Source organism: Lampris incognitus, chromosome 10 (assembly GCF_029633865.1).
Source record: "Lampris incognitus isolate fLamInc1 chromosome 10, fLamInc1.hap2, whole genome shotgun sequence".
Lineage (NCBI taxonomy): Eukaryota > Metazoa > Chordata > Actinopteri > Lampriformes > Lampridae > Lampris > Lampris incognitus.
Genome location: NC_079220.1, coordinates 14,715,233 through 14,787,321, shown reverse-complemented (window position 1 = coordinate 14,787,321; position 72,089 = coordinate 14,715,233). Strand labels below are relative to the sequence as shown.

The 72,089-nt window shown below is 44.8% G+C and overlaps 1 protein-coding gene and 1 long non-coding RNA gene across 2 annotated transcripts; both read left to right on the top strand.

The window, feature by feature from the left end:
* The first annotated feature begins 23,653 nt into the window (after nt 1–23,653).
* Nucleotides 23,654–31,217, top strand: LOC130119005 (uncharacterized). The gene is made up of 3 exons (XR_008810813.1): nt 23,654–23,772; nt 29,294–29,392; nt 31,140–31,217. It is a non-coding gene; the product is annotated as an uncharacterized LOC130119005 (long non-coding RNA).
* An 882-nt stretch (nt 31,218–32,099) lies between these two features.
* On the top strand, nt 32,100–58,971 carry csf2rb (colony stimulating factor 2 receptor subunit beta). Its single transcript, XM_056287729.1, has 13 exons — nt 32,100–32,267; nt 32,966–33,123; nt 33,357–33,501; nt 34,669–34,801; nt 35,067–35,221; nt 41,679–41,812; nt 42,142–42,325; nt 45,373–45,469; nt 46,402–46,468; nt 46,635–46,717; nt 46,979–47,147; nt 47,725–48,143; nt 58,909–58,971. The coding sequence occupies exons 1-12, from the start codon at nt 32,135–32,137 to the stop codon at nt 48,103–48,105; spliced, it is 1,839 nt and encodes a 612-aa protein (XP_056143704.1). The 5' UTR covers nt 32,100–32,134; the 3' UTR covers nt 48,106–48,143; nt 58,909–58,971.
* The last annotated feature ends 13,118 nt before the right edge of the window (nt 58,972–72,089 follow it).

Here is a 72,089-nt window from a genome sequence, read left to right as displayed (position 1 = left end):
ATTTCGTGCTGCTGCTGCTCTAGGTTCCACCAAAAGTTAAAACAATCTGTTCCAAGCCCCCCCTTTCTTTTTTTCTCTCCCCAACTGTATCCGGCCAGTTACCCCACTCTTCCTCCGAGCCGTCCCGGTCGCTGCTCCACCCCCTCTGCCAATCCGGGAGGGCCGCAGACTACCACAAGCCTCCTCTGATACATGTGGAGTCGCCAGCCTCTCCTTTTCACCTGACAGTGAGGAGTTTCGCCAGGGGGACGTAGCGCATGGGAGGATCACGCTATTCCCTCCAGCCCCCCCCCCGAACAGGCGCCCCGACCGGCGCAAGTGCAGTGACCAGGTATGTCCTGGTCGCTGCACTTGCGCCCACATCCGGCTTCCCCGCAGACACGGCCAATTGTGTCTGTAGGGATGCCCGACCAAGCTGGAGGTAACACAGGGATTCGAACCGGCAATCCCCGTGTTGGTAGGCAACGGAATAGACCGCCACCTTACCCGGGCGCCCTATTCCAAGATTTTATAACCATAATTTTTTCATCTTTACAGCAAAAGATAGGAAGGACTTAGCCCTTTTAGCCCATCTATATCAGCCGTCCCTGATGTAACATTTATAGTCATGTATTTATGATTTCTTCTCATCTTGACAATCCAAATTAAGCAGTAGAAAAGAACAAGTGTAGCGTTTGTGATTTTGGGTGGATTTTCACATCAAGCGCTCATTCTGCTTCCTCTGTCACTGTGCCATAAACCCCGGGTTACTGCTGCTCCACCGCCAGACATTCATTATTGTATAAGAGCATTAAAGCAATATTATTGCCTTTTCAGAGGGAATCAAAGAAAGTTGAATCAGTTCATCTGGACACGTTTATTGACAGATAAGTTTCTCATCTAAGTGACTTCTTCAGTCTAAACTGACTGCAGCCCTGCAGATAGACTGGAGAGGTCACTCATAGATGAGTGATAAAACGTATCTGTCAATAAACGCTGTATCCAGATGAACTGATTCAACTTTCTTAGATTTTCATACCTGGATTACTGAGCATGCATAAAGACATTTTCAGAGGGGAAAAACAAATAAATTAAAAATGGGGTCACCCTGTCAGCCTCATCTTTGTTTTTTTTTGTATCCCAAATAATCCAAAATGCTGCAGCTTGTCTTTAAACCAGAGCCAGTTGTAGGTCGTACTGCTCATCCCCCTGACTTTGGCATGTCTTCACTGGCCTGCTGTTTTCAGATTTCCATTTAAAGTCATTTTAATCACATTCATGCAAAGCATTGCATGACCAGGCTACTAAGTATAGCTCTTGGAGCTATTGTGCCCATACAGCCATAAGAGCCTCAAATCGAGAGTTTTCAGTCATTCGGTGATTAAGGCTGGAGTCAAGAGGGGGGGTCAGGCCTTTTGTTACAGCCACCCCTAAAACAAAATAGTCTCTAACTTGTCATTAGACAGTATGAAGCCGAGGCCATTTTTAAATGAAAGCGTCTTGAGTACTATCTGCATACCATGTTTGCTGATGCTAAACCCAGCCACTGAGGATGCACAAGCCAGTGCATTCTTAGTGCCGGTCCCAAACCTGGATAAATGGGGAGGGTTGCATCAGGAAGGGCATATGGCATAAAACCTTTTCCAAATCAAATATATGGATTCAAAGCAAGAGAGGCAAGATTGAGATGGTTTGGACATGTGCGGAGGAGAGATGCTGGGTATATTGGGAGAAATGCTGAAGAGATGGCCAAAGAGGAGGTTTATGGATGTGGTGAGGGAGGACATGCAGGTGGCTGGCATGAGAGGAAGATGCAGAGGACAGGAAGAGATGGAAATGGATGACCTGCTGTGGCAACCCCTAACAGGAGCAGCCAAAAGTAGTAATAGTAATTTGCTGATGCTAATCCGTCAGTCGCTCTATCTCATCATTGGCGGTCACTTGGGGTTGAGTATGACTGTCCTCATTCTACGTCCTTGTGGGTCTTCAGGTGGGCGTAGAGGCTGATCCTGGAGCTGCATATTTTGGGGCAATGTGGGCAAGGGTGTGAAGAAGTGGTTGAGGTTGTAGTTAGGGCCTCTGGTGACTTGCTGCTTTCTGAGTCTGCGGTTGTTTTCAGCAGCACAGTGGAGGTCATAGTTGTAGCACCCAGCACCCTTATGGACAGCCAGCCTCCAGGTCTTCCTGTTTTGTTTTCTCTCCCCCCCCCCCCCCCAAGTGTTAAGGTCGATGCCAAACCTTTTGATGTGGGCCTTGATGTTATCTTTATATAGCTTCTTTGGTCCTCCTGGGGCACGGTGTCCTGTCATGAGCTGAGAGTAAAGGACTTGTTTCGGGAGGTAAGAGTCAGACATGCAGAGGACACGGCCAGTCCATGTCAGCTGATGTTGTGCGATGGTGGCAGTTATAGTAGGCATGTTGGCCTCCTCGAGGATGCTGAAGTTGGTGTGCTTATCCTCCCTGCTGGTCTTAATGACCTTTCTGAGGCATTGCTGTTGGTATGTCTCCAGTGTCTTCAGGTGCCTGTTATATGTGGTCCAGGTTTCTGACCCATACAGTCTATCTGTCTGGCCAGACATAGCTAGCTAGCTAGCTAGATCTATCAATCTATCTATCAATTGATAGATATAAAGAGATAGCGAGAGAGAGAGAGTGTGTGTGTGTGTGTAGCTGTCTGTTCACCAGTCAGATTGTGTGTGTGTGTGTGTGTGTGTGTGTGTGATGTGTACACACATGTGTAGGTTTTGTCTGTATTGACTGACTACATCTCCAAGCAGGGCAAGGGTGAGTTTAGCAGTCAGGCCATTTGAAAAAGGCCCCCTGAGAATGATTTAATTTACTGATAATCTTTTCCCCCCAAAATGGATAAACGAATTCATTTAAACAGAAACCTAGGTAAACCCCCAGAGGTGTGGCATTGACTATATAATTGAATGATCCCTTCTCCTTGCATAATCCCATCCCAGACCAGTGGCTATGGACACTGTTTCCTATTTAACTCTCCTATTTGACACATGAAGGGTTTCTTTCCTTTAAAGACTCAGTAGGATGTGGTTATGGAAAGATATTTTTTCCTTTTTTTTTTTTCAAAATATTCCTTTTTTATGACTGAAGTACTGTTCCTCAGTCTTAGATTTCAGTATGAGACCTACATTATAAGCAGCATTCAGCTGGTGTCCTGCAAATTGCATGCTTATTTGACTTTATTTTGCTAAACATTACATGTAAGGCTCCATCAACCCCAGATCACCTCTCATTTTCATGTAATGTGCATATTCCAATATGCAAAACTTCCAGTCAAGTGAACAGAATTCGACACAATCAATAGCCATTTCTAGAGGAGTGAATACTGACTGTTTATGAGTTGGGGAGTAAGCATAATGGGCCACAGATGAGTTTTAAATACTTTTTAACAATCATTGCAACTATTCAGGAAGAACTGGAGGAAGTGAAAGAGTGAGAAATGAAAGGAGGTGAACCAGGAAAGAGGGAGGAAGGACAAGTGAGGCTGGACAGTGTGTCCAGACACTTGAGTCTGATGATAATAAATTCAGATTATTGATGCTTGTTACAAAACACAAATGAATACAGGCTGGTTGTTCTGAACCAGCATACAGTTACTGATTCATTAAAAGCTTTAATGAAATTGTATTGTATTGTACTGATTGAGGGGCAGCACAGTGGCGCAGTGGTTAGAGCAGTCGCCTCACGGCAAGAAGGTCTTGGGTTCAAGCCCCAGGGTAGTCCAAGCTTGGGGGTCATGCTGGGTCATCCTCTGTGTGGAGTTTGCATGTTCTCCCCGTGTCTGCGTGGGTTTCCTCCGGGGGCTCCGGTTTCCTGCCACAGTCCAAAGACATGTAAGTCAGGTGAATTGGCCATACTGAATTGTCCCTAGGTATGAATGTGTGTGTGTGTGTGTGTCGGCCCTGTGATGGCCTGTCGGCCTGTCCAGGGTGTCTCCCCACCTGTCGCTCAATGACTGCTGGAATAGGCTCCAGCATCCCCGTGACCCTGAGAGCAGGATAAGCGGTTCAGATAATGGATGGATGGATGGATGTATTGATTGATGTACATCAAGATGGCGCCGCCGGTGGCCTCGGTTCTGCGCTGTCTTGTATTTTTTCTGTTTTTGTTTATTTGTTTAGTTTCCAGCGCCCAGTCACTGATCACATACATCAGGGAAGAACTTTTTTTTTTTTAATTTATTTCTGATTTTTCCCTTTTTTTCTCCCAATTTAGGGGCCAATCGATCCCTATTTTAATTCAAACACCCACCCTCGTACTGCATGCATTCGCCAACTGCATCTCTCCGGCCAGCAGTCTCGAAGGAGACGCCTCCCCACTTTCGTGACAAGGCGACTCCAGGCCGAACCACTGTTTCTTCCGACACACACAGAGACGCATTCACGTGACGAACACAAGCCGACTCCGCCCCCCTCCCGAAGACAGCGTTTGCCAATGATTGCTGCTTCATCGAGTCCGGCCATAGTCGGATCTGACGAGACCGGGGCGCGAACCCCAGTCCCCAGTAGGCAACTGCATCGACACAAAGCCGATGCTTAGACCGCTACACCACCGCGGACTCAGGGAAGAACTTTTAAGCCTCCAACTGTCCACTGAACAAACAGAACAGACCTTTTTTTTCCTCTCTTTTTTTTTTTTACCAACTTTAACTGAGCGTTTTAACTATAGTCTTGCCGAGGACTTGATCGGTACAACCCCGTGCGGACTACGATCAGGGGCGTCAATTCACCAGAAGCCAAGGTATGGTACAGTCAGATGACGTCACATCTGACGTCACGTGACATCAAATCAAGTCCCTGAAATTCTCATTCCATCTCAACCATGTGGCCCCGTGCCGGTAGTTAGCTACAACCATTTATTTCATTTATACAACCGCGTCACCCTCATACAGTCAGAGCCTTGACTGATTCACCTAGACAGTCCTCATCGCCCGCAACGGAATCTGTATCCCCCGCCACAGGTGTAACGCCTCGGCCCTGCTGCAGATTATAACATGGCAAGGATGTATTATTGTTTTTCATGTTTTCAAAGTGAAACTTTTTTCACAAAATCAAAGATGGCTACTAAAAATAAAAAAAACGGTCACCGGTAAATGGACAAAACCCCACTGGAGAAAACCACACAGTCAACTATTTATTTTCCCAAGATTATGAATGTTTCAAATTTGCCTTGGTATAAGGCCTGTGGTTATAAATCTATGCCACTGGGAATTACAACCACATAGTTTGACTTTCTGATGGGGGGGGGGGGCAGTTGCCAAAAATAGATGATATAGTGAGCGAAAATACGTGGCCTGCACGAACACTCTATTGTGCTCCTCTGCCTATTCTGTTACAATTAAGATGTCCAATAACGCGCACAGATTGTTTTAACATTTTAACCACACTTTGTTTACATTAGGCATGCTAATGGCAATTATTATGGAGGTATTTTCCTTTTGCAGTTGCACCCGCAATTAGTCTACAATATTATTGTTTGCATTAAATAAAGAAAGAATAGTGTAATGTTAGTTTACTGCATCCTCTTGAACACTCTCTTGTAACATTTTATAGGGGAATAATAGGCTACGTTTTACTTATTAACCTACATTAATTACATAAATAAAAAAAAAAGGCCTACTAAAGCTATCCAATTGATTAATTCTGCGAGTTTCTTAAAACATCGTAAACATAGCTTCCTGTCAATATGGAACTGCCGTAGCCTATGATCTATAATCATAAAGAGATACAAACAAGAAATGTTCAAATAAATCACGGTAATAAAGCTCGGTCAAAAGCTATGTTGCTATTTGCAAAGCCCATTCTCCTTCACCAACTAAAATGGCTAAACCAGTAATAAACAAAATATTATTCTCAGTAATAATGTATAATTATTACATTATAATAACCAAATTAAGATGTCAATTTTCAGGATTATGGCTCGCTCTTGGCTGTTTAAAAGCTTTCAAGACAACGCAGATACTGTCTACAATCAGTGGCGTTGCGAGATGGGGGGGGGGCAGCCACAGTTTCGCCCGCTCGGTTCATTTTTCCAGGACAGGAGAGAGATTCACGCATTGGAAATAAAAAACACAAAGAAACAAAAATTAAGACTTTCTCATCATTTCATTTCATTTTTTACTGGTCCCTTCTTTTGGGGGAAGCTTGGCTTCTATGACTAATCGTCCATTCAGTTAGATTCAAAAAACTTTATTTCTCGCAGAGGGTAAACTAACCACTAACAACAAATGTGGCCACGACCAACAGCGATGATAAAATTGGCTTACCACAGTCACCTGGCCTCTTTGAGCACAATTTTGTGTACCTTATGTTTATAACATAGTATAAGCAAGCACCGGAATACATTAATTGTCAACATTTGGCACTGACACATTTTAGAACTTACTTGCGAAAGAGTCAACAAACGTTCAATCTTATACAGAATACGTTTTGGAAGAGTTACAGTTTGCGCCTCTGGACGCTAGGGGGCAGTGACCCCACTTGCCCTAGCCAAACTACGCCCATGATTCCAACATAGACCCAGGTTATGATATCTAGAGCGAAATTCCTAGGTGGGATTACAGACATTAAAGCTCCTAAGAGTATTACATCTTAGGGTTGTATCAGAAGTTCTGATGCAAGTATTTGTGCAATATAACTCGATGCATTATAGTTATATATAATGGTATTTTTTCTTGCCACATTTATTCAAATAGGTGAAGAATTATACCTTGCAGAGCACTCACAAGCTCCATTAAATAGACCAAAACCACAACATTTGACCCATACAACGGTCACATATTGAAATACTTTCAAATTATTCATCTGGCGCCTTGCACTGAACCATATCTATGCTATCACCATTTCAGATGAATCGTCATGCTCTTGAAATGGGACACTTAACGGCACCAGTTCATTAACATCTTCAGACAGACTTACACTACCGTTCAAAAGTTTGGGATCACCCAAACAATTTCGTGTTTTCCATGAAAAGTCACGCTTATTCACCACCATATGTTGTGAAATGAATAGAAAATAGAGTCAAGACATTGACAAGGTTAGAAATAATGATTTGTATTTGAAATAAGATTTTTTTTACATCAAACTTTGCTTTCGTCAAAGAATCCTCCATTTGCAGCAATTACAGCATTGCAGACCTTTGGCATTCTAGCTGTTAATTTGTTGAGGTAATCTGGAGAAATTGCACCCCACGCTTCCAGAAGCAGCTCCCACAAGTTGGATTGGTTGGATGGGCACTTCTTTGAGCAGATTGAGTTTCTGGAGCATCACATTTGTGGGGTCAATTAAACGCTCAAAATGGCCAGAAAAAGAGAACTTTCATCTGAAACTCGACAGTCTTTTCTTGTTCTTAGAAATGAAGGCTATTCCATGCGAGAAATTGCTAAGAAATTGAAGATTTCCTACACCGGTGTGTACTACTCCCTTCAGAGGACAGCACAAACAGGCTCTAACAGGTACTATTTAATGAAGATGCCAGTTGGGGACCTGTGAGGCGTCTGTTTCTCAAACTAGAGACTCTAATGTACTTATCTTCTTGCTCAGTTGTGCAACGCGGCCTCCCACTTCTTTTTCTACTCTGGTTAGAGCCTGTTTGTGCTGTCCTCTGAAGGGAGTAGTACACACCGGTGTAGGAAATCTTCAATTTCTTAGCAATTTCTCGCATGGAATAGCCTTCATTTCTAAGAACAAGAATAGACTGTCGAGTTTCAGATGAAAGTTCTCTTTTTCTGGCCATTTTGAGCGTTTAATTGACCCCACAAATGTGATGCTCCAGAAACTCAATCTGCTCAAAGAGGTGCCCATCCAACCAATCCAACTTGTGGGAGCTGCTTCTGGAAGCGTGGGGTGCAATTTCTCCAGATTACCTCAACAAATTAACAGCTAGAATGCCAAAGGTCTGCAATGCTGTAATTGCTGCAAATGGAGGATTCTTTGACGAAAGCAAAGTTTGATGTAAAAAAAATCTTATTTCAAATACAAATCATTATTTCTAACCTTGTCAATGTCTTGACTCTATTTTCTATTCATTTCACAACATATGGTGGTGAATAAGTGTGACTTTTCATGGAAAACACGAAATTGTTTGGGTGATCCCAAACTTTTGAACGGGAGTGTAGCTAATAACACCCACAACCAGCATATAGAAACAAAAATAAATCACAGAAAACCAAACCAACTAATTAGGCTACTTCTTACGCACAGCGGTCCAAATCAGCAACACAAAGGCCAGTAGTAGCCTACACACTGCTAGGCACGGCGGCCATCAGAACAACACAGCAGTATAATAATAAACCACTTTTTCATCTTACCTCTGCGTAGCAATTCCAATAAAGCAGTGAAACGTCACCCACCGAATAAATTGACATGGCAACAGTTCAATAATCCAATCTTTGTCAAATGAACATGGCTGAACTGTTCACAAATCATTTCGCCAACTGGGGGGGGGGGGGCTTTTCCAGATCTGCCACCCTGTGTCTCACTGAAACCTGGCTTAGTGAGCATATCACAGACAGTACACTTCATCTGCTGCACTTCCAACTCTTCCGGGCGGACCGCGATACGGAGCTATTGGGGGGTGGCATACGCTTCTACGTAAACGAAGGTTGGTGTACTGATGTCCCAGTGTTGAAGAAATCATGCAGCCCTCACTCAGAGACCTTTTTCATTGACGGTAAACCATTCTATTCTCCGCGGGAATTTTCATCATTTATTCTGGTGGGTGTCTATATCTCACCCCAGGCCCGCGTGAAAGAGGCGTTAAAACACCTGGCTGATCAAACTACAAACATGGAGCGCAAATATCTCTACTCATTATTCTTCAGGATTTTAACAGCGCAAACCTCAGCCACGAACTGCCAAAATACAGACAGCATGTTAAAACAAAAACACTCTGGATCATTGCTACACAATATTAAAGGATGCCTATCACTCTGTCCCCCCGTACAGCCCTGGCCCTCTCTGATCACTGTCTGATTCATCTTATCCCAACCTATAGGCAGAAACTAAAATCTGCAAAGCCTGTGGTTAAAACTGTGTGGAAATGGACCGGTGAGTCAAAACTGGAGCTCCAGGCCTGCATCAACTGTACTGACTAGTGTGTTTTTGAGGCTGCATTTACAGACCCGTGTGGCACGGTGGCACAGTGGTTAGCATGGTCGCCTTACAGTAAGAAGGCCCTGGGTTCGAGCCCCAGGTAGTCCGACCTTGGGGGTTGTCCCAGGTCGTCCTCTGTGTGGAGTTTGCATGTTCTCCCTGTGTCTGCATGGGTTTCCTCCGGGTGCTCCGGTTTCCTCCCACAGTCCAAAGACATGTAGGTCAGGTGAATCGGCCATACTAAATTGTCCCTAGATGTGAATGTGTTAGCCCTGTGATGAACTGGCAGCCTGTCCAGAGGGTCTCCCCACTTGCCACCCAATGACTGATGGGATAGGCTCCAGAATCTCACGACCTATGAGGCCAAAGAGGAAGCCTACAGGAGTGTGTTACGAGAGTTGGCCTGTAGGTGGCAACACTGTGTTAATCTTACCTATCTGTGATCTACTAGACAAGCGAAGTAGCATGACTGCACCAACGTACAAGGCATGTTCTGTACTATGTCCCAGAGTTATAAGTAAAGCTTCATAAACCCACGTATCTGCATGATCATTTCAACATGGTGTCAGAACTGGACTCAGCGGCAACCAACAGAAGAAGAAAATAATAAATTTGAGGACGGAAAACTTCAACATTGAGACAGCTAGCTGGCTAACATCGCTGCCGAGAGGGACCGCGCTAGGTACAATGGCAGAAGCAGAATCTAATTTCCCAGTGATTCCAGTGCCGGAATGGATAGACATGAAAGGAGACGTATTCAACAACTGGACATTCTTTAGAGCACAGTGGGAAAACTACGAGATTGCAGCTGGACTGAATGAAAAGGATGAAAAAATCCGCGTGGCTACTCTGCTAACCATGATGGGTAAGGAATGCCATGTGCTGCAACGGCACCTTCACATGACAGATGTAGACAGGCCTGATAAGATTCTAGATGCACTTGGAAAGCACTTCGAACCAACCAGGAATGTGATTATGAGCGCTGCATATTCCATACCACTCAACAGAGCCAGTGTGAGTCAGTAGACCAATATGTTGTAAACTTAAGGAAGTTTACGCATACCTGTGATTTTGGCGCATTGAATGAGGGAATGATACGTGACAGGCTTGTCATCGGGACAAAAGATGTTGGCGCTCGCACACGCATACGTGGTGCATCATAGCACCACTATGATGCACAGGCCCATGACATACCAGTGATCATTCAAGGGGAGACAGTCCGAGTCTTGCTACGACCCAACGTGCCCAACAGTGCATGGTCCCTTGGAATCTGCACTGACCAGAAGAGTGACAGATCATACGAGGTGCTGGTACATGGTAAAACATACCGAAGAAACAGGAAACACATCCGCCCAGTGGACAAAACACTCAGACCTTCACCGCCTGAGAACCCTGGAGAGGATGATGACTGGGTGACTGTAGTGGCTGACGATCCAGAGGGTCATGCTCCAGCACTGGCTGAAAACACAGTCCAGGCTGCAGACCCTGAGCCTCAAGGTCTCTGCCAAACCAGGGCCAGGAACAACATCAGGCCTCCAGAGAGGTACACCAACTATATAAAGACTATGTGACTTGAACATGGACTTATAAAATAAAAAAGGAGGCATGAGAATGTAATGTTTATCATCTGATTTACTGTTCATTGTTTATTGAGTAGCCACTGCAAGAACTCACTGTTTAAGATTTATATTTCTGAGAGAATCGCTTTCATTTGTGATGTGAAGGAAGATGTTATGAGAGTTGGCCTGTAGGTGGCAATACTGTTTTAATCTTACGTATCTGTGCTCTACTAGACAAGAGAAGTGGAGCGATTGCACCAACGTACAAGGCATGTTCTGTACTATGTCCCAGAGTTATAAGTAAAACTTCATAAACCCACGTATCTGCATGATCATTTCAACAGAGTGGAGATAGGATCCGGTACAACAAAGCCAGAAATACACTCAAAAATGCGATCAGAGTGGCATAAAGGAGCTACTTTGAAAAGTTGAAAAACAGGTTTTCTGTGAATGACCCAACATCAGTCTCCAGCGGTTTGAAAGACATTTCCAACTACAGGAGACCATCCCCCAACACAGCAGGGACCCATCAACTGGCTGATGATTTAAATGAGTTTTACTGCAGGTTCGATAAGCAAACTTTCACACCCCTCACCCTCTCCGGGCACAACACACAGCCAACTGCACTCTCTGCTAGCCACTCTCCCCTCCCAACTGAACCCCCACATGCACTCAGGATCTGTGTTGAGGACGTATGCCAGTTCTTCCAGAGACAGAAGACCAGGAAGGCACTGGGCTCGGACGGCGTGTCACCCTCCTGTCTGAAAGTCTGTACTGACCAGCTGGCCCCCATTTTCACACTGATCTTTTTTTTTATTTGGAATTTTCCCCTTTTTTCTTCCCAATTGTATCCGGCCAATTACCCCCACTCTCCCGAGCCATCCCGGTCATTGCTTCACCCCCTCTGCCGATCCAGGGAGGGCTGCTAACTACCACATGCTTCCTCTAATACATGTGGAGCAGCCAGCTGCTTCTTTTCACCTGACAGTGAGGAGTTTCACCAGGGGGACGTAGTGCGTGGGAGGATCACGCACGCTATTCCTGCGCAAACTCACTCGGCTTACTGTACCAGCCCCCATCTGCCAGTGGATTAAAAACTTCCTGACAGACAGGAGGCAGCTGGTGACGCTGGGGAAAATCACATCCAGCACCTGGACAATCAGCACTGGCACCCCCCAGGGATGTGTGCTCTCCCCTCTACTCTTCTCCCTCTACACAAATGACTGCACCTCAGGTGACCCGTCTGTTAAACTTCTGAAGTTTGCAGATGACACAACCATCATTGGCCTTATCTGTGATGGTGATGAGTCTGCATATAGATGGGAGGTTGAACAGCAGGCCCTCTGGTGTGGCCATAACAACCTGGAGCCGAACACACTCAAAACTGTGGCGATGACAGTGGACTTCAGGAAGAGCCCCCCAAACATTGCCCCCCCCACCACCACCACCATATTCAACAGCATGGTGTCTACAGTGAAAACCTACAGATTTCTTGGTTCCACAATCTCCCAGGCCCTAAGGTGGGCATCCAACATAGACACAATCATCAAAAAGGCCCAGCAGAGGATGTACTTTCTCTGCCAGCTCATGAAGCTCAACCTGCCTCAGGAACTGTTGATTCAGTTCTACACTGCAATAATCCAGTTTGTCCTTCGCACATCCATCACTGTCTGGTTTGGATCGGCCACCAAACAGGACAGGGACAGACTACAACAGACAGTTAAGTCTGCAGAGAAAATCATTGGTGCCAGCCTGCCCTCCATTCAGGACTTTACACCTCCAGAGTCAGGAAATGAGCAGGCAACATCACTGCAGGCCCATCACACCCTGGTCACAACCTGTTCCAACTCCTCCCCTCTGGTAGGCACTACAGAGCACCATACCCCAAAACAACCAGAAATAAAAACAGTTTCTTTCCGCAGGCTGTCATTCAAATGAACACTAAGCATTGTCAAATAAATCCAACCATTTTGTATATACTGTACATTGTACACATATACGAAATGTAAATAATGTACATTTTGTATATATTTGACAATTCTCATCCATTTTGTATGTACATACAAAGTGTACATATAAAATGAACATGACAGATTGCACACTGGTACAATTTGTCATGTCCACCTACCTCAGGCATGTAAGTAAGTAACCTGCTAACATCTATTTCAGCATCTAAGATATATTCTCTGCACCATTCCATTTTATCATTTCTTACTTCGCCTGTTTAAGTCAATTCTTGTCTGAAGAATGTTGTGTTGTAGTGTTGTTATTCTGTTAAGTACACTGAGAGAGCCACAAAACCGGAGTCAAATTCCATGTATGTACAAACCTACATGGCCAATAAACACGATTCTGATTCTAATTGTATTGTATTGTATTGGGTGGCATGGTGGCCCAGTGGTTAGCACTGTTGCCTCACAGCAAGAAGGTCCTGGGTTCGAACCCCAGGCCATCCCAGGTCCTTTCTGTGTGGCGTTTGCATGTTCTCCCCGTGTCTGTGTGGGTTTCCTCCGGGTGCTCCAGTTTCCTTCCACCATCAAAAAGACATGCATGTTAAGGTTAATACTCCTGCCTGTGCCCCTGAGCAAAGCAATGGAAAGAAGAACTGGAGTTGGTCACCGGGCGCTGCAGCTGCCCCTTGCTCCTACACAATAGGATGTCTTAAATGCAGAGAACAAATTTCATTGTAACCTGTACAATGACAAAATAAAGTGGCTTTCTGTTCTTTCTTCTTCTTGTGTTGTATTGTATATATTATATTGTACTGTACTGTATCGTATTGTAGTAGATTTCTTCTCACCAGTGTGTGGAAGGTGTTCAATAATGTTCACATATCCGATAGCGTTTGTGTGCCATCTACAGGCAAAGCTGTCTGGATTTGGATTTACATGGAGGTTGTTTTGAGTAGAGTATTTCATTTTGTCTTTCCATTTTCGTTTTCTTCTGAGTTTTCTTTTCTTAAATATGCTTTCGTGTTCATAGTTTTAGGAAACTGGAGTGACATTTTAGGAAATGTGTTTAAGAAAAATGGAAATGATTGCCCCTCCATATTTTGGTAATTCACCCCCCAGCCCCCTCCCACCCAACTCTTACCCATTGCCAATGCAAAAAATAAAAATAAACATTAATTGCAGGAAAACAATTATAAGATGAATTAAAAACTACAAAATACAAATAAAATAGGCTAGAGAGCTTTACATCAACAAGATGCATTCAGTCATCTCATAAATAAAAGTTCAGGAACATGAAGTACAGAGCACCATGTACAAATGAACTATCAGTAGTCATTTACATAAGTCATGCTTTATGATGTCATACATTTTATGATTGGAGAAAAATACATCCCATATGCCATAACTATAGTAGCCTACACTGATGCACAGCATCCAATTAAAATCAAGACATATAATACAAATAATCCAAGTGGTCTTAATCATAAGGAAGCACTGTCAGATGGTCAAAATAAGACAAGAGGGGCTGCCCAGTAGAGTAACATTTCTGGGCAGATCCGTGAATGGAAAATTTAGTTTTTTCTAGTTTAAGGAACATCATCATGTCCTCTATCAGGGATGATGACGAAGAGGGTGCAGGGGGATTCCAAAGAAGCAGTATCCTTCTGCGAGCAAGAGCAGAACTGAAAGTGATAATGTTTAGCTGCATCGATGTGAAGTTTTCAACTATGTCTGGCACTCCAAAATTAGCTATCCCTACACCAGGCAGGACCTCCACTCCAATGACTTCAGAAATTATTTAAAAAAAACAGGACCAAAAACTTATCAATTTAGGGCATGACCAGAACATGTTTGTTAGGTCAGCTGGGGATTGGGCACAGCGGTCACATTTCTCATCTACTTAAGGGTAAAATTTTGAAAGTTTAAATTTAGAGAGATGAATTCGATGTAGAACCTTAAACTGGCTTAGAGTCAGACGGGTGCAGGAGGAAGAGGAGTTGACACATGCAGTGGCCCTCTCCCACCAGTCAGCATCAAGGTCTGTACCCAACTCTTTCTCCCAGGCGCACTTGATATTGTTAAGAGTATGGTCTTTGAAAGATATCATTTGGTTATAGATCTGTGAGGTAAGTCCTCTAGGAGTGAGAGGAGTGTGTCCATGCCAGATTTGGGTGGTAATACTGGAAATTGTGGGTTATGGGTTTTTAAGAATTGGCGTATTTGAAAATATCAAAAAAGGTTAGAGCCGGGCAGGTTAAATTTAGCAGACAGGGTCCCAAAGCTAGCAAAGGTACCATCAATATACTAAAGGCCATTAAAATATTTTAGTCCCCTTCTGTTCCACTGCCCAAAAATAGCATCCAGGTTTGCAGGGAGGAATTAATAATTATAACAAATAGACCCCAGATTCTGTGTCAGTGTTATCCCCAAACTACGACTATTACTATGTTTTGTCTTTTGCACTGTGGGGTGGTTAGGGTCTCACCAATAGTGCCATAACTTATGAATAACTTAACACAGAATTTTAATTATTATTCAACATTTTTTATTATTTCATTATGATTCTTAGTTCCTGAACATTTGTTAAATCCATTAAAAATGTAATTAACGTGTGCTGTGTGTGTGTGGAGCAGCTTCTTAATCCAAGCGTGTCTTGTAATAATATCGCTGGCACACTTTAAACCATACAACCTTCTTTTTTTATAGAAATTATTCAATGTCTGTTGAACTTGGTGTGTCTGCCGTACCACACTGTGACGCTTAATACTGTAACGTGCACGGATAAGAAGACACGCTGGCCGCTGGCTGGCGGGTCTGACCCTTTAGTCGAGCGGTTAGCGATGCCTCCTGCGGTGCGGGCGATACGGGTTCGCTTCCCGGCCGCAGCAGTTCCTGTGGTTGCGTTGTCCCCCGAATTCGCTACAATACAAACCCCAATTCCAATGAAGTTGGGGCGTTGTGTAAAACATGAATAAAAACCGAATACAATGATTTGCAAATCCTTTTCGACCTATATTCAATTGAATACACTACAAAGACAAGACATTTAATGTTCAAACTGATAAACTTTATTGTTTTTTTGCAAATATTCACTCATTTTGAATTTGATGCCTGCAACACGTTCCAAAGAAGCTGGGACAGGGGCAACAAAAGACTGGGAAAGTTGAGGAATGCTCAAAAAACACCTGTTTGGAACGTTCCACAGGTCAACAGGTTAATTGGAAACAGGTGAGTGTCATGATTGGGTATAAAAGGAGCATCCCCGAAAGGCTCAGTCGTTCACAAGCAAGGATGGGGCGAGGTTCACCACGTTGTTAACAACTGCGTGAGCAAATAGTCCAACAGTTTAAGAACAACGTTTCTCAACGTACAATTGCAAGGAATTTAGGGATTTCATCATCTACAGTCCATAATATCATCAAAAGATTCAGAGAATCCGGAGAAATCTCTAGACGTAAGCGGCAAGGCCGAAAACCAACATTGAATGCCCGCGACCTTTGATCCCTCAGGCGGCACTGCATTAAAAACCGACACCATACTGTAAAGGATATTACCACGTGGGCTCAGGAACACTCGGGAAAACCATCGTCAGTTAACACAGTTCGTCGCTACATTTACAAGTTCAAGTTAAAACTCTACCATGCAAAGCGAAAGCCATATATCAACACCACCCAGAAACGCCACCGGCTTCTCTGGGCCCGAGCTCATCTGAGATGGACTGACGCAAAGTGGAAAAGTGTGCTGTGGTCTGACGAGTCCACATTCCACATTGTTTTTGGAAATCATGGACGTCGTGTCCTCCGGGCTAAAGAGAAAAAGGACCGTCCAGATTGTTATCAGCGCAAAGTCCAAAAGCCAGCATCTGTGATGGTATGGGGGTGTGTGGTAGTGCCCATGGCATCATGGGTAACTTGCACATCTGTGAAGGCACCATTAATGCTGAAAGGTACATACAGGTTTTGGAGCAACATATGCTGACATCCAAGCAACGTCTTTTTCTGGGATGTCCCTGCTTATTTCAGCAAGACAATGCCAAGCCACATTCTGCACGTGTTACACCAGTGTGGCTTCGTAGTAAAAGAGTGCAGGTACTGGACTGGCCTGCCTGTAGTCCAGACCTGTGCCCCATTGAAAATGTGTGGCGCATTATGAAGCGCAAAATATGACAACGGAGGCCCCAGACTGTTGAGCAACTGAAGTCGTACATCAAGCAAGAATGGGAAAGAATTCCACCCACAAAGCTTCAACAATTAGTGTCGTCAGTTCCCAAACGCTTATTGAGTGTTGTTAAGAGGAAAGGTGACGTAACACAGTGGTGAACATGCCCCTGTCCCAGCTTCTTTGGAACGTGTTGCAGGCATCAAATTCAAAATGAGTGAATATTTGAAAAAAACAAAAACAAAAAAACCCAATAAAGTTTATTAGTTTGACATTAATTATCTTGTCTTTGTAGTGTAATCAATTGAATATAGGTCGAAAAGGATTTGCAAATCATTGTGTTCTGTTTTTATTCACGTTTTACACAGCGTCCCAACTTCATTGGAATTGGGGTTTGTACATCCACACACCTCACATGACTCCTTTAAAAAACTGATTCACAGTCTATGCTCTTACTGTAACTACAGATTGCTAAACCGGGCTTTCCATTGGAGTAAAAAGGCTTTGGCTGTGTGTGCTCTTGTGAAATATGTCTTTCCCCATGAACAGAGTATGTCGATATGTTCTCATGTTCCCTTCCCTCGTACGATTGCATCTTGACTTCCTGATCAGCAAATGACAGAATGCGAATCGTGTGGTGACAACAGGATGCCAGCTGGCTACTTCCACGCCATTCTTTAGAAATAAATAAATACGACCTCACTTGAACCTCACAGAGAGAGAAAATATTTGCAGTCGTCTTAGTTTGGCCTCCACGCTGAAAGCAATACTTGCAAAGATGTACCCCAAAGTTACCCTCATGCAGGCATTATGAAATTAGAGTTGCACCAGTAAGTCAAACTGGGCATAGATAAAAGGATTAGCATTTTATATTAGCGAGGGATAGAAGCCACTGTACTGCTTTCAGATCTATGAACAGAGCAAATGGTTCATTGTGTACCGCAACCAAAAATTATTTTAGTAGATCCTTCACATCGTTTGTTTTGCTGGTTATTTTTTCTTTTTCTTTTTTTTGGGGGGGGGGTGTTTCCCCTTTTTGCTCCCCAGTTGTACCCATCCAATTACCCCACTCTTCCGAGCTGCTCCACTCCCTCTGCCGATCCGGGTAGGACTGCAGACTACCACATGCCTCCTCCAATACATATGGAGTCACCAGCCGCTTCTTTTCACCTGACAGTGAGGAGTTTCGCCAGGGGGTCGTAGTGAGTGGGAGGATCACGCTATGACCCCCAGTCCCCCCTCGAACAGGTGCCCCGACCGACCAGAGGAGGCGCTAGTGCAGCGACCAGGACATATCCACATCCAGCTTCCCACCTGCAGACACGGCCAATTGCGTCTGTAGGGACGCCAGACCAATCCGGAGGCCACACGGCGATTTGAACCAGCGATCCCCGTGTGGTTAGGCAACAGAATAGAACGCTACGCTACCTGGACCCCCGTTTTTTTTTGGTTTTTTTTTTAAATCAACATGTTGTGATATACAATTGACGATAGATTCACCAGGGGCTGCTGCTCCTTTAAGGCAGACATTTAGAGTGCTGACGTAGGCACTGCTTAGAGTTTCCGGGGTGGAGCCATGTTTGCAGCAGCCTAGCAGTTAGCTGGTTGCCAGGAGAGATTGTGCTGTATCGGTGTCGTTTTGTGTGGCGAGTAAACGGAATAGACTTGACTCGATCTCTCCGTCTCCTCATTCTTGCACTCCCATATTGGTGACCCCGCACGTTGACAACGAACATGTCGACCCAAAGCGATGACGACACCGCTCCGGCTCCGAGTGATGCTAACGGAATGGCTCATGTTAGCGCTAGCATCTCAGCAGCAACGGTGAAGTTGACCGAGTTTTGGCAGCACAGTCCCCGGCCATGGTTTCAGCACATTGAAGCCCAGTTCGAGCTGGGAGGAATAACGCGGGACGTTACGAGGTATTTTCATGTGGTGGCGGTGTTGGATGCCCAGACGACGGCCCGAGCTATGGAGCTACTGGAAGCCCCCCCACTGTGGGAAAATACGGTGCACTCAAAGCCTTCCTTTTGCAGCTCTTCGAGCTGTCGGAGATGGAGAAGGCGGATCGCCTGTTGTCACTCAACGGACTCGGCGATAGCAAACCTTCTGAGCTGCTGGAGAAGATGTTGGCCGTTTTGGGCTGCCAGGGCCACGCAGTGTCACCCGCCATGCAGCTTCAGCGTCCAGGGAAATGCCAGGGCCAGCACTCAATAGCAGCTATGAGCGTCGGCGAACAGCAGGCTGTTGTTTATCAAGGACGCCTTATCTGGCCGGTGACTGCTGGTCGATTCGGGCGCTCAGCGTAGCATCCTGCCTGCATCGGCCGCGGACACCATGGCCAGCGGACAAGGCGCCCCGATGGATGCCGCGAACGGCACGCCCATACGTACCTACGGCACCAGGTATGTGGAGGTGTGTTTCGGCGGGCGGCGTTTCGGCTGGGACTTCGTTATGGCCGCGGTGTCGGTTCCCCTCCTGGGCGCGGACTTCCTGTGCACCATCAGGCTGCTGGTGGATGTTACGAACTGTCGCTTGATCGATGCTGTCTCTTTCGCTACATACCCGTGTACACTGGGAGGTGCAGGGACGCTCGGCCTGTCAAACATGCTCGCTGCCGGAGATACGTATCAACGACTGCTCGCAGAATTCCCTGACCTCACTACACCTACGTTCTCCTCAGCAGTGGCCAAGCACGGCGTGGAGCACCATATTGCCGCCGACGGCCCCCCGGTCTACGCACGTGCTCGGTGCCTCGACTCTTCTAAGCTCACGATTGCCAAGGAGGAGTTTGCCACCATGGAACGCCTCGGCATTGTGCACCGCTCGGACAGCCCATGGGCCCCCCCCTTCACATGGTTTCTAAGGCTGACGGCGGTTGGCGCCGCTGCGGCGATTTTCGTTGCCTGAACAACGCCACAACCCCTGACCTGTACCCCGTCCCGCACATACAGGACTTCTCCGCCCACCTGGCGGGGGCCACCATCTTTTCCAAAGTAGATTTGGTGCGGGGCTACCACCAGGTACCGGTCCACCCTCGGGACATGCCCAAGACAGCAGTCATCACACCATTTGGACTCTTCGAGTTCCTCCGGATGCCCTTCGGTCTCAAGGGGGCAGCGCAGACGTTCCAGCGGCTGATGGACTCTGTGCTACAGGATATGCCGTTCTTGTTTGTTTACTTGGATGACATTCTCGTGGCCAGTGCATCTGCCGAGGAGCACCTGACGCAGCTCCGGCAGTTGTTCGAGTGGCTCAGTGCGCATGGACTCATAGTCAACCCAGCCAAGTGCCAGTTTGGCCTGTCGTCCATCGACTTCCTCGGCCACCGTGTCTCCCCGCAGGGAGCTGTTCCGCTTCCTGCCAGAGTGGACGTCGTCGCCAGTTTTCCACGCCCCCACACTGTGAAGTCCCTGCAGGAGTTCCTTGGCATGATGAACTTTATAACAGATTCATTCCCCACGCAGCTCACCGCATGCGGCCCTTGTACGAGGCCCTGCGGGGCAAGGAAGCCAAGGGCGAGGTAGACTGGTCCCCGGGGATGGACGAAGCTTTCAACGACACCAAGGCTCCGCTGGCCAATGCCGCTTTGCTGGCACACCCGTCCCCCACTGCCCCGATTGCCCTCACGACCGACGCCTCCAACTATGCGGTCGGACATCTGGCATGTGGCTGGCAAGGACAACTTGGTCACGCCGGCTGACCTCACCTCCAACAGGGGCCCGCAGTTCACGTCGGACCTCTGGACTGCAGTCACGAAGGAGCTGGGGGTGAAGCTCCACCGCACCACAGTGTACAACCCGCAGGGCAACAGACTTTGTGAGCAGTTTCATCGGTCTATGAAGGCCGCTCTTTGTGCCAGCCTCACAGACAGCAACTGGGTCGACCGCCTCCCGTGGGTCATGCTCGGCCTTCGCTCTGCCCCCAAGGAAGACCTCCAGTCCTCGTCTGCTGAGCTGGTTTACAGCCAGCCGCTGCGTGTCCCGGGTGAGTTTCTCCTGGACGCCGTGGCCCCCTGGTCTGCAGCTTCTCATCGGGCTGTGGCCCGGGATCGTGCCAACGCTTTCGCTCCAATCCCTACATCTCACCACTGCCTCTCTCAGTCCTACATGCCCAAGAATCTGCTGTCGGCCAGGTACGTCTTCATCCGCTACGACAGCCACCATACCCACCTGCAGCCCCCCTACGACGGGCCCTTCCGCGTCCTGGAAGCGGGGCCTAAGAACTTTGTGGTGCACATGGGGGGCAAGCCGGAGCAGGTCTTGGTGGACCGTCTCAAGCCTGCCCATTTGGACCGTGGTGGGCCGGTCGAACTGGCCCTGCCCTCGCAGCGTGGACGCCCCCCTTCTCGGGCCCCTGGCCCAGCTTCGGCCCCTGCCCGGGCACCAGCTCCAGCTCTGTCTCCTGCCTCTGTCCCCGCCCCTCTACCCATTCAGCGCAGCCGTTTTGGCCGCCTGGTCCGCCCCCCGAGACGTTGACTGTTTCACTGGGGACTGTTCGCCTGTTGGCTGTTCGTGTTTCACTGAGTACTGATGTGTTACATTACTGTTTTGCATTTTTTCGTGATGGTGAATTCTGGGGGGGCTTGTGTGGTGATACACAATTGACGATAGATTCACCAGGGGCTGCTGCTCCTTTAAGGCAGACGTTCAGAGTGCTGACGGAGGTACTGCTTAGAGTTTCCCAGGAAGTGGAGCCATGTTTTCAGCAGCCTAGCAGTTAGCTGGTTGCCCCGAGAGATTGAGCTGTATCAGTGTTGTTTTGTGTGGTGAGTAAAGGGAATTGACTCGACTCAATCTCTCCGTCTCCTCATTCCTGCACTCCCACAATGTCAACATTTTGTTGCATAACCCCAGAAATGAGTCAAAGAAGGTTTATAAAGATCACATCTTCAGGAAGACAGAAAGCTACAGAAAGACCAAAGCTCAGATAGAAAAGATACGTGGAAAAACCTTCACAATTTGTTGAAAAACTGATTTGCAGTTTGATTTTAACCAACGTCACTTGTTCAAGAAAAAAAAAAGAACAGGAAAAGTATGGTCACATTGGTGTTAAGCTAACCTGATCATTATCGTGCATCTGGCCTGCTTATGGCTTCCTCAGCAAGACACAGACTCACATCGTACACACTGTCACCTAACTGGAACATGCCTTGCAACTTGTATGAGAGCTGCAGCGAGCGAGAAAGTCAAATTAATATGATTTCACATATCGGCGTACAATATTTGGTGATGGGAAGGTGACCTTTCCAGATGCCTCTGAACATATCCATGTGCTTCACCCTCCTGTGACCCTGAGATGGTGTAAACAACAAAAAACAACAACAACAACAACAAAAGCAAATGAGAGGACTTCAGATTACAGTCGTCTTAAGTCTACACGTCAACAATAACAGCAACAACTACAAACCCCCTTCCCCAGTTGTACTGGTGACAAACTAAAAGGTGTGAAGGCCAAAATTTATGTTGGTGGGTGCTCATTTTAATAGTTGATCGAAACGCTAATCCAGTCCCATTCACGAAGACCACAGGAAGACAATTGTATGCTTATACAAGTGTCATCTACTCTATTATAGGACAAGTGTACTGCTATGTTTTTAACTCGACACAGCGTTTGGTAGATGAGACAACGGGCCCCTGGACAAGGACCTGTAAAAGCTGTAAAATAACTAAGCCCTTTGACTATGTGACAAAAAATGCAAAGCTAATAACAGCGACTTCACACAGCGGTTCTGGCTTAGGGGCCCCCTGAACCCTCAGGCCCCTGGGCCTGGGCCCAGTATAGTAGTAGCATGTCCTAAGCATGGGTGAGTTACCTGAATGGGCCTGGTAGGTAGTGGTAGTATGTCCTTTAATAGTAGTCTAGCTCAAAGGATGTGGTTGGTTGTCCCTTGACACTTTAACCACATTTCCTGATCTCGAGCGATGGAAGATGTGCTGTCTTTTTGCTGTGTCTGTTTGTGTGCGTTATACTTTGAGGATGGTCATGTGTGTCCATGCATGCATCTCTATGCGCCCTGCACCATGATACGGTCACATCAGTTCAACTTAGAAAAACCACAATCCTATTTGAAAACAAGGAGCAAAAATTAAATCCATCGTCTTGCTCTAAAACGTCTTCGGCATTGTCAGAAAGCCCAACATTACAGTCTGCTGCCTGTCTTCGTTTAAATGACTTCAGTTCTTCTTTGGGCTAGTATGAAGCAACATGGCAGACTTGTATGACGCGTCTACGAATAATTTCGTGATATTAGCAATGTAAAGGCCGTAACACTTTGCTTAGTGGTAGAAAACCGCTCTTTCCTCATCACAGCCAGCTGTCATCCTCATAGTCACGTCTTACTGTATCTACAGTGTTATAAACCTATACCCAACACCAGCGTGTAAAACCAGTCAGGGGCTTCGTAGCAGAGGCTTTTCTATTTTTTCTTTTCAGACCTGCACGAATTATCAGAAATTAAACTCATTTTGCCACCTATAGTGTATATGGACCTTGTCAGTTAAAACAGTCGATCGTGTGAAAAGAAAAATGAAACGAAAAAAAAGAAGAATATTAACTGTTACCAAAGACCAAAAAAAGGGGAAGCTGAACTCATCACCACGGAAGATGGTAGAGCTCCGCAGTGTTCTCAAGTAGCACTCAGTTAGCCAGGAAGGAGATGCGACTGTGCTTAGGAGTAGGCGAGAGAGAAATAGGCAGAGAGAGAGAGAGAGAGAGGGGGGGGGGGGGAGAAAGACGGAGAGAGAGAGAGACGGAGAGAGGGGGGGGGGAGAGAGAGAGAGGGGGGGGGGAGGGAGAGACGGAGAGAGAGAGAGAGAGAGAGAGAGAGGGAGAGAGAGGAAGAAAAAGAAAGAAACAGTGACAGACACATACCAAGGAAGAGGTAGTATATAAGAGATATAGAAAAAGACAGACATGTAGAGAAAGAGAAATGTTGGGAGAGAGAGACTGACAGAGTGGGAAGATGAGACCCTGACAGCAAAGGAAATCTAGTGTCCACCATTCAAGGTGGGTATACCTGGTCACAAACTCCATTTTTAAGTCCACATACTGTATTGTTGTTAGTGTCTGGTCCGTTCAATAGTTTGCTTTTCCTTGGCTCACCGTTGTGGCCAGTGTCAGACGTACTGCTTTATCACATTTTATCGAAACATCTATAACTTCTTGCTTTAAATTAACCTCTCATTGCTTGAAAATGTCATGAATTACAATAGTTAACTACAAACTGAAGGCAAGTGCATGTGTCGGTTAAGTTTTTGCTAATTTCAGTCTTGATTTGTTATCAACCTAGAAACATTAAAGCCAATGTGTGTGTGTGTGTGTGTGTGTGTGTGTGTGTGTGTATATATAGATATATATATACACATATACATATACACACACACACACACACACACATATATATATATATATATATATATATATATACATAGTGGGGGGGTTTTCGGAAACCGTCAATGGTGTTGGTAACAGTGCTCAACAAATGAGGAGCGGAATATTAAGACAGATGTAGGGAAAAAAACTTTTAAAACATAGCAGTAAAAGCTTGTTTTGTGTGCCGCGCACTTGAAAATACTATATATATATAAGTATATATATATATATATAAGGGGCCGATTAGGCCAATGACATTGTGCTTTCACAGTACTGAAACACCATTAACATACATACTCTGAGAATCTATGCATGCTCATATATAAACACTTGCACATACAGATGAGAAACATATGTATGTGCAAGTGTTTATATATGTACATGACAGCTTGATTGACAGCTGATGATTGCTTATGGCATGAAACAGGCTTGTACTGTCTCAAAGAATTTACTTGACTCACTGGATTTATATATATACATGTGTGTGTGTGCATATTATGTATGTACAAACCCCAATTCCAATGAAGTTGGGACGTTGTGTAAAACGTAAATAAAAACAGAATACAATGACTTGCAAATCCTTTTCGACCTATATTCAACTGAATACACTACAAAGACAAGATATTTAATGTTCAAACTGATAAACTTTATTGTTTTTGTTTTTTCCAAATATTTACTCATTTTGAATTTGATGCCTGCAACACGTTCCAAAGAAGCTGGGACGGGCATGTTTACCACTGTGTTGCATCACCTTTCCTTTTAACAACACTCAATAAGCGTTTGGGAACTGAGGACACTAATTTTTGAAGCTTTGTAGGTGGAATTCTTTCCCATTCTTGCTTGATGTACGACTTCAGTTGCTCAACAGTCCGGGGCCTCCGTTGTCACATTTTGCGCTTCATAATGCACCACACATTTTCAATGGGAGACAGGTCTGGACTGCAGGCAGGCCAGTCCAGTACCCGCACTCTTTTACTACCAAGCCACGCTGGTGTAACACGTGCAGAATGTGGCTTGGCATTGTCTTGCTGAAATAAGCAGGGACGTCCCTGAAAAAGACGTCGCTTGGATGGCAGCATATGTTGCTCCAAAACCTGTGTACCTTTCAGCATTAATGGTGCCTTCACAGATGTGCAAGTTACCCATGATGCCATGGGCACTACCACACCCCCATACCATCACAGATGCTGGCTTTTGGACTTTGCGCTGATAACAATCTGGATGGTCCTTTTCCTCTTTAGCCCGGAGGACACGACGTCCATGATTTCCAAAAACAATTTGAAATGTGGACTCGTCAGACCACAGTACACTTTTCCACTTTGCGTCAGTCCATCTCAGATGAGCTCGGGCCCAGAGAAGCCGGTGGCGTTTCTGGGTGTTGTTGATATATGGCTTTTGCTTTGCATGGTAGAGTTTTAACTTGCACTTGTAGATGTAGCGACGAACTGTGTTAACTGACGATGGTTTTCCCAAGTGTTCCTGAGCCCACGTGGTAATATCCTTTACAGAATTATGTCGGTTTTTAATGCAGTGCCGCCTGAGGGATCAAAGGTCGCGGGCATTCAATGTTGGTTTTCGGCCTTGCCGCTTACGTGCAGAGATTTCTCTGGATTCTCTGAAACTTTTGATGATATTATGGACTGGAGATGATGAAATCCCTAAATTCCTTGCAATTGTACGTTGAGAAACGTTGTTCTTAAACTGTTGGACTATTTGCTCACGCAGTTGTTCACAACGTGGTGAACCTCGCCCCATCCTTGCTTGTGAACGACTGAGCCTTTCGGGGATGCTCCTTTTATACCCAATCATGACACTCACCTGTTTCCAATTAACCTGTTGACCTGTGGAACGTTCCAAACAGGTGTTTTTTGAGCATTCCTCAACTTTCCCAGTCTTTTGTTGCCCCTCTCCCAGCTTCGTTGGAACGTGTTGCAGGCATCAAATTCAAAAAGAGTGAATATTTGCAAAAAACAATAAAGTTTATCAGTTTAAACATTAAATATCTTGTCTTTGTAGTGTATTCAATTGAATATAGTCGAAAAGGATTTGCAAATCATTGTATTCTGTTTTTATTCACATTTTACGCATCCCAACTTCATTGGAATTGGGGTTTGTATGTATATATATATTTTTTTAAATTATTTTGGAAATGAAAAAAATACACACACACACCTTTTTTTTTATTACCAAATCTCCTCCTGTGAGTTTGGTATCATCTCTATTGAATGAAATACAGCAAAATTATCTTATGGTCTATAAGATTTCTATTCCTCTCCTTTTCAGTGCAGCTGTTTGGTAATTCTGAACCGTTTTTGTTTTGTCTATTTTCCTACAAAAATTACTTGAAATACCATTCTGAAATTTCTAGAGTCATGGTAGGTCAGTTGTGAAACGTTTTTTTGGGATGGATTTGGATTTTTTTTACACCAACTTAAAATGAATGTATATTTTTTTGTGTTTGTATGGGTTTGAGCATGTTGCATGTGTCTGTATGCACCTGCAAAAAAACAAAAAAACGAATCCCTATAAATCCCCATTGCAATGTTTAAGTGTTGCTATGCAGCCAGGGTGCCCCTCTAGTCATATGACAAGTCTACATCTGTATCTGTATCTGCACTGGCTATAACCAACCGACAGTCCTCTTCTAGATTTCAATTGGATTAAGCACAATTTAACTCGCTAGATTTAAACTAAAATTTAATCTAACTTTAAATTGAACTGCCGGGACAGGCTGCAACATCCCCACGACCCTGAGTAAGGATAAGCGGTTTGGATAATGAATGAATAAAAAAATTTTTTTTTCAGGGTTCTGGTTAGACATCAGCGTTACCATCATCACACCTGCACCAGTGACAATTATATGATATTTGTATGCTGCACAGTAAACCGCAAGGATTTCTGTATGTGGTTTTTTTTAACCTCGGCCGGATGGATTATTCCCTTAAACGGTAGATATCACTGAATGCAGATGTGAAGCATTATGCATGAATACGCTTCAAAATCCCCCTTAAATTTCAGATCATCTTATCGACATTATCATACCTGCATTTATAGTCTTACATATATATATATATATATATATATATATATATATATATATATATATATATATATATATATATATATATATTCACCACTTTGTAGAGTATATTTCCCCCACTTTAGTGTTCAGATTTCTCTATTTGTTTGATTATATGCACTTGTCACATATGGTGTGTTTCAATAATTGCTGTTTAGCGCTTAATTCCACATGTAGTATGTCTGTTGGGTTAACTTGCAGCTAGCTTTGCCTCTTGGAAACATTAAGGAATGCTACAAAAGCTAAAAAACTGTATTTCTAATAACACTAAAACAAAGGTAATTTTTTTTTCATATGACAAAACAAACTGTCAAAGTGTGAAGTTATCCTCATAGGGAGCAGGTGGGAGAAAGAAAAAAAACAACAAACCAAGCCATCTCAATCTTGCCTCTCTTGCTTTGTCTCCAAACCGTCCAACCTGAGCGGTCCCTCTAATACAATCGTTCCTAATCCTGTCCTTCTTCATCACTCTCAATGAAAATCTTAGCATCTTCAACTCTGCCACCTCCAGCTCCGCCTCCTGTCTTTTCTTCAGTGCCAGTCTCCAAACCATACAACATACTGGTCTCACAACCATCTTGTAAACCTTCCCTTTAACTCTTGCTGGTACCCTTCGGTCACAAATCACTCCTGACACTCTTCTCCACCCACTCCCTCCTGCCTGAACTCTCTTCTTTACCTCTCTCCTGCACTATCCGTTACTTTGGACGGTTGACCACAAGTATTTAAACTCATACGCCTTCATCACCTCTACTCCTTGTATCCTCACCATTCCACTGTCCTCCCTCTCATTCACACGTAGGTATTCCGTCTTGCTCCTACTGACTTTCATTCCTCTTCTCTCCAGTGCATACCTCCACCTCACCAGGCTCTCCTCAACCTGCACCCTTCTCTTGCTACAGATCACAAGCCATCCGAAAACATATTACAGGGAGACTCCTGCCCGATCTTGTCCGTCAACCTGTCCATCACCATTGCAAACAAGAAAGGGTTCAGAGCCGATTCTTGACGTAATCTCACCTCCACCTTGAACCCATCTGTCATTCCAACCACACACTTCACCACTGTCACACTTCCCTCATTCATATCCTGCACCACTCCTACACACTTCTTTGCAACTCCCGACTTCCTAATACAATACCACACCTCCTCACTCGACACCCTGTCATATGCTTTCTCTAAATTCACAAAGACACAATGTAACTCCTTCTGGCCATGTAACTCCTCCTGGCCTTCTCCTACATTGTGTCTTTGTAGATTTAGAGAAAGCATACGACAGGGTGCCAAGAGAGGAGGTGTGGTATCGTATGAAGAAGTCGGGAGTTGCAGAGGAGTATGTAGGAGTGGTGCAGGATATGTATGAGGGAAGTGTGACAGTGGTGAGGTGTGCGGTTGGAATGACAGATGGGTTCAAGGTGGCGGTGGGATTACATCAAGGATCGGCTCTGAGCCCTTTCTTGTTTGCAATGGTGATGGACAGGTTGATGGACAAGATCATAGATATATATATAGAGAGAGAGAGAGAGAGAAATAGATAGACAGGTAGATAGATAGATAGCCAACTTGGCAGCTGATGAGTGTGAGATGCACGAAACAGGCTTTTACTGCTATGAATTAAAAGTTTTTCTTCCTACATTTATCTTAATATTCCACTCCTCATTTGTTGAGCGCTTTCATCAACACCATTGACGGTTTCCGAAAAAACGCTATTTTTTTTTTCTTAATAGAAAATCTTGGGCGTTTTTGTCAGTAGCTACATTTCTCAGTGGCTATGGTCATTATCTACTGCAGACAGTAGGATCACAATAGGTAAGACAGTGAGAAAAGGGAGAAGTACATCCAGCAGACAGCCAAGAAAGGAAGTGTGAAAGAATGGTTTACCAATCACTCGCTTTTTGATTACTTACAATAAATGAGCTCATTTTCTCTCACCCCCACATTCCTCTTTTGTGTGCCACCCCCTGTGATTATTAAGAGGCTCCAGCATTTTGGTGCAAACTCGTTTCTTGTTTCCAAACTGCTGAGTAAGTTAAAGTTATTGTTGTCTTGACTTTACTCTTCCTCCGTTCCCCTCAGGAATTATGGCTCTCTCATGGGTCGTATGCTGTTCACTGCTTTCTTTCCTGGCCATCTCCTCCGCTCTGGACAATTGTACTGAAAGCAGTTCATGGAAAGGTAAGTCTGAGATATATCACAAGCAGAAAGCACATCAGGATGATCTGCGAATGAAAAATCATTACTGAATATCTCCAGTTAACAGAACTTGGAAAATTTTACCTTATCTATTTCTTTCCGTTAAATTGGGTTGCTGGTGCATTTTTGTGCAGTTATTGCTGACTAAACGAAGTGTAAAATCACCACAATAAAGGGTCTGCATAGTTATGCAGCAACGTCAACTGAAGACACAAGACATACTATTCAACACAACTGCAGTAAAAGAACGATAGACCTTTTTCATAAACATAGCCAACATACTTCCACTTCGTCTTAGTCAGTTAGATCGGTTGACTTGACTTGTTGATATGTCTTTATGTTTCTGTTGTCAGACGGCGTGCACCTCTACAAAAAAGTGATTTGAGGGTCACAAAACGCCAACAGCCCAGAAATTGCTCAGAGCCTTTGTTAGCCAATTAGCATTTTGTGAACCCTTTTTTAGTCATACAGTCATCTGACAACAGAAACATCAAGCTTTGTAGATAACAGCACTTCTTCTTCTTCTTCCAGCTTGTTCCCTGTTTCCCAGGGGTCGCCACAACAGATTTTTGCCCTCCACAGCTTTCTGTCTGACGCATCCCTCTCCCACAGTCCAACCTTCTTCGTATCCTCCTCTATCTGGTCTCTCCATCTTTTCCTTGGTCTTCCTCTTTTTCTTTGCCAGGTATTTCCAGGTCCAATACCTTCTTTCCTATATAGTCTATGCCTCCTCTCTGTACATGTCCAAACCACCTCAATCTTGTCTCTCTCAACTTCCCATCCATTCCCCTGATCTTGTAACTCTCACTTCTTCATTTCTCTTCCGGTCTTTTCCAGTCACTCCCAAGGACCAACACAGCATGTTCATCTCTGCTACCTGTAATGCAAATTCTAGGCTCTCTGTTGATGTCACTGCTTCCATACCATAGAGCATGGCAGGCCTGACTATTGATTTGGAAACTTTGCCCTTTACCCTCAATGGCATTCTTTTGTCACAAACTACTCCAGTTATCTTTCTCAGTGAATTCCAACCAGATTGTGTAACTTTCTTGACTTCCTTCTTACCACCGCCTTCTGTCTGTATTGTTGATGCTAAGTAATTGAATTTATTAACTTCTGGGACATCTCCTCCTCCTAAGGTCAGTCCTGGACTTTCTATGTGCTTATTTATACACAGGTACACAGTCTTTGATCTGCTGACCTTTAGTCCTCTAATCTCTGGCACTACTCTCCAATCTTCAAGATCTTTCTCCAACCTCTCCTTGTCCTCATTTGCTGGCATGATTTCATCAGCAAACATCATGCTCCATGGTGGCTCTTTCTTAAGATGTTTTGTGAGGCTGTCCATCAGTATCACAAACAGGAAAGGGCTCAACACTGATCCTTGGTGCCATCCTACCTTTACCTCAAACTCACTTGTTGTTCCCACTGTACATTGAACTACGGTCTTACAGTCCCTGTACATGTCCTGAATTATGCTGACGTAATTTTCTGCCACTCCCTTTGCTCTCAGGCAATACCACAACTCCTCTCTGTCTGCTTGTCATTGTCGCAACATTAAGTGTGGCCATTCTGAAGTCTTTCTTCTTCAGTCATCTCCTCTCTCTTTTCTGTCTTGCTTGTACCCTTCCTCTCCTCTGTCTTTCCCTACATTCCCCAACAGGTGCATAGGTTCCATTAGCATAGAAATTAGGTCATAGAAATAATAATTTCTTCCTCTGACCTCCAGTGTCTCCAGCGCTGCAGTCCTTACAGTGCCATAATGACTATGAGTCCTTTATCCAGTGTAGCTGGAAGGAAGGTCCACACACACACGAACACACACCGCTGGAGCTGTGGACCTGGAACGACGACAGGTGAAATCAGGATGGAGGGGTGAAAAGTAGGACAGAAGGAAGGAAGGAAGGAAAGACTAAAACGGGGAAAGTGGGAAAGAAAGGCGGGAGGTGGAAGTCAAGGGAAGAAGGAGGTAAAGGCAAAAGGGAGAAAACCAAAGGGAAGGAAGGCAGGAAGGTAGGAAGGACAGATGAGTCAAGGAGATAGAATTGAAATGTGATCTGTGAATGAAATGAGAATATCTCTTATAATGCTGTGGTAACAGTTTTAAAATCAGACATGATTTTTTTTTCTGTCACCATTGTGTCTGCTAGCAAAATTGAGCCTGATTAGGCCACTACATCCAAGGCCATTTCTACATAATCTATTTTATCCAGACTACCTTACTGAGCAAAAATGAATCTTATAGGTTAATAGAATTTGTATTATGAAAGTTTCATCATAATAACCTTGGATATATTTTGTAACTTGCAACAGAGTATAGACACAATGGCTTTAAAAAATACAACCCCAGTTTTTGTGGGAATAATTGAAATAGCTTGGATTTTAATTTCAATTGATATCAATTGGATATTCTTGCATACCAGGATTAATGGAATAGAAAGTAGATCTAGTCTTTGCAAAATTGGATTTAACACTGTGCATATTGGGAAATTACACTTCTGATGAAAATTTCATCAATCATATCTATAATACAGATTCCAATTTTTAAAGGTGTCACAGTTTTGTCCCTGAGGACATGACATACTTAATATCCAAATAAAACAATCTGTTCATAATTCTATGTGAAGAATCATTCAACAATCATATACAACTGAGTGTGTGTGTCCCTGCAGCGAGTCACTGTGTGCGCCCCATGGCCAGCCAGTCCAAGACCACGATGAAAACATGACGGTCCAGTGCAGATACCGTACCCGCCTGTTTGCCAGCACCATCAGCCACACCTTCTTCTTTAAGACCAAGAACATATCTTCATGTTCATCCGTTCCTTACAAGTCCTCAGAGGCCCTTTCCCAGCTCTGTGAGTTTGTATAACGTTTGTTGCAAAACCATCTTCCTGTTAAAAACAAATTGCATAAGATGGTCATCATGTCCAGTAAGACTGCTGGGCAACCACAAACCTGCATGACAATGATCTGTGAGTCCCGAGTGGGGAGGAAAGGGCAGACACATCGGTAAAGATGTATCACATTCTCTTTTTAGTGTTAAGAGTTATTGCCACCAGGCTGATGATCTAGGGAACCACCTCTCTGAATTAACCAGGCTTGCAGATCATTTGTTTCCAACAGTGTTGCACGGCTGAGCAAAGCCGGAAACAAATTTACCGAACCTTGATGTGTTGATGCTGCATCCTGTTAGAACAATACTATATATATATATATATATATATATAGATAGATAGAGAGAGAGAGAGAGAGAGAGAGAGAGAGATTCTAGTTTTTTCTAGTTTGTCGCTGTTGTTGCTGGTTATTTATCAGGCTATTGCTACATGGTACACGATAAACTAGTCAATCGATCAATCCTACTCATCATCATCACCATCTTCACCATGGATTCAACAAATCAGCACCTCTGCAGATTACAGTATAAGAGAGATTAACACATTAACGCTTTCCATTCAATCTCCATTTCAACCAGTCAGAACTTACATTTAGGCCTCAGTTTGTTTATTTTTTTTCTTCTTCTTCTTCTTTTTCTTCTCTGCATGTGTGTTTACAGTGAAAGTGCATCCACCAGTTGAACTAAGCACGCATGCTGCAGCGCAGGGAGGCCAACTCCTGCAGTGGTCCAGCCCGTACCCCACCTTCTCCTCCTGGAGCAAAATCCACCTGACCTATCAACTCAATTACAGGAGAGTGGGACAGGTCCCCTGGACTGTAAGCATCGAACACATATCGAAGCTGTACTAGAGATGTCAATTTGTCAGGACTGCCTTGTTTTTCATGCTGACAACCACCACGTTTACATAAATGCCATGAATTTAGCAAAGGGTTTCACTGCTCACAAAATTGCAGAGGCCAAATAAGAAAACTTTAAAAAAATGGACATTAATCTCCAGTGGCAAATTAAATGTCTCCCGGTGGTATTATCTATCTATCTATCTCTGCAGATTGAGAATTTGAGAGGCACAAATTTCACTTTAGAGGCCGAGTCTCTCTTGGTGTGTTGTTGGTATGAGGCCAGGGTGAGGGCCAGAGGAAAGATTGGCCAGTGGAGTGAGTGGAGCCCCCTGGTGAAGTGGCCGAGCGCTCAGCGTGAGTACACAGTGATTTACATGGGTACTGGAATGACATAACTTTAATGCAGGAGTGAGTCTTCGGGCCTTCACCATCGGAGGAGGTCACTGCTATGCCCAGCTGCATATATTTCATATGCTCTCAACTTTGCACCAGTTGCAAAGTTGGTGTGTTATGTGTTCATAACTTATACTGTGGTGATACAAGTCCAATGAATTTGCACTCTTTATCCCCAAACCCCAATGCAATTCTTATTGGATCCGTGTATTATTCTGTTGATGTGTAAATTGTAAAAGCAAAGGACACCATTTCCTCATTCTCTATCTTGCTTTTCATGTTTTTTCTTATTTTTCCTTCTTGCTTCATCACGCCTTTTAGTCAATAATTCTATCACCTTGTCTCTTCCTCGCATGGCTAACTCCAATTCTGATTACATAATTCTGCTCGGATGAATTGATGAATTAGAAAAGTCTTTACTTTGACATCATAGCAGGCCGTTTCATATCTGTGCTGCAGCAGAATTTTAGGCTCATTCCAGTGGTACATTAGTCTAGCACAGCAAATGGGAAATTCTTGCAAATGCTCTATGTTGTGTGCGAGGACTGTTTCATCGTGTCAACCTTTGAGCAAACAACATTGTACCTTTCATTTATTCTGCTCAATATTTTGATTATAATTTTATTTTAGAGGGGATATGGACATTGATGAGGAGTCAGTAACACACCCAACATTGTAAAAATAGATAGCACATTTCTCCTTTATCAACAAATAACACATTTGCACAGAAATCCTTCCCCTAAATGAGGGACGTTACCAAGTCTTGTCACACGGCCGGCCTTTGTTTTAAATGTGTTCGTTAATTTTGTCTTGATATTTGAATGTTTTACTGTTTTGTGCTGTAGATGTGTGCTTTCAAATAAGTGTGAACTCACTGGCTTCAGAATCACACTGTGTCATCTCTTAGGGATTATTCTCATATGCCATCAGATTTGAAAAAAAAAACCCAACTTATTTTACCCCCCCTCCCTCCCCCTCTCTCTCCCTCCCCATCTCTATCTCCCCCCCTCCATCTCCCCCCCCCTCTCTCACTGTATCTTGCTCTATCTATCGCCCCCCCTCTCTCCCTCCTCCTCTATCTCGCTCCCTCCCCCTCTATCTATCTCTGTCTCTCTCCACATCTGGTAGCCCCTAGGCAGGTTCCCAGCCTCCAGTGTGTGTTGGATGGAGAAAATGAGGTGACATGTCATTGGGAGATGAGTACAGACCTAGTGAACTTTATTACTTACCAGCTGGTCTGTCGACAAAACCAGACGGCACCGTAAGTCTTGTGTTATGGTGTGTGTGTGTGTGTGTGTGTGTGTGTGTGTGTGTGTGTGTGTGTGTGTGTGTGTGTGTGTGTTGGTAGTGGAAGTTTTTGCCATCCTAAGGCTTTTCCTCACGTCACATTATCCTATCTCATTCCACCAATTTATCGATCTATCCATCCGTCCATCTACCCATCCATTCATCTCTCAACACCCCTCCCCTCTTCTCTTCTCCTCTCATCGCCTGTCCTCTGTTCCCTTTTTAATCCCTTTATCAAGGTCTGAAAAGTGCTGTGTTAACTCATCAGTGAGTGCTGACTCCACGAGGGCGGTGCTGAGGTACAGCTGTTCTCTGACGGTCCCAGACCCAGAACATCTCCTGCTAGAGCTCATCCCAAGACACAGAGTCAAGGCCTTCAAAGCCCACCAACACAGTGAGGGCACGGCGTTATTCATCCCTGTACTCTTGCCTCCTGCATGTGTGCTTTTATGTGTTTAAAAAAGAAAATTGATGAAAACACATACAAAAAAGAAGCAGGAACGAAGCCTAGTTTCTTGGAAATGAGTGAGTGAGTGAGCAAGTGAGTGAGATGAGGAAGTGAGACAAAAACAAAACAAAAAAGACAAAAAAGAAACAGAGAGAGCCAGAGAGAGAGAGAGTGAGTGAGAGAGAGCAGGACCCCAGACTTTACCAGAGAGTTAGGAGATGCATATGTGTTTATTTTACAGGAGACGTGGAGTAGAGGAGACATACCCATTGGCTGTCCCTAAGGCTACAGAGAGATAGTGTTCCCATCTAGCAAACTGAAAGGAGTGACCCAGGGCAGAGACTCAGGAGGAATGCTCATTGGGTACAAGAAAAATCTTATACACTCAATAGAATTAATCAAAAAAGGCGAATTTTCAATTTGGCTCAAAATAAAATGAGAGGTTGTCTCCACAGATAAAGACATGTTCATGTGTGCAGCACCCCCCCCCCAAGATAATCTCCTTATTATAATTAAAATAGTTTATCAATTCTCGAAGACGAGATCAGTCACTAACAGGCACAGGGAAGTGTACTGATCTGTGGAGACCTTAATTCCAGGACGGGTTTAGAATCAGACTCTATCAACCCACAGGGAGACAAACATATACCTGGCCAAGTCAGCATTCCCCTCCCCTCATATCCCCACAGGAACAACTTTGACAAAACAGTCAACAAGAGCGGGCACCAACTACTGGAGCTACGTCGAACACTAGATCTGTACATCGTCAATGGTCAGCTTCGAGGGGACTCTTTTGGTCATTACACACACAGCTCTCTTCTTGGCAATAGCACAGTAGATTACAATGTCACAGACCTAGACCCCTTCTGTCTGAGAGCATTCACAGTCAGCCCCCAAACACCCTTATCTGATCATAGTAAAATTACTCTATACATTAGAAAGATAGTAACAGACCCTCATGCAGCAGAACCCAATAAACTGAACTATACAAAACAACCTTATAGATGGACAAACAATAGCAAAGATGACTACAAGAAAGCAATCAGACATCAAACAATTCAATCCCAATTAGACAATTTTCTTTCCACATCATATCCCCACAACAATGACGGCCCGAATCAGGCTGTACAAGATATCAACAACATATTGACAATGCGGCAGATTTATCCAATCTGAAATAGCTTCAGCATCTCAGATCAAAAGTCAGACAATGAAAAGGGGTATGACGCAGACTGCAGGCATCTAAGGAAAACACTCAGAACTTTATCAAATCAAAAACACAGACAACCTGTCAACCCTGAGCTTCGCTATCAATATTGGGAAACACTGAAATTATACAGAACAACACTCAGAACTAAAAGGGAACAGTATGCACAGCAACAACTTAACGCAATTCAAGAGTCCATTGACTCAATTTCTGGAAAAAGTGGCACTCTTTCAGCAAACCATACGAGGAAGAATTGGCTATTCAAAATGGTGAAATATGGAAAAAAGACTTTGAAAACTTGTGTAGTACTATTGCACTAAATTCGGCCCAAAATGATCTCCTCAACAACCTACAAACCCTAGAATTAACCATTAAAGACAATCAAAACCCTTTAGACTACCAAGTTACCAAAGAAGAGCTGCAGGCTAAGATCCAGGCCCTACAACCAAGGAAGGCCAGTGGTCCTGATGGTATTTTAAATGAAATGCTGAAATTTAGCAACCATAAATTCAACATTGCCATTTTAATATTATTCAACCTCGTTCTGAGCACTGGACATTTCCCTGACATCTGGAGCAAGGAAATTGTCAGACCAATCTTTAAAAATGGAAATAAATTTGACCCAAACAATTACCGAGGCATTTGTGTCAGTAGCCACCTGGGGAAGTTATTCTGCAGCATCCTACACAGTCGACTGCAAAACTTCCTCAGTGATCATAATGTCCTGAGCCGAAGTCAAATCGGTTTTACATCACAACATCGAACTACAGACCATATCTATACCCTCCACACCCTCATTAATAAACATGTCCACCAAAACAAGAACAAAATTTTCTCTTGCTTTGTACATTTCAAAAATGCGTTTTACTCAATTTGGCACAACGGTCTGTTTCTGAAATTAATTGAAAAAGGTGTAGGGGGGAAAACATATGACATAACTAAAACAATGTATACAAATAATAAATGTGCTGTACAAATTGTCAATATGGAAACAGATTTTTTTCCCCCAAAGTAGGGGTGTGAAACAGGGCTGCAGTCTCAGCCCCACCCTGTTTAACATTTATATTGATGAACTGGCAAAACCTCTAGAACAATCAGATATCCCTGGTCTCACCCTCTCTGACACAGAAATTAAATGCCTACTTTTTGCAGATGAGCTAATATTATTAGCTCCATCTAAAGATCCATTACAACAGCAACTGGATCATCTGCAAAACTACGGTCAGACCTGGACTCTGACAGTTAATCTGAAAAAAAAAAACTAGAATCATGGTCTTCCAGAAACGACCTAGGTGTCAGGGAAACCCAAATAGGTTCTTACTAGGCTCCACTGACATAGAACACACACAGCTACAAATACTTGGGGCTGATAATTACCTCTACAGGAAATTTCAATCTCACTATTAATGATGTCAGAGACAAGGGATGAAGGGCTTTCTATACTATAAAAAAGTCTTCAAACATAGACATACCTGTTGGAACATGGCTCAAAATATTCAAATCCATAATCGAACCATTTTACTATGTGGTGGTGAAGTGTGGGGTCCTCTTGTAAATCAGGACTTTGAAAAATGGGACAAACACCCAATCAAAACTCTGCACACTGAGATTTGCAAGAACATTCTCAGAGTACACAGGAACACGACCAACAATGGATGCCGAGCAGAACTGGGCCAGATTCCCCTGTTAACAACGATGCAAAAAAAGAGCAATTAAATTCTACCAACACCTAAAAGCAAGTGACCCCAACTCCTACCATCACAAAGCTCTTAGTTACCAAGAGGAGAACAAAAAAAGGAGTCCCCTCAGCCAGCTGGTCCTGAGGCTCAGCTCAGCCAACAGGACAAGTCATCAGGACAACCGTCACACAATCTGGCCCAACCAAATTATAGCTAAAGAAAAAGAAAATTACATTAACCATTGGACATCTATCACAAAAACTCAAAGTAAACTTCAATGTTATTTGGCTCTAAACAGACGGTACACGATGGCAGACTATCTGACCACCGTGACTGATCAGAAACTAAGAAAGGCATTGACTATGTACAAACTCACTGATTACAGCTTGGCCATAGAGACTGGCTGACACAGGCAGACCTGGCTGCCCAGAGAAGACAGGCTGTGTCAACTCTGTCCAGAGAGACAGGTGGAAACAGAGCAACACTTCCTGCTACAATGTAGCACATACGAAGACTTAAGAACAAAATTCTTCACAAAAATTAAATGTAAATTCCAAGACTTCGACACACTCTCTGATCAGACCAAAATGCAACATGTACTCGGGGAAAACAGTGTCAGCGCCATAGATGCAGCGAAATATGTCAGGTCATGTCACAGCCTAAGAAACAAGCAGCACAACACATGACAGCTGTAGTCTCCTCGCAACCCATGCCCCACCTTCTGATCTACTTCTGTTCCTCTATTGCTATGGCTGTGTTATTGTTTCTTTATTGATCATCACAATATTGTGTTGATGTTCATTATTAGTGTTATTGTGTACCGTTCAAACTGTATTTTTGATGCTTTGGCAACACTGTTGTAAAACTTTCATGCCAATGAAGCCCTTTGAATTGAATTGAGCAAAGTGATGCAGTGACGCACAGTTTGCAGTCTGCTGTCATCCCTATTTCAAATGACCTGATATCTAATATATTGAACCAAGTTTAGGCGGCACTCTAATATGAACAAACTGAAAGTCTTGTCTGTCTATAAATGGTTCAGTGTTGCCAACAGTCTTAATACTTTGGCTAATGAAAAACACCCCATTTCCTCTTCTCAGTCAGTTGTTAACCATATAGTCAGAGGGTTGGACATGCAGCCAACCGTTCTTCCTGTTATCTGCAGTACTACTATTACTTTCAGCTGCTCCTCTTAGGGGTCGCCACAGCGGATCATCTGTTTCCATCTCTTCCTGTCCTCTGCATCCTCCGCTGTCACACCAGCCACCTGCATGTTCTCCCTCACCACATCCATAAACCTCCTCTTTGGCCTTCCTCTTTTCCTCTTCCCTGGCAGCTCCATATTCAGCGTCCTTCTCCCAATATACCCAGCATCTCTCCTCCACACATGTCCAAGCCATCTCAATCTTGCCTCTCTTGCGTTGTCTCCAAACCATCCAACCTGAGCTGTCCCTCTAATATAATCGTTCCTAATCCTGTCCTCCTTTGTCACTCCCAATGAAAATCTTAGCATCTGTTATCTGCAGTAAAGTTATAAAAAAAAATCATTTTGCCAGCTACATAGACCTTGTCAATTAAAACAGGTGACCATGCAAAAAGAGAATAAAAGCTACAAAAGGTGAAAACAAATATCATCTTGTGAGGACAACAAAGTATCTAGCTACACCGATCAGCCAAAACATTAAAACCACCTGCATAATACTGTGTAGGTTCCCCTTGTGCCACCAAATCAGCTCTGACCCATCAAGGCATGGACTCCACAAGACCTCTGAAGGTGTCATCTGGTATCTGGCACCAGGACGTTAGCAGCAGGTCCTTTAAGTCCTGTAAGTTGCAAGGTGGAGCCTCCATGGATTTGTCTTATTTTCCAGCACATCCCACAGAAGCTCAGTCGGATTGATATCTGGGGAATTCGGAGGCCAAGGCAACACCTTGAACTCTTTGTCATGTTCCTCAAACTATTCCTGAACAATATTTGCAGTGTGGCAGGGTACATTAACCTGCTGAAAGAGGCAACTGCCATCAGGGAATACCGCTGCCATGTGCCATGTCATCATGGGCACTCTGAACTGTCTGTGGCTACACAGCCCCATACACAGCAAGCTGTGATGGACTGTGTGTTCTGACACCTGTCTATCACAGCCAGAATTAACTTTTTCAGCAATTTGAGCTACAGTAGCTCTTCTGTGGGATTCGACCAGACAGGCTAACCTTTGTGCCCCATGTACATCAGTGAGCCTTGGGTGCCCACGACCCTGTCGTCAGTTCACTGGTTGTCCTTCCTTGGACCACTTTTAGTAGGTACTGACCACTGCATACTGGGAACACCCCACAAGACCTGCAGTTTTGGAGATGCTCTGACCCGGTCGTCTAGCCATCACAATTTGGTCCTTGTCAAAGTCACACTTGCCCATTTTTCCTACTTTCAACACACCAACTTCAAGAACGGACTGTTCACTTGCTGCCCAATATAGCCCTTCCCTTGACAGGTGCCATTGTAACGAGATAATCAATGTTACTCACTCACCTGTCAGTGGTTTTAATGTTTTGGCTGATCGGTGTATATTTACTGTTACAGGAAACAGAAAGGGGAATGTTGAAATTGTCACAATGGGAACTCAAGTCTGCAGCTCTGCGCGGTTCTTGAGTAGCACTGAGCTTGCCAGGAAGGAAGCGTGAGTGATTTTTGTTTGTTTTTGTTTTGTTTTGTTGTTTTTTGGGGGGGGGCGGAGTGGTATAGTTTAAATGTATTGCTTGGCTCAACCATATGTCTGTTCACCCTCATCTGTGCAACTATAAATATAAATTGATGATCTGCTTGAGTAACACCAAGGACAAAAACAGAAATGAACGATTCAATAGCATTGAATAATGAATGAAATCTCAATGCTGATATGAAATTTATTATCCATCTACGCCAGACAGAAATTCAGGCAGCAGGGCATCCCGATGGAGTGGCGGTCTATTCCGTTGCCTACCAACACGGGGATCACCAGTTCAAATCCCCATGTTACCTCCGGCTTGGTTGTGCGTCGCTACGGAATTGGCTATGTCTGAGGGTGGGAAGCCAGATGTGGGTGTGTATCCTGGTCGCTGCACTAACTGGTCAGCCTGTTCAAGGGGGAGGGGGAACTGGGGGGAATAGCGTGGTCCTCCCACCATTCTACGTCCCTCTGGCAAAACTCCTCACTGTCAGGTGAAAAGAAGTGGCTGGTGACTCCACATGTATCGGAGGCATGTGGCAGTCTGCAGCCCTCCCAGGGTCGGCAGAGGGGGTGCAGCAGCAACCGGGAAGGCTCGGAAGAGTGGCGTAATTGACCGGATGCAATTGGGGAGAAAAAAATAAAAAATAAATTCAGACAGCAGGTTGGCTGCTGTGCGGTGGCTCACCTCACTGTGTATAAGTGCAATAAGTCACTTTCCAGCTAATGTTTGTACGTGTGTGTAATTAATAGTAATCTTAAAACGTTTCCTCCGTATCCTGTTGGTTATTGCTAACCATTCTGTTTGTGTCTAGTCCGTCCCAAGTGCCCAGGCCAAGTGACGGTGACGGAGAGAGGAGAGGACTGGGTGGTGAAATGGGAAAAACCAAGCCAAGAGTCACAACTCCAACTGCGTTATCAAGTTTCCTACTGGAACGCACAAAACCAGGTGGGACATATGAGGCTTTCTATCCAGGTTTTGTCTACAAATGTACCACAATTCATCCCTTTAACCAAAACGCAACTAACTGTAAGCACGGGTTTATTCACTGTGAAGATATAAATAGAAAAAAAAATAGAAACATTTGTCAAGTCCAGAGAACATGTTCACAACCTACCAGCTTTTTTTTGTCTACAGTAGAGTCCCTCCATGTCATATTTGTACATTTTCAGCATCTGAAATGAAGTGTGATGTATGTGTTAGATTAGCACGCGTTTGCACCACACTCAGACAAGTGAGTCATGCAAAAATAATTGTTTCAAAATTTACTTTATCAGGAAGACATTCACTTCAAGGATGTCCAAGAGGGTTCCATGTCCCTGACTGTCCAGGATGTGTCGCTGGCCCCCTCCCAGCGCTACAAGGTCAAGGTCAGGACTCTGCTGGTTCCTGGAGAAGGGCCCCGCTATGAAGGAAGTCCCTCTGAATGGACCAAACCTGTGGATTGGACTTCACGCCCAGGTGGGACGTGCACAAAATAACACAGAGGCACAGACATGACCGTGTACACACATGCAAATGCAGACACACACAGCCACACATGAACACACACTCACACACCCATGCATACAAATACCAACACACACACAAAGAAACATAAATACACACACACATACATTTATGTTGCGCATCCTTCAAGGAATAACTATCCTATTTTGCTCTTGAAGAAATATAACGATAACGCGATAATGTAAATAAAATGGGTCTGCAAAACTATAAAATTCTCCTCAGGGGGGAGCCAAGACGGTCCAAAACAAATAACGAAAATAAACATAATTACAAAATTCACTTTTACTATTTAGCCCTCTCAGCTGTGTCTCATCGGGTCTGATGCTCAGTGACTCAGATGAGATCATTTGTGTATCGATTCATGATATAGCTGCAAACGCTCTCTCCCTCTCTTCCCCCTCTCTCTCCATCCCCAACCCTTCTCTTCCACTCTTAACTGCCTTTTTCTATATCTTTCTTTTCTCTTTCTCTGTGTCTTTCTTTTCGCCCTCTTTCAGTCCACATTCCCTCGCTCTAATCTGTCTCCATCTTTCATGAGGGAGCATAAAAGTAAAATCTTTTACACTTTTTTGGGGATTTGGTATTTTCTCAATACTTTTCATTGAGTTTAAACAAGGAACAGTACGACACAGAGCAGTGCATCATAACCGCTGCCCCAGACAGCAATGCAGCATATCCAGCAAAAACACAGGAATGATTGAATAAGATTAAATAATAACTAAAAAAAATCACTGAATTAAACTTAACTAGACATCAAACGAGTATGTTAGTTGAACATATGAAATTAAGTAACATATTGTTCCCAGGCCACTATATGTATATGTGAGTTTAGGGTACTCAGTCATCAGAGGCCATATCCTGCTGGGCATCCCATATATAATTGGGGTTGTGAGAAGGGCTCCTCCACTCATAAATGTGCTCACCGGGCGTGCGGGTATCGTAGCCATCTATTCAATTGCCTACCAACACAGGGATCACTGATTCGAGTCCCCATGTTACCTCCAGCTTGGTCAGGCATCCATACAGAAACAATTGGCCGTGTCTGCGGGTGGGAAGCCGGATGTGGGTGTGTCCTGGTCACTGCACTAGTGCCTCCTCTGGTCGGTTGGGACACCTGTTCAGGGGGGAGGGGAAACTGGGGGGAATAGTGTGATCCTCCCATTTGCTACGTCCCCCTGGCGAAACTCCTCACTGTCAGGTGAAAAGAAGCAGCTGGCGACTCCACATGTATCGGAGGAGGCAGGTGGTAGTCTGCAGGGTGGAGTAGCAACTGGGATGGCTCAGAAGAGTGGGGTAATTGGCCAAGTACAAATGGGAAGAAAACGGGGGTCTGCAGGTATTATAGCTCTAGAAAAGGTGACCAAACCTTCAGAAACAGCTCATCTTTTCCTTTTAAAGACAGCGTATCATCTTTCATGGGGGAGGGAATTAAGTCTCTCTGTATGAGAGGGCAACACTTGGCAGGAAGTCTTCAATCCAATTGTGCATTGACGCACTTTGGACCTTCTCAAGAAGTTTGTAGTGAGATGAAGGGGGACGCAATTCCCTGGAGGCAAGGCCCAAGATGAAAATACTAGGTTTTTATTTTAAATATCCCACCAAGTACCTTGGAAATACATGGCCAGAATCTGGAAATTAATTTATACTCCCAGAAGCAATGGAAATACATGCCCCTATCAGAATGGCACTTGGTGCTTAGAGGAGAAACGGAAGGATTTATTGTGTGCAAGGTGACAGGGCTGAGATGCAGCATGTGAAGAATCTTGTACTGAGTCTGCCTCAGTCTCTTACATGTGAACGTGGGAATGCAACCAAGGATCAAGTCTATAGCTGCCTGCCAATCATCTTCAGTATATCCAGTTCCTAAATCTCTTTCCCACTTGTGAGAAATGTTTGGCAAGTCATATGTATCAGAGGAACCGAGAAGCGAATAAAATTATGATATAACAGGTTATCCATTTTGGCACTCCAAGATAAATCTTTCTATACGTCGTTACAAGGGAGGTTAACAGAAAAGGAGGTAACCTGAGAAGATATAAAGTGCCTCATTTGCAGATATCCAAAGAAATGTTCCTTGGGAATATAAAATGTCTCGTGTAACTGCTGGAAGGACAGTAGAGCGTTATCGTTAAATAAACCACCAGGTTACATGAATCCTCTTGTCCTGCCAAGAGGAGAACACAGATGATCCGGTGCCTGCAGGAAAGTCAGGATTTTAGACTATAGGAGACAGTGAGAATTTCACATTTTTCCTTCCAAGATATATAGTTATATCATGCCAGACTCTGATACTGTTGCACATAACAAGATTGCACTTTACTTGTGCCCAGACTCCATGGGGAGTGAGGAGAGCGAACCCCAGAATCAGCAAGTCTGCATGCAACCAAGTGGCGTGCATGACAGGCCCAGTAGTAAAATACCAAATTAGGCATAGAAAGGCCATCCATATCTCCAGGTAGGTGTAATATCTTAAGCCTCCGTCTAGGTTTTTTGCCATGCAAAATAAATTTGGAAAATACTTTTTCTACTTCCCATTTGATCTTCCTGGGTAAGTTCAGAGGGAGCATCTGCAGGGGATATAAAGGTAGAGGGAGGATAGGGGCATTTTCTTTTAATTCACGCAATGTGAAGTCATGTGACACAAATAGGGTTTCTCTTTTTAATGCCCGAGTGTCGCTGGGCTGAAATGTAGTTTGATTTATATCAGCGGTGTCATGATTGCACCTATCTAATATCGATTTCACAGCCAAGTGAACAATGCAGTGAAATGGAAGTCGTGTATGTAGTTCAGTAACCCTGAGATTAACTGATGGTGAAATAATATTTCGAGGTCATATTGTTTAGATTGTTGTTCTTTTCATTTGTTGGTATTTTTTTCAATACCGTCATCATTGCATTTGGTGTTATTGTCACAAGAGTTGGCGTTCTCATCGACGGTATTGTCACAGTCATCCATTCATTTTATTTCGCTTGTTTTTACATTTGTTTTTTTCTAATAGCCAAATGGACTTTTTCCACCTTTCTTTACGTCTTCTTGAGTGTGATAGTCACCATAGCCTTCTTTGCTCTGTACTGCACCGTTCCAGCCTGTCAGAGGTCAGTGTTTACTTGTTATGCTACTCGGTCAGACACACTCACTTTCATATAATTTCTGTATTGTTATATTGTTATCCCTGCCCTTTTTCTTTGTGTGTGTGTGTGTCTGTGAGTTTATGTGCATGCATGCAACAGACAGTTTTCGTCCATGGTATCAGAAAAATGATCAGCGACACTCGTCCATAACATTGAATTTGTACTGTTTACCACATCCATTTGAAGATTTCATTCCAAAGTTCCTCATATCCACTTTAAGGGAAAACGCACATTTAACAGCGTTCCTTAAAAACATGACTACTGGGGGTCCGGGTGGTGTGGCGCTCTATTCCGTTGCCTACCAACACGGGGATCGCCAGTTTGAATCCCCATGTTACCTCTGGCTTGGTCAGGCATCCCTACAGACACAATTGGCCGTGTCTGCGGGTGGGAAGCCAGATGTGGGTATGTGTCCTGGTCGCTGCACTAGCGCCTCCTCTGGTCAGTCAGGGTGCCTGTTCGGGGGGGGAGGGGGAACTGGGGGGAAATCGCGTGATCCTCTCACGCGCTATGTCCCCCTGGTGAAACTCCTCACTGTCAGGTAAAAAGAAGTGGCTGGCGACTCCACATGTATCGGAGGAGGCATGTGGTAGTCTGCAGCCCTCCCCGGATTGGCAGAGGGGGTGGAGCAGCGACCGAGACAGCTCGGAAGAGTGGGGTAGTTGGCCAAATACAGTTGGGGAGAAAAATCCCCCCCCAAAAAAACTACTTTGCAGCCAAAGACCTTAAGACAACTCATTAGTGGAAAATTAAACAGTGCGTTTTACATTCAAGTAAATAATCATTTTGTAAATGAATTTTTAAGGGTTTTTTTCCCCTTAGTTAATATATCATTTTGAAATTCTACTTTCTGGTGCACACACTGACAGTCTTAATTTGTTTATTATGCTGTGTAGAAAGGTAGCTAGGTGGGTGGCGTCTGTTCCCTCTCCAGACAAGAGTAACGTTTTTTCTGAGCTCAAGGTGAGATTTGATGATTCTGCAGATTGATTTTAGACAGTCCTATATGTGTGCTCCTATATAGCAATTACACAATTATCTAAGCAATCAATCGTCTCTCTGAAGTAATATAGTCGCATCATGTCTTCGGTGTGGACGAAAATTTACACGTTTTGCTGTCCATTCTCAGTGTCCCGGCAACAGCTGGACCCTCATGCTGCGTGAAGACACTTACATCTGCAAAGTGCAAAACCTTGAGAGCTCGTTGAAATGGTGAGGCAATTTTCAATTCTATTTTCTAGACAGAAATTAACTAATAAACATGTATTCACGGCAAGAGTCTGATTTTTATGCACGGTAAAGACTGGGTTGAGAACTGCTGCAATGCATTTCACAATGCACGAATCCTGGTCTTGGAGAGTTAGGTAAGAGAAGATGAATGTGAATCCGACGATAAACAATTGACGGGTCAATTTAGATGTTCTATCATTGATTAGTGGACATAAACGTCCCTCTCTTTTCATTGGCTTGAAGTTATTCGGAGGCTCTGCTGTTGCACTTGAAGGACCCTGAAAACAAAATGCCCCCTGTGTCCGCGGACGGCGGCTGTTGGGACTGTGAAGAGCTGCCCTCTACTGTGGACAAAGAGACCTGCACTGAAACAACAGCCTGGAGCTTCAGTGGTCCATACATCTTTTGCAAAGTGAGATTTTTACAGCTGACATCAGTAGCCTATCATTAAAAAGTCCGACTTTCTGGGGATAGGATTTCTTGATCTCAGTTTGATCACAATCATACAACTAAACGTATTAGGCCTTCATATCGATTCATTCATTATGCAATGAATGCCTTGATAATCACAAAAAAAGGGATTGCGAATGTACCGAGGGTGCAGTTATTAAATCATAAGAAATTCAGATTCTTCAGATTCTTCAGATCATTCAAAATACGTAAAAAAAGAGGTTAAATACTACTAGAACCAAACATTTACCAAACAAATATTCAAAGACTATAATGTTCATTCGGGTAGTCCTGTTGCAATAAAAACCAAAGACCTCTTTATCAAGGGAGAACCGGCTGTATCCTGAAGGCAGTGTCAAGAAAAACATAAAAATGCTGACTAAAACTTTGACAATGTACAAAAATATACATACTACAAGACTTAAGAGAGGGAAGGAGGCTGAAAATACCCCATATGAAGCTCACCAGCATAGGCACCACTAAAAATAATAAACTGTTGAATAAGTCTGTCAGTGAATGGCAACATCTCTGTCTTACAGATGATATCTGAACCAGATCAGAAGTCTGCGGACATCCAGGGTGAAAAAGAAAAGGAAGACACCGTCTCAGATGGATCTCCACCTCTTCCCCCCAATCAATTTGTCATGTCTCTACCTGGTTCCAACGTCGGCCACGTGCCCAACTGCAGCCCCTCCAGGTCAACAGAGGAAGCTGTATCCCACAGTAACGACAATGGAACCACAACTGGACATGACGGCAGTAACCTTGGCAACCAAGATGCAGACGTCACCCAAACGTCACCCACCAAGCCAAGTATCACCTGTTCCACCACCGGCCAATTTGGCAACCACTCTGCCTACGTCAGAGGAGAGTTTCTGCCCTGGCATCAGGGGGGCGCCCTGCAGCCATCGGCTCACTAAGTTCTCCACCATGGCACAAGAAAGTGGGTTGTACAGATGTAAGCAGATACATTTTTCGGGAATTCCCTATTCTTCTTTTGAAGTTGTTTTTTCTTTCCAGCATAGATCCCTCTGAAAATTTTTATCTGATTGATTGCTTACAAAAAATACAGTAAAAATCATGGGGGGGGGGGTCACTCACGATACAAATAGACCTTTTTCTTCCAACACCCAATGACAATTCTCAAGGCATAGAAGACCAAAGAAACAAACGACTTTACACGTCACCGCCAAAGAAATATGTCTTGCAGATATCACATGTAAAGCTGCGTCTTAAGACCTCATGTGTGAGGACATTTTTGTTTCTGGGGCCTTCGATCCATGAAAGCCAGTTTAAGGCCTTTACACACGGGGGACGTGACAAATAACGACACAAAAATGCGAAATACTTGCCTATGAATGTTTCCCATCAAAACTATTAATAGGGGAGACCGGGGTTGGTTGTCACACTTTTTGCTCTTGTGTGAATTGCTCCTCATCAAAACATCTTTCAATAGTCATTCCTACATTAAATGGAAGCTTAAGGTATTGGCTTGGAATGTGTATCCCTTTCATTTTTCAACTTTTTGTAACAAAGAGGTAATTAACCATCAAAGACACTCTAACACATTGTGACAACCAACCCCATCACGGGGTGGTTGTCACAAGGTATGGGGTTGGTTGTCCCTATAGTTATCAATGGGGTTTCAGTAAAAAAAAAAAAAAAAAGTGATTTAAAAAACGCGTAACTTTTTAGTTTTTTAAGCTAGAAACACCAAATAAGTTTTGAAATGAATGCCACCTCTATAATTGTACTCATCAATGCCCCTTGTGTTTAAACCATGAATTTGAACCAGGTGATTATTTGTTTGAATTATCCTCTGTAATGAGAAAAGTAAAATGAAGGAATTTACAGTGCTAGCCTTTATTAAAGCCATTGTTTCATCACAATACAATATGAATATAACATTAAATGAAACAGTGAGACTGGAATAGATTAACCTCCATCAAAACATGACCAGGAACTTTCGTTAAAATATAAAACAGCCTAGGTTGAAGTATGTAACTGTTTAGATACAACATTGTTTTCTAATGAGGAACTAAAGCAAAATTGTGTGTGTGTGTGTGTGTCTAAATGTGAAACTATTCGTGCTGTTGCCATGGCGTAGAGATGATTGACATCGGAAGCAGCCATTCTGGCATGGTTGTATAGGATTTCAGAGCGAATCGCATCCATCGTATAGGCTACCTTAGGACTCGGGGTGACATCGAGGAAGTAGAAAATAATAATAATAATAATAATAATCCGAATCCAAATAATATTGACCAAATTCGAGAGGAGAAAACATTCGGAGAGAACGCATTATTCGAGCGTTGTCAAATATGGTATGTATTCCACAACACCCCTAATCCATTGCTGAAAAAACATTTCTCATACTCTGGGAGCAGTGAGACAACCATCCCCAACCAACCTCTTGACAAACATTTTAAGCTAGCTACCACATGGCTTTAGCTTGCTAGCTAAAAGTTGACTCAAACCAAAGCTATTACCTTCGACTTATTAATAAGTGTTTGATTTTTAAATGACTAATAACCTACAAGCTTTTAATACAAAAACATTACCAACATTAAAAAAATTACTCTGACCCATAAAAATTACAAAACATCTCCTGACCTCAATGTTTCATGTTTTTCCCACAAAATCACCAGTGCAAAACGAGCAGGATGTCAGGCCAACTGCTTGACGTCAATATAATGTCACAGCGCCCTCTAGTGTGGCTGCAATAAGCACTGTGACAACCAACCCCGGTCTCCCCCTACCGGCATCGATACGAATTTGTGACAGAAACCCAGCTTTCTGTCGCAAATTCGCGAGACGCGCGGGTTCTCAACCCGGTGGGTTCAGTTACAGTGGTGCGGTGTGTGGGGATCTCCTCCTCGTACCCTCGGGGTCGCGGGGAGACCCCCGCCCGGTACCGGTTCGGCCCCCGCCGGCGCACTTCCTCCATTTCGGTGCGACGCGACCGGCTCTGGGTCGGCAAGGAAGGGCTGCCTTGCTACCAACTCTGCTACAGCCAAAAGTAAATTACATGAGCTACTCACTGTCCCGATAGCCTAGCTGTTCGGCGATGCTCCTCCACACGTTGTCCTTGAGTTCACCGTCTTCATGAATTTTACGTCCTTTGTCATACAATGGAGGGTGATGAGAAACACCAACAATTAGAAGGTCCGCCATTGTTATTAGGAGCTGTGACGTCAGTTCCACACAACGTGATTGGTCAACGCCTTTAATCGCGGCGCGAAACATCGGAAAAACCGACCTCGTTCTGAAAAATAATTACGTTGCTTTTTCGCCACGCAATATTCTCGTTCTGTGTGAAAGTACTCATGACAAAAACAACAGTTCGGAAAATATACTGACGTGTGAATTAATTGCATGAAAATAATGTTAGTGAGTAAAGGCCTTTAGTCCGGTCTGGAGGCACCACGAGCTCCACTTAGCATTTTACTCGCTGCCCTCCAAACACAGGAATCAGGAACACTTCACGTGTCATTTCACTTCCTGCACTTGCGTACGGGAAATGAAACGAAATATCGTTTCCCCAGCACACAGCAGTGCAACACAAACACATCCAAAAACTACAAGAACACATATATCCAAACTAAGAACACATATATCCAAACTAGAACACATATATCCAAACCAGAACACATATATCCAAACTAGAACACACATATATCCAAACTAGAACACATTTAACCAAGATAAGAACACGTATATCCCAACTAAGAACACATATATCCAAAACTAAGAACATGTGGTGACCCACATCTATATATCGAGAGACATTCACCTAAGAGGACGGTGTACCTTTAAGGGAAGAGGCGAGGGGTCAGATAATGCACTTCCGCTTCCGGTTCACAGTCAGTTCAGTGTCGTTGTCGAACGTATGACATGCAAAGTTGGAGCTAGTAAACTACCTCGACTACGTCTACTCTCACGTCTCCTGTCTCGTTGTTTTCTAACTCCACATTGGTGACCCCGACGTGATCGAACTACTAATACGAGTATGTCTGACAGCGAAGACGCCGGTGCTAACAACATGGCTATTGCTAACGCTAGCATTTACTGTGAAGCTACCCGACTTTTGGCAGCATAATCCACGGCCGTGGTTTCAACATGTGGAAGCCCAGTTCCAGCTGAGAGGGATAACGCAGGATGCAACGCAGTACTTCCACGTAGTGGCGGCGTTAGACGCATCGACAACGGCGCGAGCAATGACGCTGTTGGAAGCTCCGCCAGCTGCTGGCAAGTACGATGCTATAAAGACATTCCTCCTGAAACTATTTGAACTGTCGGAGCTGGAGAAGGCAGACCGTTTACTGTCCCCGAATGGCCTCGGCGACGGCAAACCGTCTGAGTTAATGGAAAAAATGCTGTCTGTGCTGGGATCGGCTGATCCGGCCTTTCTTTTCACACACATTTTTCTGAGGCAGCTCCCCGCACCTGTACGCACAGCACTGGCCAGTTCTCCTCTCGCCGCCTCCAAGGACTACCGTTCTCTGGCTGCTGAAGCAGACAGGGTTTTCCTGGCCAACCGGCAACAGTTTGTGCATGCCCTGCTACCCCACCAGACCGCCCCACCACCACCTGTGTACGACTATATGGACACCGCGGCTGCGGTGACAGCCCGCCGCCAACCTGACGACGGGCTCTGTTATTACCATGCCAGGTTTGGGGCAAAAGCAAAACGGTGTCGCAAACCCTGCAATTACAGGGTTCAGGGAAACGCCAAGGCCGGCGCTCGTTAACGGCTATGGGCGCCGGCCGTGACTGCAAGCTGTTGTTCATCAGAGACTCCTTGTCGGGCCGACGGCTGCTGGTTGACTCTGGCGCTCAACGCAGCATACTACCAGCACAAGCTGTGGACACGATGACCGACAGTCACGGCCCCCAGATGGACGCCGCCAACGGCACGTCCATTCGGACGTACGGTATCAGACATGTGGACGTGTGTTTTGGCGGCCGACGTTTCGGCTGGGACTTTGTGATGGCTGCTGTATCCACCCCGCTCCTAGGTGCGGATTTCCTCTGTGCTTTCAACCTGCTGGTGGATTTTAAAAACTGTCGCGTGATTGATGCCGTCTCTTTTGCGTCATACCCCTGCACGCTTGGGGGCGCTGGAGCGCTGTGCCTCGCTAACACACTCTCCACCGGGGATCCATACCAACGCCTGCTCGCAAATTTCCCCGAGCTCACCACACCCACCTTCTCCTCGGCGGTGGCCAAGCACGGCGTGGAACATCATATCACCACAGTGGGCCCCCCAGTTTACGCCCGGGCCCGACGCCTCGACTCGGCCAAGCTCGCAATAGCCAGGGAGGAGTTTTCGACTATGGAGCGCCTCGGCATTGTTCGCCGTTCTGACAGCCCGTGGGCTTCCCCTCTTCACATGGTTACTAAGGCCGACGGGGGTTGGCGCCCGTGCGGGGACTACCGTCGCCTAAACAATGCCACGACCCCCGACCGATACCCCATACCGCACATACAAGATTTCTCTACCCACCTGGCGGGCGCTGCCATCTATTCCAAAATCGACTTAGTGCGGGGGTATCACCAAGTGCCGGTCCACCCACTGGATGTCCCAAAAACGGCTGTCATCACACCCTTTGGGCTCTTTGAGTTTTTACGTATGCCTTTCGGCCTTAAAGGGGCGGCGCAGACGTTTCAGCGCCTTATGGATTCTGTGCTCCGCGACATGCCATTTTTGTTTGTGTACTTAGACGACATCCTCGTGGCCAGCGCGTCGGCGGAGGAACACATGACGCACCTCACACAGCTGTTCGACAGGCTCAGCGAACACGGCCTCATCATCAACCCAGCTAAGTGTCAGTTCGGGGAGTCGTCCATCACCTTCCTCGGGCACCACATCACTCCACAGGGGGCCGTTCCCCTCCCTGCCAGGGTTGAGGCTGTCACCATGTTCCCCCGCCCCCGCACTGTACTGTCGCTGCAGGAATTCCTGGGCATGGTGAACTTTTATAACCGTTTCCTGCCCCGTGCCGCCCACATCATGCGTCCCCTGTATGAGGCCCTGCGGGGTAAGAAGTCTAAGGACGAGCTGGACTGGTCTTCGGGGATGGACGAGGCTTTTGTGGCCGCCAAGACCGCGCTGGCCAACGCTGCGCTGCTAGCTCACCCGTCGCCTGCCGCCCCCATAGCCCTTACAACGGATGCCTCCGACTACGCCGTGGGGGCCGTGTGTGAGCAGTGGGTGGAGGGGGGCTGGCAGCCGTTGGCGTTCTTCAGTAAACAACTCCGTGAGAGCGAGCGCAAATACAGCACCTTTGATAGGGAACTACTGGGTCTCTTCCTCGCAACCAGACACTTTAGGTTCCTATTGGAGGGCCGACAGTTCACCGCTTTCGTGGACCACAAACCGCTGACGTTCTGTATGGCCAAAACCTCAGAACCGTGGTCTGGGCGTCAGCAGCGCCATCTCGCGGCGGTTTCCGAGTTTACCACGGACATACAACACGTGTCGGGCAAGGATAACTTCGTCGCCGACTGCCTTTCAGGGGCAGTTGTTAACGCCGTTCACTTGGGACTCGACTACGCTGCTATGGCAGCGGACCAAGCCAAGGACGCGACCGTTCAAGACTACCGGTCGACCCCTACGGCGCTACGGCTGGAGGAAGTGACGTTCGACGCGGCCAACACCACCCTCCTCTGTGACATCTCCACCGGTCAACCGCGCCCCCTGGTGCCTACTTCCTGGCGGCGCCGAGTTTTCGACACCGTCCATGGCCTTTCCCACCCGGGAGTGAAGGCCTCAACCAAGCTGGTGAGCGTCAAGTTCGTTTGGCCTGGGCTCCGTAAGGATGTTAGAGCCTGGGCCGGCTCGTGTGTGGCGTGCCAACGCGCCAAGGTGCACCGCCATACCAAGGCCCCTTTGGCGCCGTTTGTGGTTCCAGAGAGGCGGTTTGACCACGTCAATGTTGACCTGGTGGGTCCCCTGCCCCCCTCCCGTGGTTATACGTTCCTCCTCACTATTGTGGACAGGGCCACCAGGTGGCCAGAGGCTATTCCCTTGTCCTCCACGACGGCAGCAGAAGTAGCGCGGGCGTTCATCGGCTGCTGGGTGGCCCGTTTCGGCACGCCTGGTGACATCACGAGCGAACGGGGCTCCCAGTTTACCTCGGAGCTCTGGACGGCGGTCGCTGAGCACCTGGGGATGAAGATCCACCGCACTACGGCGTACAACCCGCAGAGCAACGGACTTTGTGAGCGGTTCCATCGGGACATGAAAGCCGCTCTGCGGGCAAGCCTCACTGGCTGCGACTGGATGGACCGGCTCCAGTGGGTCATGCTCGGCCTGCGTTCGGCCCCGAAGGAAGACCTCCAGACCTCCTCCGCTGAGCTGGTGTATGGCCAGCCCCTGCGGGTTCCGGGGGAGTTTCTTCCGGATGCTACGGCTCCCTGGTCGGCCGCCTCTCACCTCAGTGCGTCCCGGAGCGCTGCCGGTGCCTTCGCTCCCGTTCCGATGTCTCAACACTGCCTCCCCCGGTCCTACGTCCCCAAGGATCTGCCATCGGCGAGGTACGTCTTCATTAGGCACGACAGCCATCGGTCCCCGCTGCAGCCCCCATACGACGGGCCCTTCCGCGTCCTGGAGGCGGGGGATAAGAACTTTGTGGTGGACATGGGGGGCAGGCCGGAGCGGGTCGCTATAGACCGTCTCAAGCCCGCTCACTTGGACATTGGGGAGCCAATGAAATTGGCCCTACCCCCGCGGCGGGGGCGCCCTCCTAGGTCGGCCCCGGCACCTGCCTCTGTTCCTGCTTCGGCCCCGCCTATGGCCCGGGTTTCGGCCCCATCTGTTTCCCCTCCTGTGAAGCGCAGCCGTTATGGCCGCAGGGTCCGCCCCCCGACTCGTCACCTGTTTTCCCCGTGACTTTGCACTATGTCATTGACTGTTCTGTTGTAGAGCCTATTTTTATGTTCATGACTTGCACTTTTGCTGTTTTGCATTGTTTTGTTTAGGTGAATTCTGGGGGGGCCTGTGTGGTGACCCACATCTATATATCGAGAGACATTCACCTAAGAGGACGGTGTACCTTTAAGGGAAGAGGCGAGGGGTCAGATAATGCACTTCCGCTTCCGGTTCACAGTCAGTTCAGTGTCGTTGTCGAACGTATGACATGCAAAGTTGGAGCTAGTAAACTACCTCGACTACGTCTACTCTCACGTCTCCTGTCTCGTTGTTTTCTAACTCCACAAACACATATATCCAAACTAGAACAAATATATCCAAACTAGAACACATATATCCAAACTAGAACACATATATCCAAACTAGAACATATATATCAAACTAAGAACACATATATCCAAACGAAGAACACATATATCCAAACTAAGAACACATATATCAATCAATCAATCAATCAATCAATCAATCAATCAATCAATCCCCGAACTAAGAACACATATATCCAATTAGAACATATATATCCAAACTAAGAACACATATATCCAAACTAGAACACATATATCCAAACTAAGAACACATATATCCAAACTAGAACACATATATGCAAAACTAAGAACACATTTATCCAAACTAGAACAAATAAATCAAACTAGAACACATATCAATCAATCAATCAATATCCAAACTAAGAACACATATATCCAACTAGAACACATATATCCAAACTAGAACACATATATTCAAACTAAGAACACATATATCCAAACTAGAACACATATATCCAAACTAAGAACACATATATCCAAACGAAGAACACATATATCCAAACTAGAACACATATATCCAAACTAAGAACACATATATCCAAACTAGAACACATATATGCAAAACTAAGAACACATTTATCCAAACTAGAACAAATATATCCAAACTAGAACACATATCAATCAATCAATCAATCAATCAATCAATATCCGAACTAAGAACACATATATCCGACTAGAACACATATATCCAAACTAGAACACATATATTCAAACTAAGAACACATATATCCAAACTAGAACACATATATCCAAACTAAGAACACATACATCCAAACGAAGAACACATATATCCAAACTAGAACACATATATCCAAACTAGAACAAATATATCCAAACTAGAACACATATATCCAAACTAGAACACATATATCCAACTAGAACACATATCAATCAATCAATCAATCAATCAATCAATCAATCAATCAATCAATCAATCAATCAATCAATCAATCAATCAATATCCGAACTAAGAACACATATATTCAAACTAAGAAACAAAAAACAAAAACAAAAAAAAAATCACTGTCCAAGAGAATAGCTGGATTCTTCTCTAAAATAATGTTTCTACAAAAACGCAAATTCAAATCCTTTGTCCTGCAAATTATACACCTTGATCAGCCTCTAACGCAATCAGCCTCATCCTCTGTTGAACGATGTCGGATGCTTCACCTATAAACACAAAACTGCTTTCTGGCTTAGTATGTTTGTTTTGAAAAGATTCGATCAAGATTTATTCGATTTACTGAGTACAATCCAATTTTCATTTCCAGGGCCTGGTTAAAACCAATCCTTTCACTCACATTGCCTGTGTTGGTTTAGTGTGTTTTTGTGGGAAACCATTCTTTTCTGTCTAGCTTTATAGTTGTATAAAAGAAAATGACTATTTTTTCATGCTATCAGAACGGATTCATAATCCAGTGACAATAGAAATTAACTTTTTTTTTCCAACATTCCTCATGTCCAGAGTTTAGTATTCCCCAGTTTTGAGGCGAAGTGGTGGCGGAGTTCAAATATTAGGAGTTCATGGTTTATTAATGAATGAATTTGTTATGTGCAGGTAGATATATTATGATGCTATTTGTTGTTGTTGTTGTCGTTACATTTTGTGGATCGATAAATAATCCAAACTCTTACATTTCAGATGCAATGCGAAAATGTAATCCAAAATGTGACTATCAAAAAAAAAAGTTTTTCACCCACTTCCAGTTCAAATCTGAATACAGCTATAAATACAGATAAAGGTATAAAGTTCTAAAATCAAACCTTAAAACAGCAATGTAATGAGGTACTGGTACAGATACAGGTACAGACAGAGATACAGGTACAGATAGAGATAGTGGTGTTGCATTAAGCCTCTTTGCGGGGTGAGCTAAAGGGAAGATGTGAAGGACAGCTGCTCCTGCCATCGCTCGTTTGACCTTATCGTTAGAGAACAGACCAGTAAAGACCATTACAGTAAGCATAGACCATTACATAATGTCCCCAGTAGAAAGGTGCTGAGGGCCGCTCTGATGGCCGAGCGGAATAAACCGCCGTTCTTGCAGTCCGCTCGTCATGTGGCTGGGAGGTTCGTATCCCAGACTCGCCGTAACCGGTCACGGCCGGAGCGTCCACGGGGTAAGGCATTCATTAGGCCACCCTTACCCGAAGGATAGTGGGTGTAAATCGGTGTAGAGTTCGGGGACTCATCGTTCTCCAGCGACCCCTCTGGCCCATCCGGGCGCCTGCAACCAAGCAACCGAAAGCATTCTCCCCACGTCTCCTTCGCGGCCTGAAGGTAATGCAATCCATGCGAGGCTTCAGCGTGTAAGATAGCGAGAGCAGCCGACACGTTTGAAGAAAGCTGGTGTTACGACTATCTCCTTCCTGTGGAAACGTGAGCCAGGGGAGTTATTCGACAAGAGTTCCTGCCATATGCCATTGAGTTAATCGGGTGCGATAAGGGGAAAAACTAGAAATATATAATAATAAAAAAGGTGCTGAGTAGGTACTTTGACTAAACTGTTAAAAACTTTACCGCCATTTGTAAGAGGCAGTCACATTTAGTGCCATTTATCTGCCACAAACGACTTAGCGAACAGCCCCACGTCACTTTTTTTTTGCTTTAACACATCATCATTAAATTCATTTTGGTCGCCTAGTGTGATGGTTATGGGACAATGACACAATTGCCATTCACATTATTTCCCAAGAAGCCTTGTTTTTGCTATGCTTTTTGTCTGACATTGGGCACCAAGCCTCCCGGGAAACAGAGATTGATTTAGCACTTGTTTGTAGCAATTTTACTTTACCTCTTCTATGAACATAGCTCATCTTCTTCTGCAAAAGTCTTTTGAGCTACCGCTTGTAAATCAATGCAAGTGTCATATTGATATGCTATGCAGAAAAAAATATAGCACCTCGGTTGTCTTTGTGACAGCTGACATAAAAAACACTGCCAAAATCCAAAACGTTACCTGGTGTAAAAAACAACAATTGACCTGGTTGCCCCAGTCAGATAAAAAAAAAAAGAAAGTCAGAAACAAGAGAAGGATTGCTTGGATCTTCTCCCAGGATGATGATGCCCCCATCCACAGGGCACGCGGGGGGGGGGGTCACTGAATGGATTGATGAGTATGAACATGATGTAAATAAATCATATGCTGTGGCCTTCAAAGTCACCAGATCTCTACCCAATTCAACACCTATGGGATATTTTGGACCTTTGTGTCAGATGGAGCTCTCCACCACCATCATCAAAACACCAAATGGGGGACTATCTTTTGGAAGACTGGTGGGCCATCCCTCCAGTAGGGTTCAGACACTTGTAGAATCTATGGCAAGGAGCACTGAAGCTGTTCACCAATTCACCTTCTTCGTAAACTAAACTCCTTTTCTGTCAGTCCTGTCGTCCTCTGTTGCTTTTATCAATCTTTTATTGAGACTTTTAAGTTTCTCTTTTTTTTTCTCTGCTGGTTTCACAGCCCCACGGAAACAGATCTGAATTCTTTTTGCAACCAACAAATCTTGCAGAAAGCAGCAAGTATTTTGGCTTCTTCTGGACGTGTTGGAGCAAGTGAGTTTTCTCTGTTGCCATCAGGGCGTCGTTGTGGTTTATCTGCTTGTAAAACGAACTGTTATTCTTAATCATCCATACCTGTTGCAACTCGATTATCAAATGCCCCACAGTGTTTTTTTATCAGATTATTTTATCGTCTTTATCAAGTTTATCTTATTATGTTTCTTATTGTGTACTTTTATAGATTTTATAGATTTTATTCCACCTTTAGCTCCCTGGGGTGTTATTATTTGTTGTGTTATTTGTTTGTTTGCATGTTTCTGTGTTTTGTGTTCACAAGCTTCTTCAAACAAATTGCCCTTAGCGGGATTAATAAAGTTGTGTTGTGTTGTGTTGTATTGTATTGTATGGTATGGTATTGTATGGTATGGCATGGTATGGTATGGTATGGTATTGTATTCTTCTGGAGGCCTGTGGTGGTCCAATAGCTTACTATGGCATTTTATGTGCGGTTTTCCTTCAATTTATCACCCGTATATAAAAGGGGTAACCCCTTCTTGCTTTTTTCTTTTTAGGGTACCTCTTAAACTGCTGTTGGTCCATTACAGGTTTTGTTTGTTTTAATTTAATCTGTTTTCTTTTATTAACGTCATTCAATATTATTATTTTTTCTTCACCCCATTTGATCTCTCTTATCTTCTTAGCACATGTAAAGCACACTGTATTGCATTTTTCATGTACAAAATGTAAATGAGTGAAGTATTAGTTGGATGGTCAATCTTATCTTCTCGAGCTTTCTGTTCAGCCAAACGTGCTCTCGAGGGCAGATGACCATACATGAAAATGTACGTCCCCTTATCTGTTTCTGGTGTTATGTTTCTTTCTTTTTACCCTCTGTCTTTTCTGTTTCTTTCTTTCTTTCTTTTAACTAACACTGGGTGTGTTTTCTGTCCCGGCCTTCGGAGGGCAGCTGTGTGACAGGACTGAGAAATCAATGGACCTCTCGCTCTCTCTCTCTGTCTCTCTCTGTCTCGCTCTCTCTGTCTGTCTCTCTCGCTCTGTCTCTGCCTCTGTCTCTCTCTGTGTCTCTCTGTGTGTCTCTCTCTCTGCATGTTGAGTATTTGTAATTTGACAAACATTGTTTATATTATTAAAAATATTTCACGTCTGTTTTTTGATGATTTTTTGGTTAAACAAAGACTTGTTTTAAAAATTGAAATTCTCTCTCTCTCGCTCTCTCTCAAATTCCAATAGATTTCTTTATTGGCATGAACAAAAAATATGTTGTTGCTAAAGCAGTTTGCAGAAGATTCAAACATTACATCACCTATTAAATACACATTACACATTCTCTCTCTCTCTCTCTCTCTCTCTCTGTTTCTCTCTCGCTCTCTCTCTCCAGTCACTGTTGTTCTTTGGATTTCATCCCTCGAGGGTACAAGAGTACTCACTTACTAAGCCATTATTGGTATTAACTGCAGTAATATCAATAGATACCAGTAAACTTCCTCAAAACGTTGTCACAGACAAGTTACTTTGTTAAAATCTGCAAACTTAGAGACCCCTTATCAATACTGATTTCGTCCTTTTGATCAATTGTGTTTTGTTTTTTGGGAGAAGGCTGTGGTGAAGAGACCCTAGTGTATGGTCTCTGGTCATACAGTGTATGTTATATGAAGGTGATGCACATGGTGGTCACAATTAAACCGTATTTGTGAGCTCTATCCAGAACTCTGCTATTCAACGTGTAACCACATGCAGGGCAGGGGGAAAAAAACTTAATTAATTCATTTCTGTCATGTTAGAAATACTCTGTGTCCATGTCGCTCTTGTTTCAGGTGAAAGGGGAGATCCTTGGTGCTCTCATTTGTTTTCCATCACAACACAGGAGGAACATGGGTACACATGCTTCATTCACTGTAGTGTGATATTCATGTCAACACAAAGGTGTGGGACTTAAGACCTTGTTGGCAATGTTGCATGGAGCCTATACGCTATATTATTATAGGGATCTCTACGGTATACCCTATATTATATCATATTGTAACTATAAAAACAAGGCGGGTGTGTGATTTAAAATAAAGCTGGAATTTGGAGGGGGAAAAAAGCATTAGACAGTATCACAGAAAGTTGAACCAGTTCATCTGGACACAACATTTCATCACTCATCTAAGTGCCAGGAGTATTGCTATGACTTGTACACTGGGGAAACTAAACAAGATGCTGGCCAAGAGGATGGCACAATACAAGAGAGCTAACACGTCAGGCCAGGACTCCAGTCTACACCATCTACAGGCCGGTGGCCGCTCTTTCAAGGATGAGGATGTGCACATCCTTGATAGGGAGGAACGATGGTTTGAATGGGGATTCAAAGAGGCCATCTATGTGAAGAGGGCATTACATCTGTCGCCATCTTACAATGCTGTGATTGCAAACATTCCCCAGTCCTCTGTGAATAGTACACATGGCCACTGAAACTCTAGTTAAGGGTCACACCCATATTTGCATATGAAAGTGGTCGTTGGTTTCGGTCGTTATGCCACTGTGTTGTTTATAAGGGTGGGGATACCTGCAGCCAGTTTAGACTGAAGAGGTCACTTAGATGAGTGATGAAACATATCTGTCAATAAATTTTGTGTCCAGATGAACCGATTCACCTTTCTGTGATTAGACAGTATGATTAACATGTATCTCAAATGTAACGAGTCAGTTTTAAACGCATGCAGAGGACAGTAAGGATCAAAGAAGGTTGATTCAGTTCATCTGGATACAACATTTATCAACGGATACATTTCATCACTCATGGAACAGGTCAGTAAGCAACTTATTCACTGTCTATGATGACATAATGCTTGGTTTGTGATGGCTGTGTTCTAATCATATATCGCAGGTATTTTATATGTTACTTATTTGCATTTCAGCAACTGTATCTGTTTTGCATGCCTGTAATTATTATTGTGAAATTTCGTGTCCACAGACTCTGAATATGTAGATAACGTTTCTCATCTTTTTCAAACACTTCCTTCAACTCACATTATTTGTAATGTTACAACTGTGGTGTCTGCATGTGCGTGTGTGTGTGTGTGTGTGTGTGTGTGTGTGTGTGTGTGTGTGTGTGTGTGTGTGTGTGTGTGTCTGCAGCCCTGCAGACACAGCAGTGTTCAGGTTCTGATCCAGCACTGCTCAGCCAAATTACGTAAGTGTGTAAAACCTGAAATGTAACAGCCACGGTTAAAATAAACATGAACACACGCTGGTGAGTTTTCCCTCCATTCCCTCCCTCCCCACTTAATAACCACAAGCCCGGAATAACGACAAGATAACTGATTTAGTACGAAGACGCATCAGATTCATCGAACCCTCCATGAATTAATGCTAGCTGAAGTCTAGCCGGTGCTCTTAAAAGCCAGTTAGCTAGAAAAAACCGGGTTGAAGACAAAAAATGTGAGAAGACAAGCAGTGGACTTGTGGTTGAAGATACAAGTACTTTCATGTGTTTAGATTAGATTTACCGTTTCAAAAGCTAATAGCAATAAAATCTAATCATGGTGCAACATGTGTAGATTCAAAGGTACCATGCAGCCAAGCTCTGGTTTTCATCCACCCATTATCCAAACCGCTTATCCTGCTCTCAGGGTCGCGGGATGCTGGAGCCTATCCCAGCAGTCATTCGGTGGCAGGCGGGGAGACACCTTGGACAGGCCGCCAGGCCATCACAAGGCCGACACACACACACACCTGTTAAAGGTTTTTTTTTTCAGGGAGTTGTTCCTTAGCCGATGCGAGGGTCTATGGACAGGATGTTGTGTTGCTGTAAAGCCCCTTGAGTCAAATTTGTAATTCATGATATTGGGCTATACAAATAAAATGATTTGACCTAGGGACAATTTACTATGGCCGATTCACCTACATGTCTTTGGACAGTGGGAGGAAACCGGAGCACCCAGAGAAAACCCACGCAGACACAGGGAGAACATGCAAACTCCACACAGAGGTCGACCCGGGCTGACCCCCAAGTTTGGACTACCCCGGGGACTGAACCCAGGACCTTCCTGCTGTGAGGCAACTGCGCTAACCACTGCGCCACCATGCTGCAAGCCATGGTTTATTGAGTGAAAAACCCAGGTTAACTGAGAGTCCCTGGCCTCTGCAGCTGTATGAGTGTTACTGACCTTCCCTTAAGCGATGAGATGAGCTTCTTAGCTCATAGGTTTTGCAGGCATGATATGTTGTTCCTGTCACATATTGGTGAATTCACTCCTGCAGCAAGTTGAATGTGGTATTGGTTAGGATTGCCCCTCTTTGTGTGTTGTTCACAACTTCTGCCCTGGGATATGAGCCACCTCTTACTTGTCTTGATGCATGTTCAACAATCCAGCCATCCATCCATCCATTATCCAAACCACTTATCCCAATCGGGGTTGTAGGGATGCTGGAGCCTATCCCAGCAGTCATTGGGCGGCAGGCATGGAGACACCCTGGACAGGCCACCTGGCCATCACAGGGCATGCTCAATAATCCAGGTAAGAAAATCAATGAAGGTGGAATCAGTTCATCTGGATACTTAGTTGAGTGATGAAACGTATCTGTCAATACACATATCCAGATGAACTGATTCAACCTTCTTTGATCACTCTTCACCTGGTATCTCCATGTATGGCCATGACATGTATGGCCATGGCATGTATGTCCATGTATCTCCATGTATGGCCATGACATGCATGTCCATGTATGCCCATGTATCTCCATGACATGTATGTCCATGTATATCCATGTATCTCCATGTATGGCCATGGCATGCATGTCCATGTATCTCCATGTATGGCCATGACATGCATGTCCATGTATGTCCATGTATCTCCATGACATGCATGTCCATGTATATCCATGTATCTCCATGTATTGCCATGATATGTATGTCCATGTATCTCCATGTATGGCCATGACATGCATGTCCATGTATCTCCATGTATGTCCATGACATGTATGTCCATGTATCTCTATGTATGGCCATGACATGCATGTCCATGTATGCCCATGTATGCCCATGTATCTCCATGACATGTATGTCCATGTATATCCATGTGTCCATGTATCTCCATGTATGGCCATGACATGCATGTCCATGTATCTCCATGTATGTCCATGACATGTATGTCCATGTATCTCCATGTATGGCCATGACATGCATGTCCATGTATGTCCACGTATGTCCACGTATCTCCATGTATCTCCCTGCTCCACCATCTCTCCAAGACTGGAATGTGTGGACATTACTGAATAAAGTAAAATACTGTTGGGGAAAAGAGAAAAACAACCCCCCCCCAAAAAAAAGAGTCAAAAAGTCTCTTTTTCGGGCCGTTGCTAAAAGCTTTACAATACGTTAACCTGCTAGTAGAGGACTGACAAGTACAATCATAGCTGACATTTGAATGAAATATAAGATGAGCAATTGTAATTACTGCTGTACTAATGTTTCCTCTGTTATTGTTTTATAGGTTTGCCGAGTTTGCACATGATGACTTGCATGCTTGTGTTTGTGTGTGTGTGTGTGTGTGGGGGGGCAAGATGTGTACAGATGTGCACGCCCTCTGAGATTTATCTCCTGCTGCTCTCATCATCACACTCAGTAGCACCCCTTGGCAATTGCCCGTTACACCCTGCACCATCTGCCCTTCTCCCTCTCTACCACACACACACACACACACACACACACACACACACACACACACGCTTTTTTTTTCCTGTACTTATGTGGACCCTCATTGACGACATTCATTCACAAACCTCCAACCCTAATCCTTAACCATCAGAACTCCATGTCTAACCTTACCCTTTACCCTGACTTTAACCTGAACCCTAAACCTGAACCCTAAAGTCCTAACCCTAAAATAGACCCTTAACGAAGTGAGGAGCGGCCAAAATGTCCTCATTTTACAAAAATATCCTCACTCCTCTGGTTAAAACCTCAAAATGGTCCTCACAAATATAGCTGAACAAGAACACACACACACACACACACACACACACACACACACACACACACACACACACACGCACACACGCACTTCATTCTCAAATTTATGGCTCTGTTTATCTACACAGCCACACAACCTGACTCCGACATGCTGCTTGGGGGTTTAAGTGGGCTGTATTGTTTTGGTTTTTTTTTTCATTAGTTTCCTAATATTGTGGTTTACAAATTTGAGTGTGCGTGTAACAAGTGGCGTGTGCATATGTGTGCTAGTGTGTGGACAAACGTGTGTGTATATATATACATGTTTGTGTTCATATGTTTATGCATGTATTTTCTTTCAGTCCTTCTTGCATGTGCATTCACGTTTGTTTTTGTGTGTGCGTGTGAGTGTGCATGCCACATTAACATACTGTACCCGCACCATGTGCACACACCTATTTGTGCATGAGCGATGTGTTATTGCTCTTGTCTCCATGGAGAGAACAAAATGCTGGAATTCCAGGCATGCCGATATGAACTTCCTGTGTTTTCAGCCCATCGCAAGGTACGGCTTCCTGTCTGACGGAGTTCAGACTGACTTGACATACACCGACAAAGTCACGATGCCCTTTTGCCTGCTCACCTAGCACATTTCGCCTGGCCTCGACCCCTCTGCTGGAGGGCGACGGGACGGGAGGCGAGCTGGTGTGATTTCCCAGCAGCCCAGGCCGTTTCAGATGCTCTGCTCCATAACACACTCACATTCCTGAGCCTCACGGTCACCATCAGAGGGCTATTGTTCCCCGGCAGAGGGAGGCCGCCGAGACTGGAGAAAGGCTGGCTCGAGAGCGAGGTGGACTAACTCTGGTACACGTCAGACCAGGGCGAAATTAAACCGAGAAAAAGACACAGGGAGCAAAAGAAGAGAGGTAGGAAGAGGGCCACTCTCGTCAACGAGGGAAGATGGTGTGTTGTGTGTGTGTGTGTGTGTGTGTGTGTGTGTGTGTGTGTGGACTTGCTTGGGGCCCTGCCTGTGAACAGCTTGTCCCTGTCCTTAGTCATAAATAAGAACAGGAAAATAAAAGCAGTGGAAGGTGTGGAGGGTGCATGGCGCCACATGGAGGCTTGTGTAATCTCCTGTCCAATGTCCTCCCAGCCCCCACCACCCCACCCTCTGGTTTCCCCACAACATCAGTGAATGTGGGCCACACTAAAACCAATATGGCTATGACCCGATCTGTTACGCCAACCTATTGCAGAGGCAAATTTCAATATGCCGCCCGCCACACTGAATATATGAGGCGCTCGTATGCTCCTTTTCTTTCCTCTTCTTCACTTTTCTAGTTTTCCCAGTAGGGATGACAGGCAAGGAAGACATCTCCAGAGTCTTCAAGAAGTGCGAGTCTTAATTTTTACTGGAGGAAGGCAAGTTTGCACACTTTGACTCGGTGTGTTACTCGTAATTGTAATGAAACGTAACAGGTGAACATCGGAGATACTGTAAGAACTTAGGATGTAAAAGGAGATGACCAAAAACAGAATGAAAAGTGGGGCGTCCGGCTGGCATGGCGGTCTATTCAGTTGCCTACCAACACGGGGATCACCAGTTCGAATCCCTGTGTTGCCTCCGGCTTGGTCGGGCGTCCCTACAGACACAATTGGCTGTGTCTGAGGGTGGGAAGCCGGATGTGGGTATGTGTCGCTGCACTAGCGCCTCCTCTGGTCGGTCGGGGCACCTGTTCAGGGAGGGGGGACTGGGGGGGGATAGCATGATCCTCCAAAGCGCTGCGTTCCCCTGGTGAAACGCCTCACTGTCAGGTGAAAAGAAGCGGCTGGCGACTCCACATGTATGGGAGGAGGCATGTGGTAGTCTGCAGCCCTCCCTGGATCGGCAGAGGGGGTGGAGCAGCGACCGGGACGGCTTGCAAGAGTGGGGTAAGTACAACTGGGGAGAGAAAGGGAGAAAATATCCACACACAAAAAAAAAGAATGAAAATTAAACTGCAGAAATAATGGCATCCTTCTTCCCAGACTGCACACTGTCTCTGTTAACGTCTGAGTGACGGTCCTCATAGCAGGCTGTGTGTGTGTGTGTGTGTGTGTGTGTGTGTTATCCAACCCATATTGTGTTACCCATATGATGTTCAATGACCTTACTGCTAATCACAGTCATTTACACTTTTTAGCATAATTGTGTGCCAAAGACTCGCAAAAGGACCAAAGGGGAACTCTGCAGAGGTTTCGAACATGAATGAGACTGGTGACAGCGTGGCCCATTCAAGTTGACGGGAACACAGTGTTTGAAACTATATTTGTCCAAAATGTGAAACACGTCTCCATGTAACTGTGTTGAAGGGATAAGATAGGAAGAAGATATATGGAGGGGAAACCTTTGCCGAGGTAAGCAACAGCTAAGCTGCCTTTTAATCCTGCTGTTATACATGGACGCATACTACACGTATCCAAAAATGAACATGCATTCATACCCCCACACCCTGACAAGCGTGCACACACACACACACACACACCAAACATGAACACACACACAAGCAAAATACAAATGTACACAAGCACCCACATGCACAAAAAAGTACACACACACACAAAACACACACACACACACACACACACACACAATACAAACACGAACACAAGCAAACACACATGCATGCATGCACACACAAGCAGACACAAACACATGGAGGAAGAAATCAAGCCTAAAATAAGATAACAGGAAGGGGCCTTGTGTGTCGCCAGGGGAGATAAACATCACGTCTATTGTGTGAGCGTGTGCATGTACGTTGCTCCATTTGTTTGTGACACAACAGCAACAGCATGATGACCGCCTTATCAAGTGGTGGAGAGACTTACCTTCTGCTTCCCCTGGCAGCTGCTGCAGCAAAAAAAGTGATGTAGTTTAAGTGAAATTGATAGACTAAATCGGGGTTACGGGGCATTAAATGCCAGAAGCTATTAAAGGGACAGTCCTTAATTCAAATGTGAACAACAGCGTGGCTCCACTATCAAAATACAAAACACGGGACTGGAACCTGCAGCCACTCCCAAACCGAGTGACAGGTCTCAAGGACAAACACGAAACAGCAAGTAAATCTGAGCCTCTCAAGTCTTATGATGCCGTGAAAGGTTTGTTTACATCCTTAATGTGTAAAACAAGCCCATGTTTTCAATTACAATAGCTTGAGAGCGACACAAAATGCTGAGAACAAATGTTTTCCGGAGGTTTTTAATCACCACAACCACAAGAGGTTCTTGATCATACAGTCATAACTGTGCACAAAAAAAAAAAATATTAGGCTGATAGGTCCAGTAGTTTAGTAGATTAGCCACGGACACACACACACACACACACACAACCAAATATGCATTTGGTAGTATACATCAAATAAGTTTCCACAGCTGATGTGGTGTTCGCCTGTCACTCGCACAACTTCAACAAATCCAATAGAGCACCGCCTTCAATTCAATAAGAAAAATGTGCGCCAACCTGGAGCGGAAGCTCCACCTCACTTGAGAGGCTTGTGGCAGCCTTCTCTCGCAAAATTCATCCAGCAATTTAGTCCGTTTTGAGGAATGTGTAAAAAATAATGTAGATAATCCTACCGGTTCACAAGAAAAGAAAAAAAACACCAAGTAGATTGGCAACAAGATCATCAGTAGCCGTGAATTCGGCAGCCATTGCGCTTAGTTTGCTCACAACCCGCCAAAGGCTCGAGCTCAAAGTTAATGACGACACCGAGGCATCGCAGGGCCTGGGGCATTCTATCACTATACATACATTTTTTTGGGGGGTGGGGCGGGGGTTCCCCCCCCTTTTTCTCCCCAATTGTATCCGGCTAATTAATTACCCCACTCTTCTGAGCCGTACTGGTCGCTGCTCCACTCCCTCTGCCAATCCGGGGAGGACTGCAGACTACCACATGCTTCCTCCAATACATGTGGAGGCGCCAGCCACTTCTTTTCACCTGACAGTGAGGAGTTTCGCCAGGGGGGCGTAGTGCTTGGGAGAATCACGCTATTCCCCCCCAGTTCCCCACTCCCAAACAGGCGCCCCGACCGACCAGAGGAGGCGCTAGTGCAGCGACCATGACACATGCCCACATCCTGCTTCCCACCTGCAGACACGGCCAATTACACTCACTGGCCACTTTATTAGGTACACCTTGCTAGTACCGGGTTGGACCCCCTTTTGCCTTCAGAACTGCCTTAATCCTTCGTGGCATAGATTCAACAAGGTACTGGAAACATTCCTCAGAGTTTGGTCCATATTGACATGATAGCATCACGCAGTTGCTGCAGATTTGTCGGCTGCACATCCATGATGCGAATCTCCCGGTCCACCACATCCCAAAGGTGCTCTATTGGATTGAGATCTGGTGACTGTGGAGGCCATTTGAGTACAGTGAACTCATTGTCATGTTCAAGAAACCAGTCTGAGATGATTCGAGCTTTATGACATGGCGCGTTATCCTGCTGGAAGTAGCCATCAGAAGATGGGAACACTGTGGTCATAAAGGGATGGACATGGTCAGCAACAATACTCAGGTAGGCTGTGGCGTTGACACGATGCTCAATTGGTACTAAGGGGCCCAAAGTGTGCCAAGAAAATATCCTCCACACCATTACACCACCACCACCAGCCTGAAGCGTTGATACAAGGCAGGATGGATCCATGCTTTCATGTTGTTGACGCCAAATTCTGACCCTACCATCCGAATGTCGCAGCAGAAATCGAGACTCATCAGACCAGGCAACGTTTTTCCAATCTTCTATTGTCCAATTTTGGTGAGCCTGTGCGAATTGTAGCCTCAGTTTCCTGTTCTTAGCTGACAGGAGTGGCACCCGGTGTGGTCTTCTGCTGCTGTAGCCCATCTGCCTCAAGGTTCGACGTGTTGTGCGTTCAGAGATGCTCTTCTGCACACCTCGGTTGTAATGAGTGGTTATTTGAGTTACTGTTGCCTTTCTATCAGCTCGAACCAGTCTGGCCATTCTCCTCTGACCTCTGGCATCAACAAGGCATTTTCGCCCACAGAACTGCCGCTCACTGGATATTTTCTCTTTTTCGGACCATTCTCTGTAAACCCTAGAGATGGTTGTGCGTGAAAATCCCAGTAGATCAGCAGTTTCTGAAATACTCAGACCAGCCTGTCTGGCACCAACAACCATGCCACGTTCAAAGTCACTTAAATCCCCTTTCTTCCCCATTCTGATGCTCGGTTTGAACTGCAGCAGATCGTCTTGACCATGTCTACATGCCTAAATGCATTGAGTTGCTGCCATGTGATTGGCTGATTAGAAATTTGCGTTAACGAGCAGTTGGACAGGTGTGCCTAATAAAGTGGCCGGTGAGTGTATGTCCGCAGGGACGCCAAGTCGGAGGTAACACAGGGATTCGAACCAACAATCGCTGTGTTGGTAGGCAAAGGAATAGACCGCCATGCCACCCGGATGCCCCACTACATTGACTGGCTGATGATGCGGTCACGCAAAGTTGTAATCAGTTTGCAGCTTCAGGCTTCAAGGAAAGACTAGCAATACCACTAGTGGTGGTCCACAGAGCTGTGATGCAATAAAACAAGTAACTGGATTCAGACACATTTCAGGCACACTTCAATTTAACTATGAAAAACAAATTATGATTCTGATGTTGACTGGGCCAGCAGAGAAGGCCCTGACAGCCCACAATCTACTCCTGTATTTTCACAATGTGTGTCTGGTGTGTGGTGTGTGTCTGTGTGAGAGTCTATAAACGGCAAAACTAAAGCACTTGGGGCCTTGATTCTTTTTGGAGGTTATTGGGGATGATCGGGGGCACCTATAAAAAATAGCAGAACATTCAAATTATGCATAATTAATTATGAATAAATATGCAAAATACGCATTTTTCTAAAAATGGCTAAAAACTAATTTTCTCGGCATTTCAGATGATTCTGAGCATCTTTGATTTTTTCACCTATAAAATTTTTTTTTCTGGTACTTAAATGTTTTGCCATTATGCAAAATAAATGCATTTTTGCAAAAATGCACTTATGATCCTCATTTTTTTTGGAGGTGGTAGGTATTGTTCCAGAGAGGACCAGAAAAATAGCAGAAAATTAAAATAATTATGCAAAATATGCATTTTCTAAAAATGGCTAAAAACCGCTTTTCTCGGCATTTCAGATGATTCTGAGCATTTGGGGGGAGGGAGTTGGAGTGGGGGGGGGTTTAGGGGCAGAGGGAAGGCGGTTAGCTGGCAGGATGAAGAGGGAGATTTAGATGGGTGGATAACCAAACCGCTACATTGTAGCGGGGTTCTTCTAGCTGCTTTTATAAGGTCAAATAAATCACATCCTGGGCCTTTGATGCAGCAGCGCACCCATATCTGACATGGGTGCAGTATCTTTTCATCAGAGTAGGTTTCTTGGTTTGAGATCATGGACCAGAGAAACCTTGAAATCGAATCACAACCAATTCGAGTTTTACATTATATGACTGGGAGGGCAGACAGAGGCTGGGAAGCTAGCTGGTGGATAATAAAGGTCGGCTTACGGTCTGTTATTGCTTTGTTTCCCATTGGGTGTTCATCAGATGATGACCAAGAGACGAGAAGCCATATTTGGCTTGGTTGTTTGCCGGTTGGGTAAAAATGTTGTTCAAACCCAGCGACCAAGGCCGCTCTTCCAAGATTTTAGTCAGCCATCAATGAACCATCCCTCCTCCTTAGTCACTGCTGACACACCAACACCATCACAGTGGCTGACCTCTATGTCCGTGTGTGTGTGTGTGTGTGTGTGTGTGTGTGTGTGTGTGTGTGTGTGTGTGTGTGTGTGTGTGTGTGTGTGCATACACACATGTATATTTTATGTGCAAGCATATGCTGCCTGCGTCCGGGTGTATTTGTCAAGTGTAGCGCTGCTATGACAATCCTGCGCACACATCTGCCAGTTCCCATGTGTTGTCTGCAGGGGTTGCATGGGGACAACCTCCGCCATCCCCTGAAAATAGGCCTCCCACCTCCTCGCTGAATTTGGAGACAGGCTGTCATTTAAAAGTAGTATGGCTGTGTGAGATTGACAGTGCGGCCCTGCAACCATTGTCTGGCTTCCTAAACACACATAGGACCTGAAGAGACCGTCTAAAGGTTGAGAGGCGGGCTGCAGACAGCGCTGTGGATGAGACAAATAAGTCGT

Excerpts from the sequence above, each read along its gene's own strand:
- csf2rb (XM_056287729.1), top strand. The coding sequence starts at position 32,135 with ATGACGGTCCAGTGCAGATACCGTACCCGCCTGTTTGCCAGCACCATC. Across the intron at positions 34,802-35,066 it reads CGACAAAACCAGACGGCACC|GTCTGAAAAGTGCTGTGTTA; the intron begins GTAAGTCTTGTG and ends CCCTTTATCAAG. Across the intron at positions 47,148-47,724 it reads GTCCATACATCTTTTGCAAA|ATGATATCTGAACCAGATCA; the intron begins GTGAGATTTTTA and ends TCTGTCTTACAG.